A 65782-nucleotide genomic window follows, 5' to 3' on the forward strand; every position below is an offset into this window, starting at 1 on the left:
GAAGAAACAAAACCAAAAACAACAATGAAGTACAGTGAGAGGGCTTGTTCTCTGAAAGAATAAAGGTTAATATGCTTTGAAAAAATGAGGAACAACAATACGCAAAGTCTTACCCAAAGAATCACCTATTGATGCAATCCCACCTAGAAGAAAACACTTCCTAAGAAAGAGGTGATGATCAAATTCACTCTGCTCAGACATCAAGAAAATTCAGATTGTTCATTGCTCTCTATATTGTTGTGTAAGCATACAGTCACAAATTGCACTATTCCAACAGCAAAACTACTTTGACCTAGCAAGACATTTTGGAGAGCTGCTGCAGGTTCTAGGCTCTTTGGGCACAATCATAATAGGAGTGTGAGTTAGGACCTCAACAGAAACTTACAGTTTAACTTGCAGTGAACAATTCCCTTCCTGTCTAGGCACCATTTTGATAGTCTCTAAAGGAAGAGTCATGGAAACAGAGGGATGAATTTTTGATTATAGGAAACAAAAGGCAGTAGACTAAATCATGGGAACAGAGATTGGACCTGAACGGGGCTGCCAGCATAGAGGGGTGAGGGTGGAATACATTAACTGAGTTATCCCAGCAATTTTTTTACCTGAATCTCAGGATTGAGTTATATGTTCTTCCCATCTTCTCTTTTCCATCTTTTATGCCTTTCTTTCACCCACTATTTACTTCTACAGCTGAAGAAAGTTCAGCAGTATGATGTTAATTAGAAGTTTTAAAGCCAACTAATATTCCCCAGAATTCTGCTACTGAATTTAGACAAAATTGGTCCAGAAAAACTCAGCTACTCATGTTCTCATGATTGAATTATTTCTCCTTTTTTTAACCCATCTATATAAATAATGAACTATGAATATAGTCACTTAACATCTGTTAGGCTTAATATCCTTATTTTAAAAATGAAGTTGATAAAAAAAAATGATTTCTAAAAACCCAGAGAGTATATAATAACTATTGCTTGGCAAATACTCTGGTATATATATATATATATAATTATCAAGTTAAGGAGTTAAAAATTAATTGGCCTGAATGCATAGATGATTTGGAGAAAGAAAGGCCAAACTATCTAAATTAGCTGTTTATAAAAATATCAATTCATAAATTTTCAAGTTGGATGCAACTTGAGAAATCATTTAATCCAACCTCTACCAGGCATGATTTTTTTTAAATAACATTCTTCCCCACTAGTCATCTATCCCCTAATTAAAGATACCCAATTACAAGGATTTCCCTACTTTACAAGGTAATATATTAAATTAATTAATATATTCTTTCTTACTTTGAAATAAAGTGCACTTCAATCTTACTTTTACCCACTGGTCCAAGGTCTTTTTTGGAAAAATACAAAAAAAAAAAAACCACTCATTTAACAGTTGGTAAATTGGGGTTCTAGTTCCAGACTTTGTCCTACCTGTCTGTTTGAACTTGGTCATGTCCTTTTATCAGTCTGTATTATCATGTCTGACTTTTTGTAACCCCATGAACTATAGCTATCCATGGACTGGGGTTGTTTTTTTTTTGGGGGGGGGGGGGGTTGGCAATGATACTGGAGTAGCTTGCCATTTCCTCCTCCAATAGATCTTTTTGTCAGACAATCAGAAGTTAAATGACTTGCCCCAGGTCACACAGCTGAGAAGTATCTGAGTATCTGAGGCCAGATTCTGACCCAGGTCTTCTAACCCTAACCCTAACCCTAGCAACTTCTTAGCCAATTACTCTAGTCCTCAATACTCTATTTTCCAAATTGAGGGCATTGAACTAGAAGATATCTCCTAAGTCTGCAATACTATGATCTAATTCTATGTGATAATTCTTAAAATGTTTGAAGATCGCTATCCTATCTCCTCTGTCTTCTTTTATCTAATCTAGGTATTTCCAGTTATCCCCAATCATCATGTCATAATTTCCAATATTTTACTTTATAGAATAAAGATGTGATCTAAGATCTAACAAACTAGATAAATGCGGATCTCATCTATGTTATCTATGAAGAGTCAAAATGGTAGACGTTTAATAAGCAGGAATTTTGTGAAAACCAAAAACCTACTTTCAAATATTTTAATGTCACAAACATATCAGCATTCTAGACTACCAAACTTCACAAGATATAATAATTTTATAGTTGATTGTGTCTAGAAATCAATAAAATATGGTGTCACACATAACTGAGATTTCAAGTTTGCTAGCCAGGTAAAATATACAGGGAATTTGTGATTATTTATTGAGTCACTTACATTTTACGTTACTATAGTCAAAATATTAGGTCAAATATTATACATGGCAACTAGTTATCAATAATTGTTTTATTTTGCTTTTGTTTTAAAGAAGTAATAAGGGGGTGTTGGGGCAGCTAAATCATAACACCACAGACTTGGGAGATATCTTCTAGTTCAATGCCCTCAATTTAGAGACTAGAGTATTGAGGTCTAGCTTGAACGCAGCTAGGTGGCTATATGGATTGAAAGTTGAGTCTAGAGACTGGAGATCCTGGGTTCAAATCTGGCCTCAGACACTTCCTACTATGTGACCCTGGGTAAGTCACTTAACCCCATTGCATAGCCCTTATGGCTCTTCTGCATTAGAACCAATACACAGTATTGATTACAAGATGAAAGATGAAAGTTTTTGTAAAAAAAAAAGTATCTTATTCTGCAGTGGCTAGGTGGTACATTGTGCGTAGAAATGTCCAACTTGAAGTCAGGAAAACTCAGCTTCCCAAGTTCATATAAATTACATACTTATCCCTGTTTGCCTCAGTTTAGTCATCTGTAAAATGAGCTGGAGAAGGAAATGTCAAACCACTTCAGTATCTTTACTAAGAATCAAGCACAGCTCAATGACAACCACAATAACAAAATCTTATACTGAGCTGCCTTTGTTTACTTCTTTGTTTTGTCTTTAGAATAATATAATAAAGCTATTAGTAAAAATTTGACCATATTTAATTTGATGCCAAATATTATCTCTCATGGTCTGCCCCATTTTCTTAGACAGAGAGAAAGAATTCACAAATTCTTCTCCCATAAAAATTAAGTGGCTCTGAGAAAAGCTTTTGCTCCTCTTAATGAAGGGGGATCATATGGCCATGAGCATTGTTTAAGAAGCAAAGTAAAAGTTCTGTTTTGACACAGACACATAGGAAAATAAAATATCAGGAGACAATAAAATATTGACCATAGTTTAGGGAAATGTGTTAAATTAGATATAAATCTGAGTCCAAAAAAAGAATCAGAATTTTGGAACATAAAGAAGAGTTTGATAATTGTGTGTATTCTCTAGCTCAGAATTAGAGAATTAAGATTTAATTCTAAATTCTAAAAACTGGTGTGAAATAAGTCTCTAACAATCAAGTCTCTATGTATATTATGCATTCTATATGTTCATCATATGTGTACTTAATGTATAGTATATATGAATACATATTACATTAAAGTCCTTTTACATTGTTTCATAGCTGGTTGGAATTGTCTCATAGTTCTTGAAGGTAGGACCAGTGGTATATAAGAGAGAAAGAACTTCATCAGGAGTCAAGGAAAGGAGTGTTTCTTGCCATGTGGGGGCCAGCCAAGTGCCAAGAACTTGGCCACTAGAAAATAAATTTCAAGGCAATGGTACTTTATTAAACACGGAAGAACCACAATCTATATTTGTGGAGGGGAATGTCCAAATCTGTGAAATCAAGAACGATTCAAAGAATTGAAGTATACAAAAATGTATGTACTGCACATATACAAAATCTATGTCTAGAAAAGGTGAAGTCAATTCCTGTCAAGTGCTATAATTTTGTTTTAGTTATCAGCATTTTGAATTTAGTTTTATCAGTTTGCAATGATGCTGGCTTCTTTGCCAAAATAAAAATCATCTCTCTTTTTTTTTAGTTGCAGATCATATTTGCAGAGTTCCACAACCTTCTTTAATTGTAAGGTCGGATGCACTGAAGGCATGGGACATGGTGAAGGGGAGGAATGTTGCTAGTCACCTCCCAGATGCCAACAGGGGAATTTAACCAATCTGATCCAATCTTTGCTAATGTCTCTTTCAGAGTCCATATCTACATTTAAAAAGAGATTTTGCCAAATTCAAGATTTCCCAAATCTCATAAGAGTAAAGATTTGATGCATTTTTTAATGGTGGATATTGGTTGGAAATTGGCAAGATATAGCTCACTGTTTGGGGGGGGGGGGTGCAGGGGGATGGATTATGAAATTCTTTTAAAAGGCTCAGAGGGTTTCTTAAGCATCATAGAGCTCTTCAAAATGCACACTTGACTGTGATAATTGCAAATGAATCAGAAACATATGGATTAAATTCATCTCGCTAAAATTAGGGATGGGCATGCCCAGCTGTGTCATGGGTTTGAACACCTCAAACTATTTTTTTTTTAATGTTTGAGTTCAACATGAGTGTTTTAAGGGAAATGCAATCCATATGTTCCTGATTCATTTACACTGAGCTCATCAAAATGTTGTTTGTTTTGTAACAGCTATTTGATGTCCAAGAAGTTTGTAAGCCTTTTCTTAATAACCCTTCTTAAAACCTTCATTCTTAGAAACAGGAAGGAACATTTTCCAAGAGAAAGTGAACTCGACTTCCTACAGATTTGAGCCTAATTCAAACCCAAGAAACCATGAGGCCTCAGCAGATTTAAAACTTGGCTTTTAAAAACAACAAAAACAAACACAAATCCATGGGTTGAAAAATTAAGATGAAAAGTCTCTGTTGTGATAGACATGTTATTTTTTTCCCTTCCTGGCATTTCATCACAACCAGTTTTCCTTTCATTGACTTACCTTAAAAAAAACAGTTTTGGATCTCTAGAGGGCATGAAAGTGACATAAGAAAGCATAATGAGAGGACTAAAATTTGCCTCTGGAAGACATTTTAACACCCAGTGAAAAATACACAGGGAGTTTTCTTGGTCAGCATCTTGGTTTGCCTACTCAACACCATCTTATGACTTAGGCAAAATGTTGACTGAAAAGAAAGATAACATTTTCTCTCTCTCCCCTCTTCTTCACATGTTGAACTAAAGAGCCATAGAGTTTTAGAACTAAGATGTTGGAGACCATCTGATTCAATCCTTCCATTTTATAGAGAAGGAAACTGATGTCTGAGGTCAATTAAATGTTTAGATTTAACAAATGACATAAGTGGGACCCCAAATTCTGTCTCCTGATTTCTTATTCAAGGATCTTCCCACTGTGCTGCCTTATCTCAAAAAGTGGAAGTCTTGAAAGTCTTGTCTTCATGATAAGTATCAAGAGCTTTTGCTTGGATAAGGCAATTGATGATGTATCAATAGAAATTAAGTTGATAACTGTAGATAATTTAGTAGTAACATGTGGCTCAGGTTAATTAATAGCACATTATATTGAATGAGAATCTTCTGGGGCATACCTTGAACATATGAAAAGAACCCCAGGTTCAGAATACTTCCTGCATAGCTTTCATACTCAAAAAATTGTTGTTGTTGTTGTTGTTTTTCCTAAATAGTACTTCAAGATATTAGGGAGCATCAGGATACATGAGTTTCTCAAGACAATACACTAGAGAAAAGGACTTTTCAGAGAATTTTATTATTACCTCAGAAATTAAACTCTCTCCATTAGTTCTAGAGCAAGAAAGATGCTTGATTATTTCTTCTTTTTTTTTATAGGCAAGGAAATTAGGACCCAGAGTTAATAAGAGACTTAATGAGTCACTGATGAAATAAGGGATGAAACCAAGATTTATTAACTGAGAACATGTCCGCACAACTACAGTAGACTGTAGAGACAACCCCCAAAAATAAATAGGCCCAACTCTACATGTTACTACTACTACAAGAATCTAAAAGAAACAATGCTTGGAAATAAAATAGGCTTTTTTTTTTTTTTTGCCCATATGGTATGATCTGAGAATTTCTGGGAAGTCCCCTTCTAACCAAAAATCTTTCCTTTATTACTTGTATTGAGTGATTAAATTCTAGTTTGGAACTCATTTCTTGTGATTTTGAAGATGTTACAGACATCAGCCACCACCTTGCCAACAGGAAAGACCAGTTAATACCTTATGCTGGATTCATTTATTAGAAAGAAAGGTCCTAGGGGTCCTATACACTTAGAAAGAGGTGGAGGAGGGATGTCAAGGAGTTGGAATCAACTTCTGAAGAAGGAAGAGACATGCTAAAAGTGAAAGGGAAATTGCAAAAGGAAAATTTTGCCTACTTCTCAACCCTGCTTAGTTGCTGTTTTGTTTTCTTTTTTAAGTTAGAAATTATGGTTCCTAGAATTGTCTTAACAAAATACAGTGTTAGATTTAATGAACTTTTCAGTAACGCCTATTTCTGATGACATGTTCTATCTACTGTTGAATTCAATCAACCACAATGCCTCTTTTCATGAAGTGATTTCCATTTAACTAGTTTTCCTTTCCAGATACAGCCTTCTCCCAAAGAACTCAAGCATGTTAATAAATTTAAAAAACTTGAATTTGTCTCTTAATGGGACTGAACATACTAATCGTATCTATTTAATTACAATGAGTCTTCTCTCATTTTCCCCATTGATAATTTTCAGTCAATCCGATACGATAATTTTGTAGTACGAGCTATCAGCAAACATAAACTACATGATTACACCATGCTAGTTTCAGCGGGAAGAACACTGTATTTGGAGTTAGAGGACCTTGATTCAAATCTCAGCTCTGTCACTTGCTACTGGGTAACTTTCTTTAGACAATTCACTTAATCTCAGTGGACCTTAGTTTCCTCCTGTATGAAATGGTAGTGGGAATGAATTAGATGACCTCTGAGATCCTTTCCTGTTTTAAATCTGCCTCTAATTCTATTAATATAATTTCCTTCTGAACAGTCCTTTGGAATTATTCCAAAATGTTGAGCAGCATATTATAGGGTCATTTAAAATCAACACTATTCACCCAATTCTTTATTTCTTCCAGGATTTTTTTTTCTATTGGAAGCAATAATGTGTCTCATTTCACAACATGACAAACAGGGAAATATGTGTTATATGATAATATATGTACAACCTATTTCATATTACCTGTTGTTTGGAGAGGGATGGCAGGGAGGGAGAGAACATGGATCACAAAATGTCAGAAAATTAATGTTTCTAAAAACTGAATTGACATATAGTCTGGGAAAAATTAACATTTTAAAATTAAAAGTAAAATCACTATTTGAGAGGATGTATAGTTTTTAAATTTATTTTACTGTTACATCGATTTATATATCAGTATCATAATCAATTTTTGCATTGTTAAATAATATCCAAACTAAAATTAAAAAATTAAATGAAATCCCTGTCCAATGACACACAATCTGAGAAAGTTGCCATTAACAAAAAAATCTAAATCTAAATCGAATTTAAGGAGAAGTAGGTTAGAAAGATAGGAAAAGAAATGCAAAAGAGGGGTTTTTCACTAGAGCATTGTATGCAGAATGCTGGTAGAGCAAGGTAGGGAGGAGCATGAGATGGAAGTCATTTTCTTCAAGTCTCAGGAAAACTGGAATGAACAGTATCTATAAACTGTGGAGAGTTATTTAAAAGCAGCCTACTTATAATCGACCTGGATTCTCTTTTCTACATACTCTGAGGGCAAGCAGTCTAAACAGCCCCCTTTACTTGCTGAGGCTTGCTGCTGTGAATCTCAGCCTGACCAGAAGTGATAGATATCAAACCACTGACCTTGAGGGCGACTTTGTGTGTCAGCCTTCTTGTTGTGTTGAGTCACCACACTGGGAGTGTGTGTTATTTTAAGTAGTTTATTTCTCAGCCAGAACCAAAACTGAGTTTCTAGCCATGTGGGTTTTATTAGGAGGTTTTGCTTTAAAAAAAAAACTGCATAAAAAAAGAAACGGAGAAAAATGTTAGCAGAAATCTTGAACTTTCATTACACATCCTTATTTTAATCCCAGTGTTTTCAATTATGCCATACTGAATCTATATTGATGCTAATATGTTTGCATTGCTGGCTTTTCATTTTATTTTTTTACAACTCACCGCAGGATACCAATGTCAAAAATATACCATTCTGATCAACAGAACACATCTGTGGTGAATCCACATAGAAGCAATTAATTTCCTTGTGGTATTTTTACACTAGGGGCTTAATGCAGGTCCCCATTATACAAACAAAAACTCCAGACAGCTCCTGCTGCCTGATAAAAAATAAATCAGATTGAGAAGGGCTGTTGGACCTAGGAGTGCTACAGGCAATGACTTGTAATGAGGCATCCCAACACTAATTATGAAGCTTATTAAAGAGAATTGTATAACTTGTACTAAAGTGCATGCTATAATCATGTTAAAGAAAGGATGCCTATTCAATAGGCATCCAGAAGTGACTTCTCTAGCAAAGTGAACCTACTACATAAACAGAGCACTAGTTTTGGGATCAATTCATAGGAGTGATATTATTGTATTTGGCAAATTGGCCAGGATGAATTTGATAGAGAGGCAGGTGAGAATCCCAGCAGCTTGGTGATAATTCACACATCATAGCCTTCCCAACTAGCTAACATCTGCCAGTGAATTGGCCAAGAAACTGTCAAAAACAAATATTTCCAATATAGTATTTTATTATTAAACTTCTTCTGAATCTTCTCTAAGGTTGCGAAAGCAATATTTCAGTGTACTGTTTCAGGGGGGAAAAAAGATTAATAAAGATGTTAGGAGGCTGAACTGCTGTGAGATTTGTTTAATTATTCCCCACAGTACTGCCCCAGCAATCTGCTGACATTTAGCCCCGACCTTGCAAATCCTCAGTAAATATTAATATATCAACTCAAACAGGGACCGTTGTTTTATTGGTTCACGGAGCTCAGAGAGATTCGCCACAGCAGTGAAAAATAATGTGCAGAACTGAGGAAGAACGGCTCCTTTGATATCACCTTCTGCTGCACACATGTGCTGGGAGCATCAACAAAATGGAAATTCTGTTACTTTGCCACAGCTGTAGAGTGACACTTCAGATGCCTTCGCTTCCCTTTGTACAGCCTGCTGGAATAATCCCAAAACCACAGTGGCAAGAGATTAGAAAAGAGAGGAGAGAGAGAGAGAGAGAGAGAGAGAGAGAGAGAGAGAGAGAGAGAGAGAGAGAGAGAGAGAGAGAGAGAGAGAGAGAGAAATGGAGAGAGGGAGAGAGGGAGGGAGGGAGGGAGGGAGGGGGAGAGGTAGAGAGAGAATATCACATTTCCTTATCTGACATAGTGGAAATTTTAATAATGGCTAAGATTTCATCTTACAACCTAATAAGCTTTGCCCCAAAAAATGAGAACACTAATAAGGGCCAAAGAATTCCAAAGCATCATTCACTGAAAAGTATTTATGATGGTGACTTCTCTGCTTGTTTCCTAGAGTTCTACATGGGCTCCTATTGCCTTCTTCTCTAGTTTTCCCTCTTGACAGCTTTCCTAACACATTCTAATGGACATATCTGTATATATAGATATGTATTTTTAAAAAGACATTTCTGAGTTTGTGCATGAAAGAGAAAAAGAATTGGGGGAGGCTGGTATGTAGTAGTGATAGTATTTTGAAGATTTTCCTCATATCTCCAATTTAAATATATTATTAAAGTATTTTCTCATAAACATTCCAGAATTCCTAATAGATGAATATTTGATGTAAGCCAATAACACATCAAGAATTCTTGGGTGTAAGAACAGGGACTGCTGTGCAACATTTGGCATTCAGATGTATTGAGCTGCAGAGTTAATGCGTGATTAATTTTATTCATAAAAATGTTAATCACTTCATTGTGAGATCTTTTTAACATTCACTGCACCAAGCACCTTTTAACTTCTCTTGCCCACCACCTCACAGATGTATTTAATATTTTCAAACATTCCCCTGTTACTGAAGGAGCTCAGAATTAAGCATACTTATAAAATGAAACAATGACAAATAATAACCAAAGAACAGCAAACATTGTAGAACTCTTTTTCATGTTTAGAAATGACTAGCTTTTCTTATCATTGTCATTATCATCATCATTATCATAATCATTATTATTACTATCAGAATCATCATTAGCATTGATATGCTTTTTTCAAAAAAGTAATTGAAAATATTTTCTCCTCCTTTTACCACATAAAGCAAACTTCTGGCACATTAGAAAAGAAACTTAGGGAAAGGAAGTTTTAAAGAAAAAAAAATCTTTAAAAAGACTAAAGACTCACAATGTTACCCACCCCATTGTATTTTTGAAACAAGTAGCAAAACACAGCTGAAAGTGGTGTCCAGCATTGGTGGGTGTGCCGGCTCTGCTCACTGACTTGTTGTTTCCAGCTGGGCAAGGCTATTGTGTGCTCATTCAGCCAATGCACTCATGAAACTGGATAAATGGATTAATGGATCAGAGACACCATCGCATCTCAAAAGGAAAACAGCAGCCTGCGAAGAGACTGACATTTGTGTACTGGGGCAGAGGGTGTGTGAATGCTCTGCCTCTGCCAAAGGGACAAGACAGTGATAAACTTTCAACACTGACCACCTCACTTTGTGCGGCAATTCACCAACAAAATAAATGGATTGTGCTTCATTGTTTTTGAACCCTAGGCAGCACAGGGAAAACCCTTCTTGGGCAGCCACAAAGGACAATGTATTGTGTGGGGCCAACAACTCAAACTAAAGCCTTTAATTATCTATGGGTCAACAATACATGGAGAATAAGGAACAAAAATAAATGTTGCTATAAAAAAAAATCGGGTTTAATTCCGCATGAAGTTTACTCCAGCGTCTTTCTAAGCTGTGTGGAGAGAGGCACCCCACACAGTAACGGGGACGGGGACGGGGGTGCGCAAGGCATTCTCCTTTTTCATTGTTATATCTAACAAACGGCTAGTTGTCCTCCAGTGACGCATCCGGCAACTGGCAAGAAATCTCTTTAAATTGAACATTTAGTTCTAAAGCAGTCTTTGATCTTAAAAAAAAAAAATCAAATGAGGTAGAAGAGTCTCCGTAACCAACTCTTTTCAGAGGAGGTAAATAAATGGACAATGCACCTGTCCAACTTTCCTATTTAATGACACACGCATACCTTTAGGTGACACTTCTTGCATTTCCTTCCCCACCCCCATCTCTACTTCTGTTTTAGAAGCCTTCTCGGTTCTAAACGGATTCAGCCACGGAGAATGTTCATTCTCCTGTCCATTACCCCCGGGCTATTTCCAGGTACCAGAGGTAGGAGACTGGAGCAGGGACTTTCCCTGAGGTTCCTTCTTCCGGCAAGAGTTGCTGCTGATTTCTGGAAGAGCCAGTGTGGGAGATTTTGCAACTTAAACTCTAATTCAATCTATGGCCTCCTCTCCGACTGTCACTATCATCTCTGGAGCAGTTTATACCTCTTCACCTCCCCAAGAACCATTTAACTGGATACTAGTCTACTCCTGGTGGAGAGAGGAGAGGAAGCAAGAGGACCCCCAAGCACGTCCACATTCAGGGCAAAAACTTCTTGCCAAAGGCTTCATGATCTTCATGTACAGATTAAGCAATGTCCCTCTTCACTCCCTCCCTCCTGTCCTCCCCCTTCCTTCCTCAACACCCCCCCACACACACACACACTTGCTGGTTTATTTCGGACCCAATTTACTCCCATCTGGAGCCCTCTGACCCAGCAGCCCCAGGTCTCACCACTAGAGCTCTTGGTTGCTCAGTTCCCCAGGGACATGCAAAACCTTTCCCGGTGTCCCCTATAGGTTTAATCAATCTCTGGGGGAAGTAGGGATGGGAGTGGGGGTGGGGGAATATGACCCTTAAGACTCAAGTCCTAAAAAACTTATCAACTATCAGGCTTTCTTTTTTTTTCAATCCCACCTCCACCTCTCTCCACCTTTCACAGCATTTTTGAGAAGTCCAGAGTCTCTCCAAGACCTTAGTGCTTTTCCCCACTGTCCTTGCCTTGTGCTTAAACTAGCCTCCTGAGTCAGTTCTCTGCCTTTCTCCTCTAAGTCAAAAAGCTGAGTATAAAGCAGGCCAGGATGAAGTTGCTTCTGATCCTCCAATGTCTCTGCAAGGTTGCAGAACACCCAATCCGAAACCAGGATAAGCAGAGCAGTAAGAGAGATTCAAAAGCCACAGTGGTGCTCGCCTTTAGTCTCCAAGTAGAGACCTTCTTTAAAATTCTCTTCATTTAAATAAGAGACACTCCTTGTCTTTTCTTTTCTTTCCCCATTCTCCCTTCATAAAGTGGGGGGGGGGAGGGTTGGTTGTTAAAAAGATGCAGTCTCTGAATTTAATCCTTCCCCTCTTCTGGAGAGTCTCACTTCTGGAAGAGATGTCTCCAACTGTGGTCCTTCTTACTCAGCTTCTGGGTCTGAGTCCCTCACCCCCATTCTTCCACATACCCAGGATCATATTAGGCAGACACACCCTAGATTTTGCCCAGGGCAGTATTCAAGTCACTCTGACCCCTCTGTCTTGCAGAGTTAGAAGGTTGACCTCCTCAGCCAAATAGGTCTTGTGGCCTTCTATAACAATCACCCTTGGTTTTGTTTTTGTTTTTGTTTGGTTGGTTTTTGTTTTTTCCCTGCCAAAAGTTGAAAGACCAGAATAGGCTATATATTTCCTTGAGCATCCCGGTACAAAAACAGTAAGGTTTTATTCTAAACCATTTCCTGGCAAGATTAATTTTCCCAAATTAATTTAATCTGCATTAAACTCAAGTATATAAATCACAGCCACTAACCATCCCTTCCTAATCCCTTTGGGTTAGGTAGCCCCAGGCCTATTAATGCCCCTGGCATAGGGGAAGGGCAAAGGAGAAGCATGAGGGATCAGAAAGCAGACAGAAAAGAGAAGGAACAGCTGGGACCCTGAGGCCTGAGAACTGTATTTTCCTAAAGGGTATGGGTAAAATGAACAGATTCTGATCCTAAATAACACATTTCTCTCATTTTAGGAGGATGGGAATCCCAGAAGTTAAAACCAAAAAAAAAAGAGTTCAGTATTGTTCCATTATCTTTCATCATTGTTTTAATAGAGAAGACTGGGGGGGGGGGGGGGGGAGGAGGGCAATTCCAAAGAGAAACAGGTGGATCCCTGCCTGTCTGTCTCTTTCCCTCTGTTTTCTTTTTTCCTGGTCTTCCCTCCTTCCCTACTGTCTCACTCTTTCCTCCCTCTTTGTAATAGTCTCATCTACAAGGACGATTGAAACTTTATAGTGCATGATTCATAGAGTGGCGCTGTACTTGGAGTCATGGTGCATATTACATTAATCAGTGTCAGGCCAGTAAAACAGAGATATGAATATGAATTCTCCATATTGCAGAGGAGATAAATTCGCTTGTGAATAATTGTTCAGTAAGAAGAGCAGAGGAGGGGAAAAGAGAGAAGAGAGAGGAGAGGAGAGGAGAGGAGAGGAGAGGAGAGGAGAGGAGAGGAGAGGAGAGGAGAGGAGAGGAGAGGAGAGGAGAGGAGAAAGGAGAGGAGAGGAGAGGAGAGGAGAGGAGAGGAGAGGAGAGGAGAGGAGAGGAGAGGAGAGGAGAGGAGAGGAGAGGAGAAGAGAGGAGAGGAGAGGAGAGGAGAGGAGGTACAAGAGGAAAGGGGAGAGAAGGGGAGGGGAAGAGATGAAGGGAGAAAGAGAGAGAGAGAGAGAGAGAGAGAGAGAGAGAGAGAGAGAGAGAGAGAGAGAGAGAGAGAGAGAGAGAGAGAGAGAGAGAGAGAGAGAGAGAAAGTAAAAAATGAAAGTTACTTAGGAGGCTTAATCGGATCAATGATTGAAGCTGGACATTAACATCTTTGAGAGAATGGACCTCTAACCTCTTTACCCCTTAGACAACTGATTCAAGGAAGAACTGAAGTCAATTAACACCAGGAAACAAGGTGGACTAGAGGGGATTGTAAGAAAACAGAGTAAATATTACACTTTCATAAAGGGTTGTTAGTCACCTCATCACTGCTGTCTCTTGGTCCTGGGAATGAAGAAACCATGAAAGTTGTGGTAATAATTGTTTCCTTCCCAGAAAACATATATAGATAGACCATATCTAAGTACAGGTGAAATTAAAAAAAATACAAAAAATCAAAGGTAAAAGAGACAGATTTCAGTTTATGCAAATACTAGTTCCCTATGCCTTGTAAATCCTTTTAGGGGAATAATAATCACCCATGCCAAAGGCAGAATAGAGACTAAAATCGTATGCGGATAGATATGCTCTTAGTACACACAGAGAAAATTGTGCATCTCTGCGTTTTGGGAATATATTCCCATCTGAAAAGGTTAAGCCCTTCAGCAAGTTGCTGATACTTATGTGTGGTTGCATTTATTTTTTTTTTTTGCCCCTTAGAGTGTCAGTGCCCATTTTACACAGCTGCCTCCCATTTCTGATCTCTCTCTTTAACTACTAAAATGAAAAGGAAGATGGAGGGTGACACCTTTGTGTATTTGGAAGTGTGAAGGGCTAGCTAGAATAATAGCAACCTTCTTGCCCTTTGCTGGAGAATTCTGCTGTTCAAGACTTGCCATCTCCATTTCTAAGCAATACAATGAGCTAGAAGGCTTAGTAGGAAAAGTTTGTGTGTGGCACATATGTCCAAAAGGACCTATACCTTTTTTATTAGTTGCTGATCCAAATGTTATTGCAGGATATTCGATATAAACAGATTAAACAGGATTTTCAGGAATATTGGACTCAAAATATTCAATTTCAGTGTTGTCCTGAAGAACATATGTGTGTCATACAAAATATTGTATGCAATATTCTACACACATTCACATATATACTCACACACTGACTTTTCTGGGGTGAGGGGGTTCCTGTGAGGGAATTCATTTGCTAAAAATAGAACCCTTTATATGAACAAATAGAGCAACCTCAAATTCCAGGCTGCTAAATTCTTCCTGTTGTAAACACCTCCTTGAAGTACATTCTCATCGCAAGCTAAATCAGGCTGCATACATGCCCCACTTGCCTCAAACATGTTGCTTCAAAACCTCAGGCAGAGAAGATGGAAATGAATCAAAGTATAGGACATAAAAATAAAAGAAAGTAAAAAGCAGATAGGAGGACACTTAAGGTCCTACAGAAATTTGTAGACTGAATACAGATAGGAGAAATGTTGATTTCTCTTTCACTAGTATGCATTAATTAGTTTATCCCTGCTCCCCATGCTTCTTCTAGCCCTATGGAATCTTTAGAATTTCACTCTGGTAGATAAAAGAAAAACAAAATGTGATACTTTTTTGACCTGCAAAGTAGTATTTGTAGGTGATTGTCCGACGGATTCCTTTATAAAGGTTGATTGAGCTGTTTGGGGTGTGGAAAAGTACTATTCCTTTCATAAATGAATGATGCCATACTGCAAATTAGCCTTCAGTGGAACAGATAAAAACCATGAGACTTTGGACACAAATGAACAAGAACATCAGGGACGGAGTTTTATGCCCCTCTTTTATTAGCACGCGAAAATAGTTTAGTTACAAATCACTCCAGGACATCAATGACTCCATTCTCACTTCCTGCAGAGATCCCATCCTTCCCCTACATCTGAACTTAACCTACTCCTACAGAATTATCAGGTTCTGTCTCCAGCTCAGGACCTAAAGGATGAAATGGGACACTTTCGATCATAAAGTTTTAGGACTAAAGCTCTCCACGCCCCACAAACAACAGAAATACCCTGTCTTGGAGCCTGTACACATTTTCCCATGAGTGAGATGGGTCGTTCTTGGGGCAAGTCAATATTAGACACTTTTGTCAATGCTGCTATAAAATAACATAACTCTCTTGGAAGGGAAAAAAAAAAGAATAAAAGTCACATAGACTTCCTTTCTCTGCCTTTCATTCCTCTTCCACGCCCCCTCCCCTTCCAAACCTTTGATGAAGTCAAAGGATTCCCAGATTTCAACAGGAAGATAAACTTGCAGCGAGGTTTCCTATTCTACTTTAGGTCCACAGAGGGCGCTGCGAGCCTTTCCAAATGTATACGCTGCCACTCTTCCAAGTGCATCAGCGGCTACGCTCTCTTTTTCTGCAAACCCTTGCTCACTTTCAGGCACACCTTTAACGCCACACACAAACACACGAACTGCCTCTCTCCTACACACGCTTACTTTCAACAATTAAGGTCTCCTTTAAAGTGCCTCGTAATCCTTTTCCCTCCTCCCTCCACTCTTCGCCTTCCCATCCCCCATCCAGACCCTTTTCTTTTAAGCCAATTTGGCACCACTTTGTTTGCTTAGCCTCACAGAACAGCATTGTATGCTTTTAAAATGTAATCTTTCCTTTTAAACGAAAGATGCCAGTTTATGAACGCCATGTGGGCAGCAAAGGAAAATGAGGCGGGGGGGAGGGGAGCAGGGGGAGGAGGAGAGGGGGGGAGCGAAGAGAGCAAGAAAATCTGCAGAAATTGTACAGTTGTCCGGGCTCAGTCTTCTGAGTCTCTTAACCGCTAACGGGGAGCTATTTTATATGGTCAAGTTGCTAGCAGTTGGTAGCAGTTTCGATACTATGAAACTTTAAGTGCTCTCAGACTTTTCTTTCAAGACATCTTCTCCTTTTAAACTTTCAAACCGACCACTCGGAATAATAATTTATTTTATTAGAAATTGGAAAAGTTGGTTAGAAATTTGAATATTTGTGAGGTACATCCATGTGTAGTCTATCTTTCTATCTAAACATTGACAGCTAAAAAAACTGCACTTCTTTTGAGGAAAACTGGAGGGGGGTGTAAAAAATACAAAGCTGTTTAAATGCTTTGACAGGGTTTTTTTTTATTTTTTTAAGTTCTAGTTATTTTAAAAATCAATTCTCTCCACTCTGGAAAAGCGTCAGGGAAAAAAAAAAGTCTTTCTCTATTCAGTGATATTGTAGCTAAAATTTAAACCAGTAACCTTGATAGGGATTTTATTAATATTTTATTTGAAACTCTCGTCTTGTTTCCGACAAGTGCTCTTTTGAGGTCGGTTCACTTTGGACTGGGCGTCCCCACATTATTTCTTAATGACTTTCCCAGATGCTTCTTTCCATTTTCCACCATCAACAACCATCTGGTATCTTATTAGCACCTCAATGCTCATTTAGTGTTCTCATTTGGGAGGGTAGAAAAGGAAACATTCAAAAATATTAGGAGTTTTAACGGATTGTCTTTGGAAGATTAATGCCTATATAAACCATAGGCGTTTATAAGCTAGTTGCTTTTCCACCACCACCACCCTCCCCCATCTCTTTCTCATCACTTCAGAAACCTCCATAGCACCTCTTGACTTAAATCCTGAGAAAAGCTTGCTGGCAAATTTTATTCCTGCTGGCCTATTACTAGAGTTTAAAAGAGCCTTCCAATTCCTCAACGTTTAGCTTAACTAAATAACTAAAAAATACATTCAAAATACAATTTCATACTCCATTATTTTTCCACTCTGCCCACAAAGCGGACTAGCGCCACAATTCACTGTCGAGCCAACTAGTTATAAATTGATTTAGAAACCGAAGTTATAGTTTGGGGGCAGTGAGAGAAAATTCCTTTTTTCATTTTTCCCCCACTTAAAAAATCATTTTATAAAGTCTAGAAATCGAACTCACTTATACTGTGGGAAAGGAATGCACCAGAGAAATTTCTGTATTATAAGAGTTTAAAAGAACAACTTTAATCTGACAACAGAAAAACTGAACTCTTGGGGGGAAAGCTCATGTTTAAAATTCAAACTTCTATACTAGAAAATCCCCTGTTTGTTTCCTTCTCATGAAGCAGTATGTAGCAATAAGCCAAGCATATAGTTTGGCAACTTTTAAACTACAAGCACCTTAAGAATTCATCAAAGACTATAAAGAAAAATTAGAAGCTTTAAACGGGAATCCAAAAATCAGCTCTAGATTCTTCATCCACAAAATACATCAGAAGAGTTCATAATTTCATTTAGTTTATTAGACAAAAATATATGATTTAGACAAGTTTCGCTGACCCGCTATTTACAATCTGAAATCACTATATACAGAAAGGAAAAAAAAAAAACCACACACACATACATACAAACACATGGGGAACATTTACCAAAGAAATAATCGAAGAATGGTTAGAATAACACGATCTGAAATGGTACAAAGGAGAAGGGATTCAACTACGATATGGAAGAATCGCTTTTATGGATTTGCACCTTATTGCAAAAAGTGATTGATGGGAGTCGTTTATATCATTTCCATTTTTGTCCTTTACACCAGTCTCTGAAATATTTTTTATTCCTCCCTCGTATCCCCTCCCACTCCAACCCCTTTTCCTCCCCCCACCCCCCTCAAAAAAAAAAAAAAAAGCAAAACATGTAATCAAGCGGAAGGGAGAGCTGCTAAAATTCTCGGTGTTCCCTCTTGCTGAGCCAAAGAGCTGTAGGGGAAAAAATAAACGTAACAATTTGTGAGTAAAAAGACCAACTGAAAAATATTACCTCGGCTTGCAGGGCTATTAAAATAATTGGGAGGGGGGGACAAAAGCCCCCTTTTAAACAAGAGAAGGCACTGACAGAGCCTGCGAGTAACAGCAGCAGTAGCAGCAGCAGCAGCAATGCCCTTGAAGCTCCACTGTACTAAGTTTGCCCCCAAGTTACCAGTTCCCTAGAGTCCATTCCAAATGATTACGCCTTGATGGGGGCGGGCTACTGTAACGCGCTTTTGGCGCTATCTTTATGATTAGCTCTAATTATCCTCTGGATTCTCCCCTTCAATATTCTTTTTTCCCATCAGATTTAACATTACTTTAGGAAAATAAAACAACTCACTTGTCGCGGACAGGTTGAAAGGGTGATTTTAACTGCTGAGGAGGAGAGTCGGTCCTGGGTACATTTTCTCTTTCTAAGGGAAGGAAAACAGAAGCAGACCTTTTAAAAATTCCGAATGAGGAGCCCACACTTCCACAACCCCAGACAGAAACAGTTTTCAAGTCACTCTTCTCCCAGCTGAGGTAGTTGTTTCGACTCCCTCCCTTTTCCAAAACGGGTGGTTAGCTTAGATTATCCGGCTACATAGACTTTCCCCGAAATGTTTTAGGAAGCAACACAATACACAATGGCCCAGCAGGCTTTGTAAGCAAGCTAGAGTTGGCGTGCCTTGTCCCTTCTCAGATGAGGTCCCCAAATGGATTCCCTTAGGCCCCACAGAAGTATAGAAGTTGAATTTAAGAGAACCATGCCCCCCCCCCCCAACAAACAAACAAACAAAAAACCGGGAGGTCCCACCCTTGCTGGCGAAAGCTCAGGGTGGGAAATCAGTCAGTGACAATTTAGTTTGTTTACCTGTGTGTTTGGGACTGGTTCTTTCTGAGGCTTTGTCGCTACTGAGCGACCCCAGAGTGGCTGTGAGCACGGAAGGCGCTTGCTGGGCCTGGAGGTGGTGGTTGTGGTGTGCTGCGTGATGGTGATTTACTCCTAAGAAGGACCTAACATTCAAGAGAGAGCTCTGAGTGAGAAAAGCCCCATTTGTCCAGTTGTGAAATTTGCCAATTTGGCACGTGTAGAGTCCGTGGCTGGGCAGGAAAGCGGGGTGTTGGAGCTGTGGGGAAGTATGATTGACCTGGGAAGAAGGAGGGGGAGGAGGCGGAGAGGACTTCAGGGCGCCATCGGGGCTGGTGGCAGTCTCCGCCAGAGACCAGATCTTGGGTTTGTTGTGAGGTGGCCCCTGCAAATTGCTTTGTCCGCTAGGGCTCAAGATCCGTGTGCTACTGTCAGAGGCGTCTTTCGACAGAGACAGAGAGTCTTTGGGTTTAAGTCCTTCAGATCCGGACAAGGGCAATTCCTTCTCCTTGTCCAGACTATCTTCTTCATTGGCCCTGAGATTCTCAGACTTCTCCTCCTCCTCTTCATTGCTCTGTTCGCCATCGTTTTCGTCAATCTTGTCTATATCTATGCTTTCCAGGTCAATCTCCTCATCATCCTCTGTCTTCTCTGGGTCCCCTTCATTGTCGCTGCCGAAAAGGTTACCGTCCTCCTGGTCTTTGCTTCTTGCCCCCCAGGTCACTTTGTTTTCCTTCTTTAGCCTCCGACGGGCGTTGGCGAACCAGGTGGAGACCTGAGTGAGGGTCATTTTAGTAATGATGGCCAACATGATCTTCTCCCCTTTGGTGGGATAGGGATTCTTTCGATGCTCATTCAACCAGGCCTTCAAGGTACTGGTGCTTTCCCGAGTTGCGTTCTTAGGCCTCCCTGGGTCCCCATATTGGAATTGTCCATAAGGGTAATAGCCAGGAGCAGTGTGGGCTGCGAAGGTCGCAGGATGGACCCCTGGGTTGTCCTTAAGTTCGTACTGAGAACCCTGGGGTGACAGAGAGACAGAGACAGAGACAGAGAGAGAGAGAGAGAGAGAGAGAGAGAGAGAGAGGAGAGAGAGAGAGAGAGAGAGAGAGAGAGAGAGAGTCTATGAGTCTTCAATAAGTATATCCAGGTTGCAGTGCTTCCCTTCTCATAGGTTAGATTATCTAGGCTCAGTGAAACTCAATGTACCTTTAGGTCTAAGAAGCATTCAGTATATACCCTAAAGCAGTCCCATCCCCTACCCTACCACATCACCTCTCTACCGATCTCCAAAGTATTGGGGGAGGGGGAGGTAAAAAGCCCTGAGGTGTGCGTGTGTGAAGGAATCTTCTAAACAGGATATTTGATTAGAAGTGCTATCCTGAAGATCCTCCCCATTTTTAAGGTGGGAGAAAATACAATCATTGCACTCAGAATTTCCCTAAATTAACTGCAGCCTCATTTTCTATCCAACTATCTTCCTTTCCCTTCTCCCTCAGTATACCATCTTCCTACCAAACAAGGATAAAAGTACTTAATAAAAGATGAATTTTCAGTTTATCTTCAGCAAAAAAGAAGTGTCCTTAAATTATAAAAGTGAAATCATTTTTAATCAAGTAGCAAAATACATTAACAGTTCACACCCTCCCCCTCAACATTAATTTTACCCTGAGGGTGAAAAAACATAATGCATATCTTTTAAAATCCAGTCCAAATTTAAAAAAGAAAGTGTGTTCCTTTAGTTTTAAAGTAATCTTAATGGAATAGTTAACAAGTATTTAAATATGATCCTAGAGGGGACAGGTAATTTTGCATTGTAATCATTTACACATACTTTCCCAAGAAACAAAAAAAACAAAACAAAACAAAAATTCAACAAAATCCAACCCATAGACTTTTATATAAGCAAAAAGCCATTCAGTAAAATATTAACTTTTAAGAAAAGAGGAAGCCAACTTCAAAAAATGGAACCTAACTCAGTCTTGCTAGAAATGCTATTTGGTTACTTTATCTTTTAAGTTTGGCTTTGATCAGGAAGAGCAAACACAAACCGTTTGCAAGCTTTTAGAGGCCATGATTTATTTGCAATCAATATTCTTTTTATCATCAGTAGTAAAGCACAGCAAGTCAAATTATCCCATCAGGTGTTTTGGTAAATAACATTTTATCTTTCTAACAACCTCATTAGGCCTCATTATTACTGCAAATTGTCCAGACGTTCTCACACAACTTTATCCTCTGACTTCCAAATACCTGATAAAAAGCCCAGACATTGAATCAGGATATGAAGCAAACTTTCTGAAAAATGTGAAACATTGCAACACAAAACATATACAGACAGGCATTACATTGTTGTTAACAAGATTTTTATATTTAACCCCAAATATAATTATGTTGCCTTGATCTGTTCACCAGATTTGAAATAGAGCTGTACTGAATTACCCTACTACTCAATCCCTAAAGCATTTCCTTAAATGATATAAATTTGCATCAGGCCTTAATTTAGAAGGGAAAATTAATGACATTCATTCATTCACTCAACAAACATTTGTCAATTTAAAAATAACTGTATTAGTAAAAGAGGCATCTGGACTTTGGAAAAGTTGCAAAGAAAAGCATTTTTCAAAATGTTTGACAGAAACTTTAAGCAGAAAGCACCCTAAAAGACATTTCAGGGCTGCACTTCGTTTTTATTAAAATTTATTACAAGAGTGGAGCTTCAGGCATTTTCTTTATCCTCTGGCTGGGGTTATTTTAATATACTATCTCTGCCTCATTTTTTTCCCTGGGTTTTCTGTTGAAGACATTATTTGTCAATATTATAGTTTTCTATGGCAGCTTTTCTTCAAGGGAAAAAAGGTAGGTTTCCTGGGGGTTTGTTTGTTTTGTTCTTGTAATAAGAAATTTGAAAGGTAGTTTGGTTGTAAACGAACATTTTTAGCTTCATAACTTGATAGAATAATAGTTAAAGAAACCGAATTCTCAGTGGTGTCAATATGCACATATTTTCTTTCGACATTTTAAGAGCCTTTAGTTAACCTTCAGAAGTATTTTGAAAGAAAGTCAAATCTGGGAACAGCGGCAGTCTAAAATTCCTATCTATTATCCATTGGTCTAAGCATTTACAAGTAAGTATGCGCGCGCCCGCGTGCACACACACACACGCACAACCCAATCCATAAGTTTAAGCCATACCTAACTAGCCACCACAGAAAAGAAAATAGATTAGTTAGATAAGACGGGACTATTTCTCTTACCAAGAATTAAAGCAGGAGTTAAAATCCTAGCCTCTGCCCCCCCCCCCCCCCAATAATTTTAGAAAAGTTCTATTTATTATAGAACAAGTGACACTGTTTTTTTCTCCCTCACTAAGTAATACTGTATCAGTTGTCTTATGATTCAAATGAAAACTTAGGCAACTTAGGGAAGTCAAAGTAAACAAAGTTCAAGAGACAGAATAAATCATATTAATCCCAAATTCAAAAGCCTCTCAGGTTCGTAAAAACACCTGATTCAGCTTCTTACATGCTTAGAAGCTCTCCTAGTTTTCTCTCTATATATTTTATGAAGATTTTCGTCTGATAAAATCTAGTGTGACTAAGTTCACGTAAGATAATATCAGTTGTCTGAAAGGTGAGCAAAAGACGGTTGAGGTAAGAGAGAGACAGAAACGAGTCACACGCAGAAAGTAAACTTGAGGCAGAAGGGAAGAAATACAAGTGTTTGTAAACAGGAAGCGAGGCCGATAGGAAAAATAAAAACAAGAAGTTCTAGCTCAATTACCAAGAAGAAAACTGGAGCTTGGTCCCTTCTAGCCACAGCCCCCAGGAAGGATCGGTTGATCAGTCTCGAGTCCAGACCCAGACACCACTCCCCGATCCCTTTTAGAGATTCCCATCCCCCTCACTCGCTTTCCTATTCCTGCGCTTTGGGTGCCGGGAGCAGACAACCCTTCTCCACCCTGGCACCTCCAGCCTTTAACAAATCTCGCTTTCCTCTAGGGCTCTTCTGAGCCAGAAATGGAGACGGAATCTAATCGCATTGAGTGCGGGAGGTTACCTACTGCGACTCTTGATTCCCTCCCTCCCCCCCCCTTTACCCTTTGGCTGTTGCCTCGATCGCTCTGAACAATCTGCTAAGTGGGGTCCAAGCTGCAGCGACAACCTACGTACCCAAAAGCCAGTCACTTATTATCTTTCCTCTTGTAGTTCTCAACCCAACTCCAAATACAACACACACACACACACACACACACACACACACACACACACACACACACACACACACACACACCACCCTTTTCTTCTCTCCCCACTCCCCATCCCACCTCCCTTTCTTTCCTTTTGCACTCGGACAATCCCACTCCAAAAACCAAATGGCAAGGGGGGAAAAACAAAAAAAAAAAACGAAAAAGATAGAAAAAGGGGCAAGGACAAGAAAAGAAGTGAATGAAACCAGACGAAAGCTGCAAGTTGAGAGAGAGAGAGAGAGAGAGAGAGAGAGAGAGAGAGAGAGAGAGAGAGAGAGAGAGAGAGAGAGTTGGACTTACCATCTGGGAAAAAAGGCTGAGGTCGGCTGTGTAGGGCAAAAAGGCGCTGTAGTTGGGCGCGCTGTAGGGGCTGGCATACATGCCTAGCACAGAGGTGACAGCGGCTGAGCTGCTCCCGAGTTCCGCGCCCCCGGGCCGGCCCGAGGCGGCTGCGGCTGCTGCAGCGGCTGCGGCTGCGGCCAGGACCCCAGGCCGGTCGCTCCCGTACACAGCCTGGCTGGCGCTGAGATACTGCGGGTAGCCCAGTTGGGGGAAGGACATCTCCAAGGCGCAAACACAGCAGCGGCGGCGGCGACGGCGGAGGAGGCAGCAGAAGTCGAAGTATTAAAGGGGGAGGGGGGAGGGAGGGAGGGAAGGAGGAGGAAAGGGGAGGGGGACAAATAATAAAAGAGGGGGAGGGGGGAGGAGAAAAACCAACCAAGAAGGGGGGCAGCAATGGAGGGGGGAGAAAATAAGGGGGAAATGTGTTTTGATTTTGTAATAGAAATCAAATCTGGACGAGAGATTTGGAGAGATTTTTTTTTCTTTTTCGTTCTTATTCTTTCAGTCAAAAGGTCTATGTTGCGATCTATACGTGGAGGAGTGGACGGATTCAATGGGTGTCTTTCCTCAAATCTCGGCTCTTCTGTGCTCCTAAATCCCTTAGATGTGATCTGATCAACAATTGAGCTCCAACTGATGTGTCTGCCCTTAGGTCCTAGGCTGATCTTTCAGATACAATTTGAAGTTGATGCTTTGATTGGCATCCACTTGAGCTGCAAGCCCCGCCCCGGGCTCGCCTTCCCTCCTCCTCCTCCTTCCTCTCTCTCTCTCTCTCTCTCTCTCTCTCTCTCTCTCTCTCTCTCTCTCTCTCTCTCTCTCTCTCTCTCTCTCTCTCTCTCTCACTCTCTTTCTCTGTCTCTCTGTCTCTATCTCTGTCTCTGTCTCCCCCCTGTCCTTTTCTCACCCTCCCTTTTCTCTCCTTCCCCCCTCCCTCCTTTCTCCCTGGGTGAAACACGTGGTGTACAGCCCTGGCTGGGCCACTTTCCACTGTGTGTGTGTATCTAATGTTTAGCAATGGGCTCCTTTCAGAAAAGCCCCCACTGCTGTATGACAACCTGTCTACACGATTTTACAGCTGTCCAACATTGGGGTTTTGCTGTTTTGCAGCCTTAGTGTGTCCCCTTTAAACAAAAACAACTGTGCTGCTGTTTTTTCCACCTTTAACACTGAGTCCCCCTTGTCGTCGGTCGTCTCGAGAACAAATGAGTGGCCGTCGGAGGAAGAGAGGCTTTACAGCCTGGTGACTGGTAACAATTTGCCACCAAAAGAGAGAGAGAGAGAGAGAGAGAGAGAGAGAGAGAGAGAGAGAGAGAGAGAGGAGAGTTTTATTAAAGTCAAAATGCTTCTTATAAGCATTTCCCAGAAATCTTTAGTATACATAAATCTCGATCATCATGCCAATAAATTGATATCCCCTGACAATACCAGGGTGAAAATCGGCAGCATTTCCAATTTAGAACATTAATAACAGATAATCTTTCAAATAAACAAGTTGTAGTTTAGGATGTGGAAAATATCCTCAGTGAAGGTTTTTGGAATTGTCAAAACTTTGAAAGTTTCTGGAGTTTCTAATTCAAATTGAATACTTTTATGCTAAAAAATACATTTTGATCTATTATTTGTACAGAAAACAAATTTTCAACATAGGTTGAAACATTAGCTTGATTCCCTCCCCCTTTCTCCTGAATTCAACCAGTGAGGGAAAGTAGTTAGTTAAAGCTGGGCAATCATTTGTCACTTTAATTTTCGGTGTTCTAAAAGTGAACTTGTCTGTTGAGCCAAGTTTTGGAATTTTCAACATTAAGAGCTAGAACTCAGGAAGTCTGTCAGAAATCAGAAATCTCTCTCTCTCTCTCTCTCTCTCTCTCTCTCTCTCTCTCTCTCTCTCTCTCTCTCTCTCTCTCTCTCTCTCTGTGTGTGTGTGTGTGTGTCTGTCCCTCCCCTTCCCTCCTTTACTCCCTCTTCTCTTCCTTTCTCATTTTGCCTCCTCTAATATCCTCTCTTCTTCTTGCCTCTTTTCTTTCTGATTTTTTCGTCTACCCTTCTTTTCTCCATCCTATTTCTTTATTCTTCTCTCCTTTAAGTTATACACAGTCCTCTCCCCTCCCCCCTCCACTCTCTCGAGTTTCTTCCTCCTCCCCTTCCTCTTTTCTTTTTTGTCATCTCTCAAGTGAACTGAATAGATCAACCTTGACTTCATCAGAGAATCTACAGTTTGGGAGGTTTGCTCCAAATTGTTGACCGGGATCCAGGGAAATCTGGACAGTTTTTTTTTTTTAATTTAAATAATTCTCTGTGGCTCTGTCTCTGTCTCTGTCTGTCTGTTACTCTCTCCTCTTTCCATTCTCAGAACATTAAAAGTCCCGCCGGTTGTAGAAAGGACTATATTTGAGATCTGCGTTTTGTTTTTTTTTTGTTTGTTTGTTTGTTTTTTTGTCGAAAGGGAGGGGGAGATCCATGGTTTTGCTAATAACTGACCCGGGAAAGGGTCGGAGGAAGGAGAAACTACTTCATTTCGTAATTGTGACTTTCTTTTGATAAAGTTAAAGGGAGAAGAAAATCAACTGTATTCATCCCCATTCTGGTTTGACTGCTTCCTGGAATTCCTCACAACTGTCATACTTTCGTGCGTAAGTTTAAGTCGAAAACTCGTGGGATTCTGTATGGATGGTTTAACTATCTCTCCCCTTCCCCCCTCCCCCCGTTGTCCCCTTCCATCTCCGCTCCCCCAATCCAGTCTGGGAGTGTGCATACAGTACCCAAAATTTGAATTAATACCATGTGGTGCCCCAGGCCGTTCCTTCACCTGCACTAGTTTCTGGCAACTTGTACCAAGTTGCTCTTCTACCAAGGAGAGTAAGGAGTTCATCATCATTGGGGATCCAATCGCTCTCACAAGCACCAGAGCATCTTAGTCTATACTGCTTGTGCTATCGTGAGATGAGCCGAGATACACGGAAACGTAGTCTCCATTTACTTTATATTCTATCCTAAAATACGTATCAGGCTCACTGAATGCTTTCCTCAAAGGAGGCATACTAACTTTTAAGGCAGGACAAAATGCTCTTCAGTTTTTGAGTGTGCATTTTCTAATACACTCAATCCTTTACTGACAAGATTTGAATAACAAGACCTTGGTGTGAGTTTCAAGCGTCATGCTAATTTCCCAAACCTACTGTGAGCAGTTATATTTTAGAGACCTAGTAGCTTGTTCCAGCTTATTGGTGATTCCATGGTGAATAATTAAAGCACCCAATTCCTCCTCTCTGGCTGGAGGACATACACGGATCCACCGCCTGTAATTAGCAATAATAACGCCCATAATAGTAATTACTAATTACCAGTAGTATAATCGGGCTTTAATTTCTCTGATCTGAGGAGTGTCTTCTTCAGGCTTATGTTTGTTTTTCCCTAGCTCCAGCTAGTCTACTCCCTCCCCACTCCACTCTCTAGAAATCCCCTGAAACTGACACAAATTCTTTCTTGTAGTCGGAATAATTCCCAAGAAGGGAAGTAAACCTACACTACCCCCAATCCCATAAGAAAAGTCTCTACCCCACTCTCTTAATCACCAAAGACCTTTCTGTGGCACCTCTTTTTTCCCTTTACCGAAAAGAGAGGACTAGGATTAGTAAAAAGGAAGGTTCTTGAAAAATTAGAAATAGGTTTAGTAAACCGAAGTAAGTGTCCCATTATAAAATGATAGTAAATAAAGGTGAGGTAAACAACACACTCATTTTTTACACACAGGCGCTCACCCTTCCACCTCTTGCAATAACTATACAACACAGTGTGGAAATCCTAAAGATCCAGGTGGAACGTGGATCCAGAGAGAACACTCAATTTAAGGATTAGTCAAAAAGAATCTTATCCTTCCCTACCCATTTTCCCCCACCTGACCCATATACTCTGGACATTGCCTTACTCATCACTTCAGAATTCAGGTGGTTTTGTATTATTCGGCATTTTTAAATTGGGAGTGGGAGCAGGGCAAGCATCATCTTTATGACTGACAAACCAGCAACCAGAGGATATAGTCATTGGATTTTTTCTTCATTATTATTGTTATCAAAACCTAACAAGAACAACACTAACATTACCAGAAACAGTGATGTGATCCAAATGGAACCCAAAGCTCCACTCCACTATGTACCTTTTCTCCAGGTGTGCCTTTTCTCTTTTCTATTTGAAAAGTTCTTTACTGAACTTCAATTGCAGGCCAAACTGAAAATTGATCATTAGCTCAGTTGACAGAGGTGTGATGCCCAGGAAGACAGGACCAGTGGCCAATCTTTCCAAATACATTTAATTTTGTATCTATATGGAAAGACAACTCCGGCTTTTAGGATTGCTTCACTAAGAGATTGAATCTAAGATTAAATTAAGAAATGGTGTGGAAGATTTGGGGTTGTACCCTAACTTTATTATTTACCTCTTCCCTCTGCTTCCTCCCACCTGGATCTTGGGGTTTTAAAGGGTAACTGCATGTGGTCAAACCTGGGCAGCCAAAAAAATTGGACGGGAAAATTCAAGATCACTATCAAGTAGCTGAGACAGAGAGAGGGAGAAAAGAAAGATGAAAAATTAGGGCTTAGAAATATTGGAGACAGGCAATTTTCTCCCTCAGTTCAAAAAAAAAAAAGATGCAGGCGTATCTAAGAGCTATCCTTTCCTTCCAAATCTCCACGTGTCCCTTATTAAAGCAAAATACTTAATGGGAGTAAATTAGTTTACTCTACAAATGGACTAAAGTGGGTAGGTCAAAGAAAGTGAAATTCTGTAAAGGCATATAAAACTTTGCACCTCTGCCATGTTGTTGTTTTAAACTTTGGGTTTAAAATATAAAAAGAAAGGAAGAAAAAACAGAACAACACACACACACACACACCAACCAAAAACATTTTTGACATACTGTGTTTGCATAAGTCGAAATACCTCTGAACTTCAATCAGATACCTTTCTCCATCCCTTCACCCCCACCCCAAGAACAGGATACCAATTCATTAGCAAAACATTTTAACCACAAGAACAATTGGTAAAGGGGTACATTGAAAGAGCTGTGACCAGAATGAAGAACAGTCACCTTTTGACGGGAGAGCTCATGAACACAGAAATTCTAGGGGGGAAAAATGGACTACAGCTCTGGATTGTAGTGTGATTATACCTGATGTAATTATTTAAGATAAATTGTAAAGTATGTAAAATAAATTGACCCAAATGTCCTCTCTCCCATGATTCAAAGATCAGAGAACAGATAAATTCACTAAAAGCCCCCCAAAATCCATCCCCCAAAACAAAACAAAACCCACGATCCTCAGGAGATGTATAAGATTCATTTGTCCCATTTCTCAAGAATGTATCCATAGCCAAGAGGTTTTTTTTTTCTTTCTTCTTCTCCTCCTCCTCCTTTCTTCTCTTCTTTTCCCTTTCTTCTTTTCTCTCTTTTGGTTTTAAATTAACATATCGGTTTAGATAGAGGGCTGATAAGAAATGCAAATCCAGACATAGGGGTCGCTGCTTGGCCGAATTTTAACTAAAGGCTGGTTCTTCAGGAATTGACTAAAGGGTCTGAGTGAAGAGAGAGCCTGTGAGGCTCTAACACTGGCTCTACTAAAAATGAAGTCAATGATTTTGATCTGCTCCAGATGTCCTAAGAGTGGATATTGCAGTGCTGGGAATCGGCACCCAGCGTCTGAGGGCACTGACGGTAATCAGCAGAACATAGCAGCAAAGGGGGACTGGCAGTTGTGATAACCTGCTGGAAATGTGCAGGGCTGGAGATGGCAGTGATAAACCGTTGAAAATATCTTCAAATGGAGATGACAGAGATGTTGAAAGAAGTCACCTAACTATGGAGAGGATAAGATGCTTAGCAGAGCACAATTTGAGAATGGAGTTGACTTAGATATGTGTTGGGTTACAAGTCCTCATCGTGATTACTCTAAAGATACACAACTATATTTGTGCATGTTAAATGTGTATGTATATATGCCTACGTGCAAACTATGAATGTGGGGGCAACAAAGAAGGGAGAAAGAAGTGAAGGAGAAGAGGATCTGGGGGCTAGAAGATGAAATGTGGACAAAACAGATTAATACTTATTCGGATTAAGGTTTTTGTTGTTGTTTTTAATTTGTGAGGGGATGTTAAAATTTGTGGTAACTTTTCTCTTTTGCCTGTATAATGGTTCCTAACTAGTGTGTATGGTTAAAATAGCTTTTATAAAGATGTATTTCTCAAATTCTCTTAGTTCCTCCTCCTTAGTGAGAAAACAAATGACGGTGATCATTTGGTTAGCAGCTCAAGTTTTTCCCCTCATTTTATTTTTCGTTCAAGTTTGAGACTAAAATTAAATTACCACTTCCCTGAACTCCACTCCCTTCTTGATTAAAAAAAAAATCGTTGGAAATAATTCTCTGCTGATTTCTAAACTGGTGTGTCGTCAGTCTTTGATGTGGAAGTCTACACTAATTTGGGGAAAACCGCAGCTTCACTACCTCCCATTCCAAAGGCACAACTGTGTCCATTCATCTCAGGGAGGCATCGGTGCGGAGCTGAAGGCACTCATTTCATAGAGCCTAGATTATAAGGAGGTAGTGAGAGGCAGCTCAGTGTCAGTTGACTACATTTTCACAAGGAGTGTTATTATTTATGTTGGGGACGATTTTGATACTTTAACCTAGAAAATATTGGAGTCTCCAAGCCCCCTTCTTGGGAGTCTGGGAATGGCGCGCCTCCCCAGATGTTTTCTTCGGCCGGGGCCTTTTCTCTTCCCACCCCTGTCCGGAAAAGGCCCTTCTCTAGCCTGTGGGTTAGAGCTCCGAGCCTCTCGCTGCACTTCTCATCAACCCTGATTTATGAGCCTTGTTAAATACTCATTATTACTTTGCACCTTTTTTTTTTTTCAGCAGGGTCTGGAAAGCCACCCCACTTTGTGACAACAAGGCATGTGTCAAACAATTACAGGAGGAGGGGCAAGGTAGCTCTACTCAATGGCAAAGTATCCCCTCCCTTCTCCGTTCATTCCAGGGCTATCGGGACTTTGTGTGTGAGTACGGGTGTCTGTTCTCGTGTGTTTACGTGTATGATGTGTGTGTGTGTGCCTTTCCTTTGGGGCCAACTTCCAGTCTCCTTTATGTGTTGAAGGCAGCTACCACCCTCCCTGAAAACTACCCATCTGCTCTTCATGGCTTCTTCACAAATGTTCACTTAAACGGAGATGAGAAGACGTCCCAAGAAAACCTTCGAGATCTTCTAAGACTAAGTCAATTACTACATTTGCGTAGCTATAGAGAACTGCAAGTACCTGTGCCTGCAATACATGTATGCACAATGTATGCACTCCCTAGCCCGTGGAGGAAATAATCTTCGAAAAGGAAAACAAACAAACGAAATCGTAGCTAAACTTCACCAGCTGACGCAGAGTTTTATCAGAAAAGAGCAATCACACCTCAAGGCTCAATTGAAAAATAAAATAAAACCATCAGCATACATAGAAGAGCACCCCGCTCCCCTCCTCCTTCACTCCCCACCCCCCAATTTTTCCGATAGGTTGTTTTCCTAAACCACCTTTTTAGTCTTTTCTGTTGGGGATAGTCATTTTTAACAAATACAGAGCCAAGAGAAATTGACTACACAGAGCTCAACATTAAGAGCTACAGATCTCCTCACCCTTCTCTAAAGTGTATAAGGAAGTGAGGGGCATGTGTGTGAGACACACGTGTAAATATTTTATAAACCCATCCTTAATTAACAAAATCATTTCCATTATGTCTCCAATATGATCAACAGCAATTATGTGAGATTTTTAAGGTTTATAATTTTATGTCACCAGACTGTTGCTTGGGGGCAGAGGCACAATTGCTGTGCCAGCTGCAGTTGTATTTATTTGTTTTTCTACCTTGTTCCTGTAGGGCTGCATTATGCAGTTTTTAATTAGTTTGTGTTTGTATTTCACCCGTCCCAAATCAATGCCATCCTGGAGCAATGCAATGTAAATTCTTGCAGTACAGGTGTAGCTGCTAGCTCTGGAACACTAGGAAACTCATGTCTTACAAATGAAAGCAGTGAATGCCATTCAGCCAAACTGTCAGCTTTAAACAGCCAAGAGGAAGGAGATCAAAGCAGAGAGCAGGAACTTCTCCTCTCCAGATTAGAGTCTTTATGGTTTGAACTCTTAATGCTATTAAAGGGAACCAGGACATATAGCAAGCACATCATTGGTTACAAAGTTACTTTTAATTTCGCAAAAGTCCTTCCTCATTTTGGCCAATGTAAACCTTCAGAGCATTTCACCAGGCACTCTTCCCTTTGAGGCCTCATAGGGCACTCATCTGAAATTATGCATAACTAATACCTTCAGAGACCCTTTCTGTTAGCTCACATATTTATATAACTTATCGTCTTTTAGAAAGATAATTTTGATTTCCTCCTCCGTTCCACTAAGTCTTTTAATAGAACTCAGAGCAATAAAACCTGAAATTCTAGTATCTCTAGACATGAAAAGTCCCTTTATGTTGTGTTTGGTGTCTCTTCTTTCTTGAAATGACCTCTGTATGGTGGTGTATAAATCTATTATTCCAGGCACTGGGGAATTCTTTTAAAGCTTTCTTTTTTGTCAGGAATAAGAGATTGTTCATCTTTAACTAGGCCACATAGAAATTATGATTCAACGGCAGTGTATATTTAATTAGAGTAATCTCACTTGAATTTAATTACCTAATGAATTATTTGTTTAAAAGGTAAAAAGGCTTGTTTGCCAAGTACAGTGCAGCCCACTGATAAGAACTTATGTTATAAGAATATTTGAGTTTGAAAAAAAAGAAGCATTTTTATGGCTTCAGTTTTAACTCTTTGATTCTATAAATGTTTATTAGCAAAACTCAAACATAACCAAGGATATAATGATGTATAAAAGTAATAACATGGCAGGAAAGATTTTTTTTATATCCATTTTTCTCAAGTCTTGTATAGGTGAGTACATATTTTTCAGAAACTAATATTCTGTAACAATTTGGAGGAAAGTAGTCCTTCCCACTTTTGATTCATTTTACTTTTAACACAGTTTTTAGGAATGAGCCAGAGATTCTATTCATTAGATGAGTTTTATAGGATGATCACTAGAATGATCTAATATTAAAGAAAAAAATCCTAGGTCCTTTTAACAACCTAAACCACCTCATTAAGTCCTAAATTTCCTTTCTGTGCTCTCCCCTCACAGCTATCCTCTGTATTGCCATGTAAAGTAGATGTGTATAAGCTAAAGTCATATTGTGAAGCATTTTGATCATTATAAAAAATCATAGGAAAGAAAGAAGAAATTCTCCAACTGTTGACCTTGACCTCTAGTTTCTCAAGTCACTCAAATCTGCACTGCTTTCAAGATTTAAAAGGAATGATTTCTACACTATCAGTTCGGTGATACACCATAAGTGGCTTGTCTATAAGTAATGGCAGCTATTGGTTTATCTGATCCTACGTACATAGCTGGGGTCATTAAAAAAAAAAAAGAGTTCTTTCCGGCAAAAACACAAAGTTAACTGTAGTGCTTCCTAGCATGAGGTTGCTATAGTAATAGGCTATTTAGTTTAATTTCTTCTATAAGGATCTTGTATATGTGCTTGTGTATTGGAATTTAGGCTACAAGTTGAATATCTGGGACTAGAAAAAATAGGCCTATGAAGAACCACAATTCTGGGAGGGAAAGGAAGAAATGAAGAAAGGATGAACAGGAAAAGAGGCTTCTTTGGGTCTCAGTTGGGGGAATCATTGTCCAACAATTAGTTATAGAAAGGACAATTATTATAATATGAAAGTTAAATATGTTAAATAATTCATCTACTTGAAAAGGTAAAAATGGGTACTATCTTAAAATTAATGGAAATCATTTCTATCAATAATTAATTTTAGTTAGATATTTTGAAAATATTTGAAAATGCTATAGCAAACAAGCATAATCTTATTTTAACATAAATATCACATTATCATGAATATCACAGAAGTATCTTTCTTCTAGAGATCCTAATTTTAAATGAAAACATATTTTAAAACATATTTGTTCATGTAGGTCATATATTCTTGCAAATAACAACTGACAGTAGGAACAGGAAAGGATTTGAGATAATATTTTATAAATGATAATGCATTTCTCAGATCTGAATAAGTGCAAGAATGATTTCCTGGTGTATACTCTCAAAGGAAATGGTATGTGGAGAAAGGGGAAAAAAAGAGGAAAAGATTGAAATTGCACATTTCTGTTTTACCTCTTTCAAAAAATTCAAAATTTAAGACAGTGTTCTACCACCTATCACTTTATATCAGCAATAGAATATTGTATTCTGGGAAATAAAAATCTGCCCTCTCAAGGTTTCTTTTTTTAAAATAAGAAATATATATTTACTACTATACTAACATCATCCTGTACAGAATCTTTATTGTATATCATCTCAAAATATTAAGTTCCTAAGTAAAAAAAAATTACATATGCTTATATACTTTAAGTATTATTTGTAACTTCAAAATTATGATTCCATTTAAATATTGCAGAACAACAATTAAGCGTTAAGTTCTATTTTACTTCTTGCTAATATCAAAATAACTGATTTGCATAAAAATGACATCCAGTTGTACATGTAAGGTAAAATTTAGAATTTAACACTGAGAATAAAACCATTGTCCTAAGTTTGTGTGCTAGGGGTGTGTCTGTATGTGTGTGTGTGTGAGAGAGAGAGAGAGAGAGGGAGAGGGAGAGAGAGAGAGAGAGAGAGAGAGAGAGAGAGAGAGAGAGAGAGAGATGGGATTTTTGGAGGCATGAAGAGGGGCATGGAGAAGTCCGGCCCAAAAGACATATTCAATATTCATGAGAGTCTCATGTAGAGAGAAATCATCATTTTACGTTTATTTTCTCCTGAAAGTTCTTTGCTATCCTGCAGTTAGATCAAAGTTGGCCAGTCACAGGACACTAATCTCTAGGTTTAACAGAGGCTTCTGAGTTTTCTGGTCCCTACCCCAATACCTAGGTGATTTTGAGTTGCCACCAGCCCTTGATTTTGCTGGAGAAACCCAGAAAAATCTCAGATATCCTGAAGAGTAAAGCAGTCTTCATCTAAGAATCATGACTGGAATAGATATAACCTCAGCTATACCTCTGAGACCTGGGAACATTGATAAAATGAAGTATTTTAGAATTTCAGTTTGTCCTCATGGGCGAGAAAAGCTGTAGATACTTAGAAATTTCTTCTAGATTTTCATTTGTTTTAAAATGTTCTGGAGGGGTCTCCATCATTTTTTAATACCCATAGTACCTCCTCCAAGCAAATCAGAAATTCAGTTGAGAATGGAGAGATGTATCAAGGAGAGATCCAAAGACAATTCTGCAACAGAGTTTCCGACATCTTATTAATTCTATCAGATTCCCTCAGACTCTGGGGTTAAGACTAGGGAGACTGGTGTTTGTCTTAGTCAACTGAGTTACCCTCCCATATGGTTCATTCCCACTTATACACAAACCTGTTGTGTATTAGTTATTTTTCTTCAGTATAAGAAAGTTTTAATGTCCCTTGGCCATAGTTAAATGAGCAATAGATATTTGGATTTAGTGAGGACAGAGAAACAGAGAGAAGAAATGTTTCTTCTTTAATGATAACCAAAATTCTATCCCTGGAAGTAACACTATCACCTATTCTTCCAGTGAATCTTCCCTGGGCAAAATCCTTTTCTCACATTCTTTTCCTCTTTTTCAGTATTGGCCCCTAACTGCCAATGCCCTGGGCTTTTTTTCTCTTTTTTTGCTGCCCACTGAGAACCCAGGACATCCCACTTTGTGTCATGATTTGGAATCTTTTCTTATTCCTTTTTGCCTATTTAAACTTGCTTGGGATTGTGTTCTATTCCCTTAGGCCCTTCTAAAGCATGACTGAAAATTTATTCAATTAATTTGAGCTAAGGTATTAATGGCTAATAATGTCTTATTGCATTCCTTTTTCAGATATCATGTGCACTGGGAGACATTTAATGGAACCCTGTCCAAGAGAGAGAAACTATAAGTTCAAATCCAGGCTCCCCCATTTCCCATTTGAGTGAGTACAGGCAGAACACTTACCTTTCTGAATCTCAATCTCCTCATCTGTAATTTGGGGATAATACTTAACAATAATTAAGCAAATTGGTATGAGGTAAGTGCTTTTATTTATCACTATTTTATGGGGAGAGGCTATTATATTAATATGTCTTTATGAATGCCTTAAAACAAAACATTGAGCAAATTTAGGTATTTCAGGCTTAATGGTAAGGCAAGTAGGATAGCCTTGTTGGTGAACTTCAAGTCAAATGATATGGGAGACTTGTAGCTTTGACAATATGAAAGTTAAACTCAGTTGAAGAAATTTTATATCACTTTTGAAGCGTCTTGGCAATGCTGATGATTGTCCATTATTGGAAATTGATAAGAGATATTATTCTTTTCATTTAGAAAAGATGACATTAGAGGAAAATTGGTTTGTTCTTCCTAAGAGGATACATTATTAATAATGTAGCATAGAAGCTAAACAGGTATCACTAATCTTAGATCAAAGCTGCAGGACAGTTGTGCCTATCCCTCTGCTTCATCTGCCTTCATAATTTGCCCTGGGTTCATTGCTCTGGGGGTTGCTTGTCTTCTTCATAAAAGAACTAGACTCCCAATGTTTCAATTCCATCCTGACTTCAGAAATTTGTTCTGAAGGAACAAATCTAATTTTGTCTCTGGATTAAGGGGTCCTCTTCAGTGAAGGCAAGGACGATTTTTTTTTAAAGCTACCCACAATACAAACATGAAACAGGTAATTTTATTCTTACATAGAAAAGGGGAACAATCAGTAATAAAGACTAGAATGGCAAAGATAAGTCCTTGGGACATTTGCAAACAGATCTTTGAGAACTGTTCATCTCCAATGATCATGTCCTGATTAGCACCAAGTTCTCACACCTGGTAGTCTCTTTCAGAGAGCAACTCCATGCTTTTCTCAGCTAGCCTACCTCTACAGCTCTTGCTGACCCAGCTACTCTAGGGAACTACTATTCTCCTGATCGAACACCCAGGGCAGAGATGAGGCTAACTTCCTTTGGAAATATCACAAGGTCCTGCACCAAAAAGAAATAAGATACAAATAGAAGGCAGATCTTCAGGAGAGATGGGCCTCCCTAGGAGACCATGAGCTCACAGCTTCCACCTGAGGCACTGGAACTAAGTCATCTTTAAATTTCAAAGCCAGTGGTAAGAAGTGTGAGGGCCAGAGCATCTGCTTCCCTCTCCTCTCCCATTTAGTATTTTCACAGAATTCCAAAGAGCAGGCAATTTAAATGTTTTTTTTTTTTTTTTGTCACCACACAGTAGAGCTCCTGAGTCATCATGGCTGACAGGAAGCAATTAAATGATATCTGTCTCTGTTCTGAAGTTTATGTGTGGAAGTGGAAGGGTCCCTTCATTAAATTCACAAGGAAACAATCCCAGTTCATATATCCATTGAATACTTAATAAGACCACCCCATGATGGAGTGTCTCAAAGGGATGCTGCAATTAAATATATATATATATATGTATACATACATATATAACAATATGAACTTGGAATCAAAGGGACTTGGCATTTGTATCAAAGTTCAAAGTACGTTGGGGAAGGATAAAATTTTTGGGATCTCTCTGGTATAAATTTATCATCTTAATATTTTATTTAGTAGAATGAAATCTTGATTGACATATTATTTTTTAATTTGCACACTTTTCAGATATAGAAACTAAGATACTGGGAAATTAAATTTGGTCAGCACTACATAGCCTCCTAATAAAAGAAAATAGATTTAAATGCACATAATTCATAATCCTTTGCACTGAAACAAGTGTGGGTAAGTAAGAATATATTTCTCACCATGCATCATAGACTATTCCTCTAACGCAGTGGTTCTCAACCTTTCTAATGCCATGACCCCGCAATACGGTTCCTCATGTTGCCGTGACCCCAAATCAAAAAAATTATTTTGGTGGCTACTTTAAAACTGTAATTTTGCTATAGTTATGATTCGGAATGTAAATACGTGATATGCATTATGTATTCTCATTGCTACAAATTGAGAGGTTGAGAACCACTGCTCTAAGGTCATCATTTCTAACTGAGCCTAGTTCTTTCTCTGGCATGCTAGAGAGACAATAACTTGTTTTCTGTACTGTAACATGAACCTAGAAGATACCAAATAGAAGTTAAATACTAATATTTAAATTTTAGGTACACCTTTTCTAGAAAAGATCAGAGCATATTAAAGTTCTTAAACAGATAAACTCCTTCCCTTCCCATTTTGAGAAATTAAACAAAATGAAAGTAAGTCAGCCATGTAAATCAGAAGAGGCCCATAGCATCAGGTTCTATTAAAAAGGAGGCTTTAGGCAAAAAAGGGATTGTGATAAATATGTAAAATATAACTCCAGGAATTCTATGTTTCTCCAGCAGCTGTTTCTCACTGCCTCCAGATGCTTTGACATCATGCTGAGAGTGAACATGGCAAAGGATTGAGATCATTTTACAAGTTGAGGACTTCGTGACATTTCTGTTGGGCTTGGGGGAGTGGTTTGTCTAAGGTCACCTGGCCAACCAGTAATAAGCTCATGATTAGTCAGTCTAGTAATCTATTTGCTATACCAGTGGTTCTTAAGACTTGTCAATCCCTTGATATAACACCTTTTTGGACTTCTGTTTTGTGTTGACAAAAGAAGCTGTTGCATTGCAACAAGAAGTTACCATGCTTAACCTTTGGCAAAGTGAGTCAAGTGATTAATACTCCCTAACTCTTACTTCTTCATCTCTGTGAAATGTGGTGCTCCTCTTCATAACAGAAATACACATATGCATGTGCACACATACTTGATTTTGTTTAGTTGTATCTGACTCTTTTTTTACCACATTTTGGGTTTTCTTGGCAAACACATTGGAATGCTATATCATTTCCTTCTTCAGCTCATTTCACAAATGAGAAGTTGAGGCAAATAGGGCAAAGTGACTTCCTGGGGACACACAGCTAGTAAGTGTCTGAGGTCAGATTTGAACTCAGGAAGATGAAATTTCCTCACCCCAGGCTCAGTGATTTATCCATTGATCTAGCTACCTACCTCCTCACCTCCCCACACACACTACTAAAAATCATGAAATAACTGGGTTTAGTTCTGAAAGAGCTCTCAGAGGTCATTTAATCCAACCTCTTTATGCGACAAATGAGGTAACAAGATGAGAGAATTTGTGTTTTGCCTAAAATCACATGCCTTTGGTGTACTTTAAGTCAAAAACGTATTGAGGGCAAACAGTTGATCAATCCTTCGTGGGAATGAGATATGGCTCTCTGTGGGTGTCACTAACACAAAACATGAGGGCTCTGTGAGGAAAGATGGTGGGCACAGGGATTCCGTGTTTGTGAATTTGCACATAAAAGGTCTTGTTTTTGCAGAGCTATCCAGGGTTTCCAATCTCTCAGTCTTTTCTTGGGACTCTGCAACATTTTAATTGCTGAGAAGGTCAGGTGCTAATGCTAATCTCCACTGGTAGATTTTCACAGTGAGTGCCTGGGACATTTTGATTGAATGAGAGGGTAAAGGGGAGCTGGTTCAGCTGGTGGTTGGTCCCATAGTTGTTAATACATAGCACAAAAATTGAGAGAAGAAGTGGAGAAGGGAAGTCACATGACCAGATTTGAACTCTTGAAGATGTCCTCCTGATTCCAACACCAATGCTCGATCTGCTATGTCACATAGCTCTCCTCTTACATACTAAGCCCCTTCATAAAATTCAGAAATATAATAGTCATATATGCCCACATGTGTTTGTGCATAGGCAAAGACACATAAACATAAAATATATTTTCACATAGATAGATGGGTTCAAACTTTTCTGTCCTTACTAATGATCTTCCATATAGAGGTATATTTTTATAGATATATCATCTACACATTATAAGAATTCATGCCTCATTAATAATCACTAATTTGGGCCATAGTTTTGCATTCCAATTCCTCTCTCCTCTTCATTCCACAATGCTTCCATGACCTCTCTTCCTTAAAGCTTATGTTTCAAGAGTCTTCATCATTATTTGGCACCCTCCCTTCATATCACAGAAGAATCTAAAAGTCTAACTAAGAGAGTAGAGATTGTGCTCATGATTGGGAGGCACATAAGTAAAATGTGGTAAAAAGATTATTGGATTTCGACTCAGGATCTCAGGGTTTGGCTCTGTCATTTACTAGCTGCGTAACTTCCAGCAGTCCATTTCACTTTGATCTCTCAAAGTTATCAAATGTAGAGTGGGAGTAATAATACCCAGCTTGTCAACCTCATAATGTTGTTATGAACAGAGAGAGGTCTGAAGAGAGTATTTTTTAAAAGGAAGGATTTTAAAAACACACAAAACCCCCCAAGTGTTTAATGCTAAAAGACTTTCAATTGTGTAGCATTTATTGTGTGTCAAGCTAAAGAATACATATTATAGGGAAGACATAAAATGTTTTGTGAGCATTTACATGATGGGAAAGGGATTTCAAAATGGGTACACAGACATCTTATTCCAGATGAGTCTATTAAAATCAGATGAGATTAATATGTTATAAAGAAAAGCACAAATATAAAATATTACATTGCACATGGCCAGAATTTAGTTATTTCCATTGTGTTTGTTTTTAGAAGATAAATTCTTTTGTTGATCTCTTATGCTCTTTAAAATATTTAAAGAAAGATTTTAAAAAAAGACCAGAAGAAGGCAATGTTGACAAATAAGGGTAATTATCAACATTATATTATTAATAAACAATGATGATATTTTTCTTGTAAGATTTCCCTTGATAACCAAACATTCAAGTCACAACACAAAGACTCCAGTTAATAGTTAACCTCCAGAGGGAAAATGAATACAATGGTAGTACAACAGCATAACAATTCCTCTATGTTCTTTAACAAAACCAAGGCTGACATGGGTGCAGGAGAGACTATTCAAAATCTCAGCATCAAACTCTGGTTCCCTCTAAATAACTATCTTTCTAACTTAATACATACACAATGTATGTGAAACATCTAATAGATTTTCATCTCAGATCCAGCAAACCAAATAGCAATTAATAAATTTTATCAAAGCTACTTAGCATCTTCACTTAGGAATACATGCTGGAGTATGTTCTTGTATTTAACTTTCACTATCTGAGCATGGAGTGATTATTGGACTGATGCTATTTGAGCAGTAGAAAGAAGCTTGTGGACTGATCAAGGCCTTAATCAATCCCCTAGCAACTTGTGTAACTTTAATTATGCCCCAGCACATCTATGCTATATGAAGAACCAAAACAGTTGTTAGGTAAATGTAGCTCCTTTAACAGAGTGGAATTAATGAGCTACCTTTAAAGAAGATTTGGAGTCATAAAGTGAAATGAGTTTTTTAGAAAAGTATACCATATTTTCCCCTAGATAATTAAGAAAAATTTTCCATGTGTTTGCTTATATTATAATACAATAGAGAATATCAACTGTTATGTGATTCCCTGTTGTTTCATGAATTTAACACTATTTTTTAAACTTTCTTCTATTTCTTCTTTTGAAGATATATTTTGGATGTTCTTTTCCCTTTTTCATCCCACTCTCATTCTGCTGGTGAAAGGCCTACTGAGAATTACTTGAATGAATGAAAAAAATTGCCCTGTGCCAAGTTCTCTGCTGAGTAAATACAAGGAATACAAGTAGGAGAAAGAGAAAGAGAGGAGAAGAGCCCAGAGGAGTGGGAGGTAGAAAGCAGGGAGAGAGAGAGAGAGAGATCTGATTTTAAGGACCTCACAATTTAATTGGGGATAGTACATATAAAGGGCTTTATTTTTCAGTGTGATGAAAAGGTCCAGAAGTTTAAGAAGCAGCAGGTGAAATAACAGTGAATAGGAGTTATGGAGGTCATAGAAGCAGAGGAGATGATGAAGCTTGGAAGTTCTTTATCTCATTAGAAGGCTTCTGGTTGGAGGCTGGAATTACTCCAACTCAGCCAGTCGGATCAAAGTCTAGGTGCCCAGGTCTTTTTTTTCCCACTTTTTTTTATCTACTTCAAAAGTAGATAAGAGCAACTAAAAATATGTGTATATATTTTCTATATATATATATGTATACGTTATGTATATGTGTATATATTATATATACATTATAGATGTATATAACTAACAAGTATTTATTTCCCCTGACTTCCCTTTCCTTCAGTGAGATAAGAAAGAAAAAAGAAACCTGGTTACCAAATATACATGATCAAGCAAAACAGATTCCCACATTAGCCTTGTCCAAAAAAAATCATGTGTTTCAGTTTGCATCCTGAGTCTATGACCTCTCTGTCAGGAGTTGGGTAGCATGCTTCATCACTGATCCTCTGTAATTCTGAGTGGTCTTTGCAATGATTTAGAAATAAGTGGGCAAGGGAAAAAAATAAGGGAGCGAATCTTAGAGTGTGGATTATGAAGTAGTGGTTAGAAGAAAACTAGACTTCTGAGGAGGAATGAAATAAAAAGAAAATCAGAGAAGGAAAAAGTGAGTTAAAATCAAATGAAGGAAAATACATAGCTAATAAGTATAACTTTGAATGTGAGTGGGGAAGAGTTCTTGGATCTTTCAGTTGTTTGTCTTCACAATGTTCTTATTACATAAATTGTTCTGATCCTGCTCACTTCCCTTTTCATCAGTTCATACAAGTCTTCCTAGGTTTCACAGAAACATCTCTTGTGTCACAACTGTTTTATTCATTTTTAGGCTAGTACAATTCCAATGACTATACCTGGTTTTTAATATTGAATTCAGTTATATACAAGATTGTACCTTTTTTAAACAACAAGATTTAAACAAATGTATATATATATGTATACATACATATATATGTTTATATGCAGACAGATAGTTTAGATAGATATAGTGTTTTCATATTTTGTCATTTTTACCTTCACAGCATCTCCCATATAACTCCCTTTCTCTCTACATACATAGCTATTATCATCATACAGTCTTATCACACTCCATTTATTCAAATACCCTTCTCATTGATCTTTCTGTCTCAAGTCTTTGCTCATCCCTATGTATCTTATTCTCAATTGCCAACATGATTTTCCAAAGGCGAAGTTTGCAGATGTCCCTCCTCACTAAACTCCAATGGCTCCCTTTTGTCTCCAGGATTTGTATGGCATCTAAAACAGTTTAGAACCGGACCTCTCTCTACCTGTCCTTTAAATTCTTGTCATCTTTTTCTCCCCTCCTCACAATCAACAATCTAGCTCCACTGGTTATAGACAAGAATTTGAAGGAAAGGTGAAGAAGAGTTTTTGTTTGAAGGGAAGGGGCATCTGTAGAGGAAGGGTAGCTCCTGAAAGAAAGTAGGATTTTTTTCCCGAGTGTTGAAGGAAGCCAGGGAAACTAGGAGTCATAGTAGAAGAGATAAAGCAACCTAGGAAACAGTAGGGAGCAATTAGGACAGATTCTTCAGAACCAAAACTCCATCGCATCTCCCTATTATGGTGAAATTCTTGTCACCCATCAAAAACCAGAATAATGGTGAAAGATCATAGGAAGCTTAACTGGTGTGTTCGATGTGGGGTGGGGGGGAGGGTGCACCTCAAACCATGTGTCCTAATGATAGTGTGTCAAAAGCATTATGCTACTGTAAAAGAAACAGTCCACTTCTTTATTTTGCAGATGGGCAACACTGAAATATATTTTCATATGCTATTCTAAAATTAAAATTCTGTTCAGGTCTTTGCAAGTCCATGTCTGAAAATACAAATGGCATAATTTGCCACTGTTCTTCTATCTACAGTAATTTCTCTGTTTCAATTTTAGCAGAGTTGCTCTAATTCCTTCTGTCCTTGTGTTTATTCTCAGATGAACAGCTACTCTTTTCACTTATAAATTGACTTGTGTATCTGTTGATGAGTGGTGCATTTTAATGATGGATTCAGCAAAGCTATTCAATGAGAGTGTTATTTTTACTTTAAGGCCAAGTATCCTCAGTTGCATTGTTCCCTACAGCTCTTGAGTGACCAGAATAGAGATGTGCTTAAAGAGCTAATTATCCATGGAGACATGGCTTAAAGTTAAGATGCTTAACTTTACATGCTTAAAGAGTCACTTATGTGTGTAAATAACTATTTGAGCACAATGACAACTTATGACACTTTTTAATGGGTTTAACTTTTTCTCCCTTCTATCATATGTTTGCAAAGCAATGAAATTGGCCATCACTACATGGTTAAACCAATGTTAGAGGTAAAGAAAGTAGGAACAGGAGCAGTCCACCTTCATTTCCCTTTATGTTTGACGGTCCTGACTACACTTTTCACATGTCCCTTTGAAGCACTTTGAATAAGAATGGAGGAATAGAGTAAAGCGAAAGAAAAAGGGGAGTAGCTAAAAAGGAAAATAGAAGAGGAAGAAAGAGGAAAAAGAGGCCAAGGTAGAAGTGATAACTAAGAGTTGGGTGGAAGTGTAATTCAAGCTATTATAAGAACATGAGCAATGAGAGAAGCCATTCTTCTTTTCTTCCTCTACTAATACCTCCTACCCATCCTTTATGATTCTTGAAGCCTTGGACCAAACAAATTCATAAACTCTAAAATGAACTAAAAAATATTTATATACATATACATATATAATTTCTTCTGAGCTCCAGACTTACATCTAGTTGCTTCCAGGTAATTCCTAATTAGATGTCTTTCTGATATCTCAAGATCAATATATCCTAAATGGAGTTAACTATAACCCATTTTAAAACTTATTTCTCCTTCTAACATTTCCCTTTCTGTCTTTAATACCACTATTCACTTACTCTCCCATGACCAAAACCTTGAAATTATTTTTTTACTCCTGGTATTACTTCTACATGTTATTTCATAACCAATTAGCTCAGAAACTACACCTCCCTCCTTTGTATTTCTTTAAAACAATTTGCCATAGATATAGAGATGCTATAAATATTTTAGAATATATAGTTTTGTTTTCTTTCTTCCTTTATCACCTTAGGAAATAGACTTAATAGTGGTATTATTGAGTCAAAGGGTCTACATAGTTTTATCACTCTTTGGGAATAATTCCAGATTGTTCTCCAAAATGTTTGGATCAGTCCACCATCAGTCAATAAGCATCTCCATTTTCCACATTCCCTCAAACATTTGTCATTTTCCTCCTTTATCAATTTAAGCCAAAATGATAGGAATGAGGTGATATCTGATTATTCTTCATTTGCATTTCTCTAATCAATAGATTGAGAACATTTTTATGTGACTATATATAGTTTCTGTTTCTTCACAAAAAAACTATGCATATCTTTTGACTTTTTATTAATTGGGGAATGGCTAATATTATAAATTCAACAAAGTTCTCCATATATTTTATATAGTGAGACCTTTATTCAAGAAACTGCCTATAATCCCTCCCCCCACCCCCATTTTCTGTTTCCCTTCTAATCTTGGCTACAGTTGTTTTATTTGTATAAAACCTTTTTAATTTAATGTAATAAAATTAGCCTAGCGATTCTTTAACATACTTATAAAATTTGCATATTACAGTTACCTATCTTTGTGTTTTAACCTCCTACTGTATTCTGAGTTTGATAAGCATGGAGTCTATTTCATTTTAATTTTGTATCTCCCTCAAGACTTTGAACAAAGTAGAAATCAACAAATGGTTGTTCGCTGTTGCATGATGAATGAATAAAGGCTTATTCTACAACCAATGAATCAAGAAGCATTTATTAAGCACTTGCTATGTTTCAAGCAGAGGCAGCTAGATAGCTCAGTAGAGAGAGTGGTGGACCTGAAGGAAAAAAGACCTGAGTTCAAATTCAGCTTCAGACACTAACTGTGTGACTCTGGGCAAGTCCTTATCCTCTGTTTGCCACAGAAGAGGGAAATGGCAATATTTTTGTCAAGAAAATCCCATGGACAGTATGGTGCCCAAGGGCATGAAGAGCCAGACACAACTGAACAAGAACTATGTTTTAAGCATTGGCTAATTTACGAGGATATAGATGTAACATTGACATCCCTCATTTTCAAGGAGCTAAAACCTTTATTTAAACCATTAAAATTTTTTCCTATTCTTTTCATTATTTTCTTTTTAGACTATATTCTAGACTAGATATGCCAAATATTATCTTTGTGCATTTCACAATTATATGCTGAAAATGATTTTAAAAAATTTAATGTCTCTTAAGGGATTCTATATATTCAGATATTCTTGCCTTATATATAATAAATGCTTGACATACTAATGTATTCAATAGTATTCTTCAATAAATTTTGGTTAATGTATCTTCTAATAAAAATGTGGTTGTGTGCCCATTATGTCATCAAAAAACTTTGAAGCATTCAAAAAGGGCAATTTTGCATAGCATTTCATTGAACTGCTGTGGGGTGGGCCAGCCTCCCACAGGGGATGGGGTCTTGGAGGTGGGACAGTGTTGGCGAAATGATGGACGGGACACAGCTTTTGCATTCAACATGCAGCACAGGTTTCACAGGATAAACTGTTCCACCTTGACTGAGGCCTGGCTTTATTTCATACCCTCATGATCACACATCTACTTGTCACACAGTTTCATTCTCAACATTCTCAACATACATGTTAGGTTCCATACATGGAACCTACAACAAACAGGAAGCCTAGGGAGATAGTCAATGAAATATTGTTGCTAAGTGCAGGATCAGAGGGTAGAATCAACATGACCCAAATTTAGGTTAGGGAATTCAGAGCACAGATTTGCCAGAAGTTCTTATTCCTAGAAAAGAGGGTCCTATCTAAGTGGGTACATAAGAATCCTTAGGTTTAATTTTGTAAGTGGGCTCTCCTGGTAATATCCTAGGGGGATATAGTGGGACATCTGTATTAATCCTGCAAGCATGTTGCTCTCATCTATTTTTCCTGGGACTAAGTAAGAATAATAATCATAGCAATTACAATAATAAGAGAATGTTAATAAGGAAAGTTACTTAAGGGGATTTCAGTGGATGTTTCCATCTTTCCTGGGGGATGCTTTGCAGTCCCCAGTTTCCACATGGACCAAGTCAAACAGCGTGGTCTTTGATGGCTCCTGGCATTGAACGTATCAAGCGATAGTGAATATAAACTGGTCATTTTATGACATGATTGAAAACTCATACCCAAATCCTTTATCCAGCTGAATGCTAACCGACAGAAAGGGTTTTTTAATACAAAAAGTGACAATTTTTAAATCACTTTTTTCATGAGTTGAAAAGTTAAATCATTAATTATTTACAACTATTGACTTTTTGACTCAGCTGCTGACTTAAGGAGTCAAGCACATATCTTTTTTTTCCTTTAAGAAAGATATCAGAGACTATAAAAAGTTTTATCCAACAAATATTTATTGGATAACTACTAAGAATAAGACAGTTAGGAACTAGATTCAAGGTTCTTAGGGTCCTCCAAGAGTACTCGTTCCTTCTCTATATGTAAGAGATGCTTATATCTTCTACAGAAATATTCAGAATTTTTATAGAAATTTAAAGATATAGTAAAGGCAACATTGCTGGGGCAGTCAGTGTGGTACAAAGGCATGAGTGCTGGATTGGGACACAAGGACATACATTCAAATTCTAGTTTAGCCACTTAATGCCTTTGTGGCCTTGCATAATTCTTTGCCTATCTGTATCTTCATTTCTTCATGTATAAAATGAGAAGTTTGAAATAAATGACCTCAAAGATCCTTCTCACTCAATACATGATCCAAAGGTCAATCCTTATGTTCTATCTCTGAGAATAATGCTCAGTTTGTAGTTGTGAAGACATAGTTGTCATCCATAATGGTAACCTCAGGTGGATAACAACGTATCCCCAACACTTCTGGTTTGCTATTCCGCATTGTTATTATGCACCTGTCCCCTATAGATTCATTCAAATATGTCCAACTTACTTATCTTGTCTATCTTCGCCACTTCTTATTATATACAAATTTGCAAAGGGTTGGATATGGAGCCTCTCCCTCATAGAAACTCTCCCTTAATGCAGATTGTCCCAATTTAGTCTAAGATGGTCACTAAATTCTGAATCGGCATGGCTGGAAGGTTTTAGTTCCTTGAGGTCAGGGAAAGTTACAGTTACATTTGTAATCACACAGTCAATAAATGCCAAGTGGACATTTAATTTCAGGTTTGTCCAACTCCTACAGTTGTTGCCCACTACAGTTATATTAGGGACTTCCATGAATTTATTCCCATTACAAAAAGTAGTTCATCCTTGTATTGTCCTGAAGTTGTCTCTTTTGAGTGCTTCTTCCTCCTAGTGCTCAGGAGCATGATTGTCCTATTATATCCTCTCTCATCCTTCATTTCTCCATCCTCACTAGTTGTGACATTTTTGCTTTTGCATATTCTCATGGACTGTGGAGGTTCTGACTACTGAACCAAAAAGACACATTTTGGGAAATGGCATCAAGGATGCTTAAATTACATTGGAACAAGTTGAACATTACTCATTGAACACTGCCAGATTTTAAAGTACCTTAATTAAAGTTACACTTATTAAGGCCACCAGAGGAAAGAACTATTTTGAGACTGCTTCAATTAAGGTTGCCTAGTTAAGGACACCCTATTTAAGGTTTTCATAGTTAATAATTCTGTACTTATGAAGTCATTTTCATCCAACCAATGCTTACAATAATAATACTATAACACTTTAAGGTTTACAAAAGACTTTGTAGACATGATTTCACATATACTTCACAACTATAGGTTTTATTATGCTTATTATCCTATTTTATAAATAAGGAAGCTGAGGCCTGAAAGATTAAATGGTCACCCAGTAACTTAAATGCCAGGATATCAGAATACCAGTCTTTCTGGCTTTAGATCTAGTCTCCTATTTACAATATCATACTGCCTTACAACCCTGCCAGTAGGGAAAAGCAGATGTCCCTCTTTCAGGCTAGGAAACCTAAATCATTAAAATCTGCCTGGTAAGTATATGGAACTTCTTCACCCTAAAGCAGCCCTGACACTCATTTTTCATTCATTTCTTTGAGTGTGGATAGGGAAGAAAGAAATGAAAGAGTCAGAAAAGAGGATGCAAGGGAAAAAAGAGAAGGGGAAGGAAAAACTAAAAAATACCCCCTTTACCTACATTACTGAATATTTTCTTCTCCTTTTTAAAGTTTCTGATTGTTTTGGAGCCCTCTCTTGAATTTTTTAATTGATGTCTTTTTAAAAAATACATTTATTTCTGAATATATTTCTTTTTTTAAATTATATTTTCTAGATTATATGCCAAAATATTTTAATAATAATTTTCTGACATTCTGTGATCCATTTTCTCTCCCTTCCTCTCACCTTTTCCTCTCTCCCTTCCTGAGAAGACAGGTAACTAAGTACATCTGTTATCATGCAATACATATTTCCATGTTCATCATTTTATGGAAAAAGACACATCGTTAATACTGGAGAAAAAATTTATGAAGCAAATTAATAATGGTATGCTTCAATTCGCATTTAGACTGTTAGTTCCTTATATGACCATGAATAGTCCTTTTCCTAATAAGTTCTTTGGGGTTATATTGGATCCTTACATTGTTGATAATAGTAAGTCATTCACAGTTGATCATCATACATTATTGCTGTTTCTGTGTACAGTGTTCTGGTTCTGCTCACTTCACTTTGAATCATTTCATATAATTCTTTCCAAGTTGTCATTTTTATTATTGTTGTTTTGGTGATCAACCTGTGCATCAGTTCTTAATGATACAAAAGTATTCCATTACAATCATATTCTATAATTTCTTCAGGCATTCCGCAATTAATGGTCATCCCTTCAATTTCTAATTCTTTGCCAGCACAAAAAGAGATACTATAAATATTTTTGTACAAATAAGTTATTTCCTTCTATTTTTTTATCTCTTTGGGATACAGATCTAGTAGTGGGGATAAAGGGTACGTACAGTTTTATGATCCATTGGGAATGGTTCCAAAAGGCTCTCCAAAATGATTATTTTAGTTCACAACTCCACAACAGTGTATTAGTGTTGCAATTTCCTCACATCCCTACCAACATTTATATTGATTATATTTGTTTGTCTGCTCTAATGATCAAACTTTTCCCTGTGTAGCACATTAAAAAAAGAAAAAGAAGGAAAATGCAACATTTCATACCCACACAGAAGTATCAATGTGGAATAAAATATTCAAAATAGGAGCCGGAGGTTTTAGCTCCTGGATCACTGTGATGAATTAATTGTTCTCTGAGTGATTAACTATTATGTCTATTTGGCTTTATCTACAGTATCTGTTTCCCCTCCATATCATACCACCTGAACTCTGGCCACAGAATTCCTTCTTCTTCCCATTCTCTACCCAACTTGGAACTATATCATAGTTTCTGGTAGGTGGGCTTTCCCCCTGCATATTACTTCTAGCCATGTCCAAAGCATTCCACTTGACTTGACCGTATCCCTCTCTCTCTCTCCTGTATGTGTTGTCTTCCCACCATTAGATTAAAAGCTCCTTGAGGTCACATATAGTCTTGCTTTCTTTTCTTTGTTATTCTTATCCCTTATCACACTGCCTGCACATACTAGGCATTTAATAAAGGCCTTCTTATTCATGTATATATCTTTGAGAAAATACATTTAAATTGGATTTCTAGAAATCAAATGTACTAAAATATATTAAAGGAGCTTACCATTTAATGCAATGTTATTAGGAATACTTCCAGAAAACAAATTATCAACTATGATTTATCTTTAGTGTAAGTCTGGATTTGCTTTAAATGAACTGGGTCTGTAATTAATTAAGATCTAGGAGTAGAACCCAGATTCATCATCTAATGTTATTATCAACCTTTAAACTAGTGAAATCAAAAATCTAACACCTTATTTCTTCTGCTAGTATCCTCCGTTCTTTTAAAGTATTTTAGATCTCTCTCTCCTTGAAATATTTCAATTGATGCCTTTTATTTTTACCTAGCATTTGTCTTGAATATACCTTTGTCTGTGTCTCTAATTAGCAAATTTTTTTCTTGTAATGATTTTTAAAAGAAAAAAAAAAGAATTCATCAAAATCAGCCAACACATCATGATTTCCATACCTATAGTCTCCCATCTCTGCCAAGAAACCTTCTCTTCAATTTTTTTTAAACCCTTACCTTCCATCTTGGAGTCAATACTGTATATTGGCTCCAAGGCAGAAGAGTGGTAAGGGCTAGGCAATGGGGGTTAAGTGACTTGCCCAGGGTCACACAGCTGGGAAGTGTCTTAGGCCAGATTTAAACCTAGGACCTCCCATCTCTAGGCCTGACTCTCAATCCACTGAGCTACCCAGCTGCCCCCTTCTCTTCAATTTAAAAAAAAAAAAGTATTTTGCAGTTAGGAGCAATCAATAAAATCTTAAATTAAAATTCTTTATAGTCATTCAACATATTGCCACTGTGTCATCTAATTTTTTTTTTTGGTTTAATGTATCATTTAACTTATGTGATGTGAAAATGTATTTTTTTTTAAGTTAACGAATGACCTTAGCATTCTAGATGTTGATTTTTCAAACTGAAAGTAGGATTTTACCATTTCTAATGCTAGATCTGCTTCTAGGTTTTATATATACAAGTATTATGCATATTAAAGGACAGTGGACAATGTACTCAGGGGAAAAAATTACTTGTTCAAGTTAGGAAATAATTTTAGTTATTTTAGAGTGACAGGGAGAAATTCTTATATCTCATTAGAATATACTGATGGATGATTCATTTGACTTTTTTAAATAGATGTTTTTATTTCTACAGTAGTTTATTAAGTTGAGAGTATATTTCAATGAGACATCGTGGTATTTTATCTATTGAAGATCCAAGTTAATTATTTAGAAGTGGGAACTTCTGGGGGAAATTGGAGGGTCATACTTTTTTGAACAATAAATACATTTCCCTTCACTTATTTATTTGGTGTGATGTTTATTTTCCATTGAAAGTACTGGGTGATAGGGGAAAGAGAAATCTGACAGAATTAGAGTACTGCAAAGTTTTGACAGGGTAGAATGGCACTGTATCTTTTGGAAGCCACACTCCTTTTTGACATCTGTCTTGGTAGGCAAGGCTGTAGCAAGACAGGCTGGTGCCTGGGGCAGGATGTCAGTTGGGCATCCTTTTCCCCCTTCCCCCTTCAATTATATAGTGGCTGATAAAAAATAAAATAAAATAAAGTTTAAAATTTGACATGATTCACTAAGTTAGTCATCACAAGTGTGCATGGAATTCAATTTTGGAACTATATGCCCATTCCAACTAGTGGGAAGAAATTTGATTGCTTACTGTTTGAAAACTTAACAGTTCTTTCAGACCATTAGGGAACCATTTAATGCTGTGGAAGAAAGGATTTTTAGAAGGGAGCAATCTCTTCACTTAAAAAGTTAATGAATTCATAGATTGGAAGTAGTTTCTCCCTCCTATTCTCAATTATTCACTTCTGAAAAGTAAAGAAAGTTCCGAAAGTTGGAAAGGATCTCATAGACTTTCAAATCCAACCTGGATATAAACAGGAATCCTTGTACAAAATCTCTGTCAAGTGGTTATCTAACCTCTGTTCAAAGCGTTTAAGTGATAGAGATCTCATTACCTCTTGAGACATTTAAATTCTGGACATTTTCAGTTGTTATGATGCTTTTGAGGGCAGAAATTTGTCTTCTTGCAATTTTCATCTATTGTTTCAACTTCTCCCTTCTGGATAGGCACTTATGTAGCCCCTACCATGTGTTAAGCATTGTGCTAAGCACTTTGCAAATATTATCATTCAATCCTTACAATAACCCTGAGAGGCAGGTGTTATTATCCTCATTCTACAATTGAGGAAACTGAGGCAAATTGAGATTAAGTGACTTGACCAGGGTCATGGACACAGCTAATAGGTATCTCAGGACAGATTTGCATTCAGGTCTTCCCAACTGGGGAATTAATCTCTCTTTTACCTGGCAATATTTTCTTCAGATATTTGAAGATTGCAATTATTTTCCCACTACATCTACTCTCCTCAAGAACAAATTAATCCCCCCCCCAAGTCATCTTGAATGCTCTTTTCTGCACATCCATCAATGGCCCACCCAAAATACATATTTTATACTATCGAGATGTTTGGATCATGATAGAACCTAGCAGTATGGTCATTTGCATGTTTTCTAGACAGGATATTTCTGTTCATATACTTTAAGAGCACATAAAGTTTTAAAAACAACATAATGTAAGGGATAGAGTAGTGGCTGTGGGTGTGAATCCTGCCTCTACATATGTAGCGGTATGATCATAGACAAGTAACTTAACCAAGGCTTAATTTTGTCATCTTTAAAATAAATATAATAATGTCCATAGTTCCCACCTCATAGGATTATGATGATGTTCAAAAGAGATAAATTAAATAAAACACTTCACAAACTTCAAAGTGCTGTTTGTTATCGCCAGGGAAGGGGAAAAGTATTTATGTGAAGTCTACTATGTACCAGGCACTATGGGGAGTACTTTTTACATATATTATTTGATTTGATTCTCACAATAAGCCTTCCAGAACAGGTGCTATTTTTAAACTCCTTTTACAGTTGAAGAAACTGAGGCAAATGTGTTAGTTGTCCAGGGTCACACAATAAATATGTGAGATGAGGTTTACTCTTCGATCTTCCTGACTCCAGGCCTTGGCACAGTGCCACCAGCACCTACTAATTAATACGAGTAGCCTATTAATTCATATCTAGCCTACAATTCTCAAGACATCATTTCTCCCTTCAGGAACTGCTATCCCGTAAAGTTTTTCCTGTGGTATTCTTATGCAATTGAAATTTTGGCACCTGCATGTGAGGTGTCTATTCTGGGAATGTTAGTAACTGCTGGAAATTCATTAGCTTTTTTGCTTTATTTCACCTTCCACAGAATATATCCCTTTTCTCTTCTGTCAAATGTTCTGCACATCATGTTTTTCCAACCAGAGACATTTTAGTAAACATACTTTTAGAATCATAGTAGGGAAGAGCCTGTGACACTCTAAAAGGAGGCAACACATGGAAGCCAATAGGTCCATTAATTTATTCAGCCAAACATAATCCATGTAAATGGTACCCTAGCGGCTTGAAAGAGTTAATGCACCAAATTGTCCCAATGACTCCCAGGGTACCATTTAGGGCACCAGAGCAGTCATTTTATAAATGGTGCTTCAGTGGACTGAGAGAATTAATGTCTTTCCAGAGCCTAGCCATCATAGCACAGAGTGATTTCTGCATTAAGAGGACTTGGCCGGCCTGATCTTCACGCAGGAACTCTTTCAGGCTAATGTATATTTTTAATTAGTACATTTACTTAGCGAGCCATTATTGCATATTTATCAGCTGCTCTCCTATTGTCTAAAAAGTATCTATATAGCTCAAAATAGTCTGTCTGAAATTCTAGGGAGGTGCTTCTACACAGAGCACCTGAGAGTTCTGCCTAAATATGAGAACTATAGGTTAGTTGTAGCAGGGTCTGCATTTTCTTTCTTTGGCTCTGAGGTTTACTTAGATTCACCACATTTTTGTTGCTGTAATTATTGTTGCTATTAATTGTTATCATTACTATAATATACTATATACTATGTAATAGTATATATACTATGTGTATATATATATGCTATATATAATAGTAAATATACTATAATACTATAACTATTATTTCTAGGTCTAGGCAAAATTTATCTTCTCTAAATATATGGCATCCCCATCTCCCTTCTATGTGTCTTTTCACTGGATATCCCCAGTGCCTGGAATGTTTTCCTTCCTTATTTCTGTCTCTTGGCTTTCCTGATTTTCTTCAGTTCTTTGCTTAAATCTCTCCTTTTCTCCAAAGCCTTCACAGTCTCTACCCCTTCCCCCGAAACTGCTAGTGCCTTCCCTTTGAGACTTCCTCCCCATTCTCTCTCTATGTTTTGCATGTAGTTAATATTAATAATAACTAACATTTATATAGTGATTATTATGTGTCAAGCATTTTGCTACTAAGTACTGGACAAATATTAGCTCATTAAAATCCTCACACAACCATGTGAGATAGGTTCTATTATTATCCCCTTTTTACAGATGAAGAAAGTGAGGCAAATAGTGGGCTTTAAAAAATTAATGGCTTGTCAGGGGGCTCAGGGCTAGTAAGTACTTGAGACCATGGTTGAAATCAAATGAGCTCCTAAAGGGAAGGAACTGTCTCTCCCCCCCCACCCTTCTTTCTTTCTTTGTATCTCCAGTACTTAGGACAGTGCCTTGCAATTAGATGACTTTAATAAAATATTTAGGGGGCAGCTGGGTAGCTCAGTGGATTGAGAGTCAGGCCTAGAGATGGGAGGTCCTGGGTTCAAATCTGACCTCAGACACTTCCCAGCTGTGTGATCCTGGGCCAGTCTCTTGACCCCCATTGCCTAGCCCTTACCACTCTTCTGCCTTGGAGCCAATATACAGTATTGACTCCAAGATGGAAGGTAAGGGTTTTAAAAAAATAAAATAAAATAAAATAAAATATTTATTGACTGCTTGACTAATTTCATATTTGTAGGGACAGAGAGCTAAAAAAACTACCATTGTCATTACAGATTGTAACTTCTCTGCAGAGTATAGTCTTAGAGTTGTCTGGGTTGGGGTGATCAGGAGTTAAGTGGTTGGTTGGTTGTTTTCTTTATACTCAAAGAGGAACAAAATGGCATCACTGGTAAAGTCTTTAGATTCGTGAATAAATTGGATTTAAGTGAGGCACAGTTACACAAAATCACAAGCCTCACTATCTTTCCCAAAGTCATTGAAATCCATTGGCAAGACAAGAATCTAGATGGCTAGTGATGGGGCAGGATGAATTGTGGTGTTTTCTATGTCCCCCCAAGCTCTAAGGTCTCCACAGGGCTTGCTCTGGCTACCTTCATAGCCACTGGAATAAATTGTTCTCCTCTTCCTTTTGCACCTTCTGTCAGTAGAAATCTTCATGTGCTTGAGGCAGATAGCCCCTCAATTCACCAATATGTTCGAGGCCTGTCGGTTACCCTCATATTTATTTAGCACAACTGCTGAGATGCATGCTAAAGTTTCTTGGAGCCACAGGTGAAAGCTAGACGGCAGGTGGAAAACAAAGGTTGGTGAACAACCTGGAAAAGGGTTCTACAAGCTCTCACATCAGAGGTGTTATGCTCCCTGAATACACCCCAAATGTTAAATGATTTAAAGAGATAAAGTGATTTGCTCATGGTCACACAGAGAATTTATATGTTAAAGGTTGGCCTTGAACCCCATTCAATCTTGATTCCTAGTTTGGCACCCTTAAGCCACTGTCCCACATAACCTCCATTAATTCATTATTAGAACTGAAAAAGAATATATATACATATATATTTATAAAATTATTTTTAAAAAACCTTATGTCTTAGAAACAATATTGTGTATTGGTTCAAAGGAAGAAGAGTGGTAAGGCCTAGACAATGGGGGTTAAGTGACTTGCCAAGGGTCACACAGCTAGGAAGTATATAAGGTCAGATTTGAATACAGAACTTCTTTCTCATCTCTGGGCCTGGCTCTCAATCCACTGAGCTACCTACCTACCCTGTATATATCTTTAAAAGAAGAAAAAATGCAATTAAGTAATGCTAATTTAATACATGAATTTAGAAAAACAAAAATGTTGTTTATTTGTGAGGAAACAGGAATATTTCTATTAGTCCTTGCTTTAGTGAATGCAATCTTTACTCAAATGTATTCTCTAGGTTTTAAAACAATAATCATATAACTTGCACTTATATAGAATCTGAAGATTTGCTTCACATATATCTCATTTGATCTTTATGACAACCTTGTGGAGTATGTCAGTTATTACCACCATTTTACCGACTAGCCCAGAGGTGTCAAACCTTCCAGTCTTAGGCTGCTTTGCTGCCTGCAGAGTGTCTACTACATCAGATTAAAATGTCAATGGGAAATATTTAAAAATACATAAAAATACAATGGAATATGAATATGTGGGTTCATGTACATAATGTCAACATTCAGTTTGCTAAAATAATGTGGGCTGAATGGATATTTATGTGAATTTGTCAGCCAGGTTACTATTTGGGTTTGATACTACTGGCCAAGACAACTATTATTTATGACTTCATGTCCAGTACACACAGCTAGCATCTGTAGCAAGATTCAAATGCAGGCCTTCCTATCTCCAAAGTCTAAATGCTCTTTTCCTACTATGCCACATTAAAAGGCCCATTTCTATAACTGAGGTGAGAGACAGCTTTAAATTATATTTACATGCTAATAACACATTTATTATATCTAAGAGAACTTAAAAACTCAAACTAAAGAGATTTTAAAAACATATATAAATACCTATAAAAACCTCTATACACATTTTACTTCAGTCCCATATGAGTGTCCATCAAGTGTAGTCAGTTAGATTAGAATTCTTATGAGAATTTACCTGATTTAAGCCCTGAAAATGGAGTGATTTAGCACTTACTCTAACCATCAGCAACAAATATTTATTGAGTGCCTGCAGTGTTACATTTTTATCTTTTCAATACACTTTACAAGTTGCAGAAATATCTTGCATTTATATAGCACCTTTTTCTCTAAGGAACTCCATGTGCTTTAGAAATAATATATTTTTTAATCCTTTGGAAATCCCTGGGAGGTGAGCAGAGAGTGGGAATCATGATCTACATTTCAAAGGTGAGGTCTTGGGAGGAAGGTTAAATAGATTTCCCAAAGATGGGGTGAGGATAGAATTGCGGCCTGCACTTTGAGCAAAAGAAGCAATAGGTAGCAATATGTACCTGTCAGGTTCATATTAAACAAAAGCTAAGGAAATTTAGATAACCCTTCCTAAAATGTTTTTTGCTGAGAGAGAGAGAGAGAGAGAGAGAGAGAGAGAGAGAGAGAGAGAGAGAGAGAGAGAGAGAGAGTCACACACAGAGAGACACACAGAGACAGAGAGAGAGAGAGGAAGAGAGACAGAGACAGAAACGGAGAGGATGACAGAAAGAGAGAGGAGAAGAATGGCATTCAAAAATGGTCAGTGCATGGGGCTGGTCAGTAAATCTTGGACAAAAATTGAAGATAGATAATGAATTGAGCCCAGAATCAAACAGGAAGAGAAAATTGCCTCTGGGAAGCTGCACAGTATTTTTAATAATTCCAAGTGTCTTTCTGAAATGAAAAACCATCTTTTTAGCACTCATTAGAACATCAAAAATTTAGAGCTAGCAGTCACTTCACAGTATAAGCCCCCTTTAGTACACATACAGAAACTGAGTTTCTTTATGGTTAAGTGACTTGCCTGAGGACACCTAGATAGCAGTTTTCAGAGGTAAATTTGAACCTATGTCCTGGGACTCCACATGCCATCAGTGTTCTGGTGATACTCTTTGTCTTTGAATCATAGAATAATATCATAGTCTCTGAAGGTATTGAAATAGATTCTTCCTCTCTCCCCAATTATGACACCTTAAGAAAGCTGTGTTGTTCAGAATTCATTTATCCACTATGCGGTGACATTGTAGAGATAAGCTAGATCTGGGTCAAATTTAGAGCAAAGCTTAATTGTATTATTATCATTCTAAACAATACCACAGTGTGACACAGGAAACTCAAAACTAGGCTAACTCTCACAGGTGCAGGGTGCAGGGAAAGGATTTTTTTTTTTTTTTAGAATTCAAAGGACTTTCAGAACTGAAGGTAAATTTCATTAATTCTTCCTAATGGCATTGCAAAAATGGGTAATGGTTTCCAAAATGACTGGTTTCTTTTGAGTCTTTTATTTGAAATTTAATGGTTGGTCATAGAGAATTAGAATCTATCAATGCTCAATTAATTTAATTTAATGTACAATGCTTTTCCCACCCAAATGCTACATAGCATTTTATAAATAGTAGGATTTAAATGTTGGTGTCAAGAGGCAGGCACCTTTGGACTAATCACATTGTATCAAACTCTTTACTCTAGGCTAATTATATAAAAGATTGAATCCATGATAGTAGCAGCAGCAGCAACAGAAGCAGCTAGCATTTACATAGTACTTACTATGTGTCAAGGACTGTGCCAAGCAACTACAATTACTACAATTATAATAATGATTTCATCAAATTTGTGGTAATAGGTCTGAAACATTCTTGCAAAGGTCAACTAGATTCACTATTCCAAATTCTACTCTCCACCCAATAGGATCAGAGGATTTAGAGCTAGACGAGATGTTAGAGGTCTTTGAGCCCACCCTCTCGTGTTACAGAACTCATCTTGTACAGATGTGTCATAGAGCAGTTACATGGTTTGTCAAAGTAGCAACGCCTGGATTTCAAGTCATATCTTCTGACTTCAAATCAGTGGTCTTTTTCTTGCATCCCTTTTCCTCATCCTTGTTCATAAGGCAAATGAGTAAAAGTAAGCAGCCAATTTGCCTTCTTAAATTAATATCATTCAATTCGAATTCCAATGAAGACAAGTGGGATGTGATCAGGATGCCCCGTTCCAATGCTTTGAAAGTCCACATGTAAAAACTTGCTGGTGGTAGGGTACCCAATACTCTTTGCTACTCAATCTGGCTACAGTACAAAATACCTAGTGATCTGTCCTGCTGTGAATTGAAGTGCCTGAACAAGCAGGCAGTAACTGGGTATATATCTCTAACACCTCTGGCTGGCCTTGGAGGAGGCTAGTGGTCTGCATTTCTAATTGAAGGTTTAAATGCAGATTTAATAGCTGCCTAAGGGAGGATGGGATATGAGATGAAAAGGGGTACAGTGTGGCCTAGAGTGAAGCTCCTTAATCCTAGCTCAATGTATCCTGAGTTACTACATAGACTGGAGACAGTCAAGAGAGAAAACCTGCTCAGTAAATCTAAAAAGGGCATAAGAACACCCTGTCTTCAAGGAAATACTTTTAAGATTCTTTATGGTTCATTAAAGAGTAAGAGAGTATTAAATAATTTTATCTGAAATCTGAAGTGCTCAATGAGTAGGATAAATGTTTGGCTTTGTTTTTGTAGTGCTGATAGATGCCTTTGATTTCTAGTGCCTGCTAATCTTTTACTTTTCCTGAGTACAGGTATTCTATTATAAATTAACAAGGGAAAGCAAATTAACATAGGGGCTTTAATTGCATATAATTACTTGATATTCCAAAGTATTTTAAAATTGGGATAATTTGCCTGAAAGTGTAGGTATTTAGCAAGTGGAATTTATAGTAATTCCTTTATTTTCTCCCCTTTGCCCAACCCTCCTCCCAACTACCCAGTGCCTACTTCCAAAGAGGAAGTAGAAAGACACTAAGCATTCTGAATTGAAACAAAGCTATACATGAAAGTGCTTAAAATGTATCTGTTTGCCTTTTGTTTCAATAGGAATCCAAAACAAAGTTAATCTGATCAACAAGGATCAATAGGAAAGTGAGTGAAGATTCCTATTTCTTTGAAGCCAGTAAAGGCAAGGAAATAATCCTCCTAAACAATAGAGGCCTTTAATTCCGAGGCTGGAACACTGAAAGGCATTGTGAAGTGGGATTTGCTGTGTTTCGGGTTTTAATTTGAACTGTACAAGCAGGTGCAGTGATGGAGGGAGAATTGCTGTTGTTATTACAGTGTTAGTCTATGCTAAAAGGTGAAATTTATCATTAAATCAACTTAATTTTGTGTTAGGTAAGAAAATTTTTATGAATCTACTTAACTTCCCCTTCCCCTCCCCTTTTCTTTGGATACATATCTGCAAATTAACCCATTATTTTCAAAATAAGAGGGGAGTGGTCTGCCACTACCACCATTGCCAGCAACAATATTAAAAAAAAAATGATTACTCCTCTTTACATGGTGTTTTAAGATCTAGAAGAGGCTTATAATTCTATGAGATAATTTAATGTTATGATCCCATTTTGCAGATGGGGAAAATGAGGCTCTGAGTTGACCAGAGGCACACAGCTAATTAAGTTATACAAAGTATAAAGCCATGTCTGTCCAATTCCAACCCTAGATCTAGATGGCAAATACTTCCCACTCCCTACCCTAGCTCAAACCAAAAAGAAAACTACAAGAGTGAACAAAAACATTACAGGAACACCTGGTCTATAATATCTTTACATTTTCATCAAAATATAATGACTTCACACTTAGCAATTTGTTAGACAACTATACATATAAAATAGCCACTTAATATGTGGTGACTTGCTTCTGCCTTTGGGAATAAAAGCAATGTAGAAGAGCCAGTTCTCCTTGAAACTCTTGAAATATATAAGAAAGTGGGGTGGGGGGAGAAAAGACACATATAATTTAATATTTACTATGTGAAATGAATAACATTTGAAAAAAATATATTTTTTCAGATAGGAATATTCAAAATAATAATAATAATGCACTAATATAGCACTTTAAGGACTAAAAAGTGCTTTACTTCAACTGTAAGAATAAGAGGAATTCCCCAATTAATTGTTAAAGGGAGGATATGAATAGACAATGTTCAGAGGAAGAAATTTAAGCAATCATATAAAAAATTCAAACCACTTATAGCTAGAGAAATACAAAGTAAAGTAGCTCTGAGGTTCTACTTCATACCCATCAGATTGGCAAAATCGACAATGGAAAACACATTCATGTACCGTAGGTGGAACTATACATTTGTCCAACCATTCTGGAAGACAACTTTTAACTATGCCTCTAAAATTTCTAAACTGTTTGTACTCTAAATTTTAGAGGCCAAAGAGAGAGAGGAAAAGAACCCATAGGTACAAACACACTCATAGTAAATCTTTTTGTGGTGGCAAAGAGGTGGAAACTAAGGAGATGTCTATAAATGACGGAGTAGCTAAACAAATTTGTTGACTATGATGAAATACTATGTTGTAAGAAATGATGAAGAAAAATAATTTCAGAGAAACCTGTATAGGATCATATAAACTGCTGTACAGTGAACTGAGTAGAACCAGAACAATCTATAGAATAACAATAACATTGTAAGGACAATCAACTTTGAAAAACTAAAGAACCCCAGTCACTGACAATGACCAATGACCAATTCAGAGGACTCAATGAAACATGCTACCCACCTTCTGGCAGAGGTGATGGACTTGGGGTTGTGGCCCGATATATGTCTTTTGTACATGACCAGTATAAGAATTTGTTTTCCTTACCTATGTCCATTTTTATGAGGATTTTGTTTTTCTTTTTCAGTGGAGATGAAGTGAGAAGGAAAATTGATTTTTTCCACTGGAAAAAATGAAATAAATTTTAAAAAATATTTGACTTCATTGCAATCTTATGAATTTTTTTTTGAGAGGGAGAGTATCTGTACTTGTGATTTTATAAGCATGAGAATTTCCTTCATGGAAGAAGACCACTAAATATTGTAGAACTTCAAGGTATACAGAATTGTTTGGGGGGACTAAGAAATTAACATTTGTATAGCTACAGAATTTGTAACTTGAAATTAGGAATCAATCCCCAATCACCTGACTCCAGGATTTTGCTCTTATTATTAGCCCACATTCCTCTCATTTCCCTATTCCCACCATGATTATTTCTTGCTCCAAGATTTCCTCTTAGTTGAATTTTGTTTCTTTTTCTTTTGAGTGAACAAGTCATTGTTGTGGGAAAGTATGAAACCCAGAAGTGAGTGATTAGGCAAATAGGGCCTGATGACCTTTTAGAATCTTAGATTTTAGAGCTAGAAGAGAGGGTATTCTGGTAAATGTTTATAACCACCTCTCTAAGGGTGGTGGGGAGAATGCATGCAAAAGTAATGTGCAGGACATAACTTTAAGTTTAATCTGAATTAACAACATTTTCTCGGTCACGTTTAAAAAGTCTAAACAATCAATAAAATAATAAATCAAGCCCCATTTTGGAGCTGGCAAAATTCCAAGGTAACAGTGCTCACACTGAATGTTCAATAACTCCTTAATTTTATAAATGAGGAAACCTAGTTCTAAAGAGGTTCAATAACCTTTTCCAAAGTTACACAGACAGTAAATAGAAGTCTCCAAGTTTAAATCTGGGTCCTTTCAATGCAAATTCAATGATCTTTCCATTGTACTATACTGTCTCTATCTACTCTTCATTCCTGTTCAGTTAAATGTCTTGCTATTACATTTACCCCCTGCACAATATGTCTTGGAATCATTTCTCTGGACATCTATTAGATTTGAACCCTGAGCAAGTCATTTAACCTTTGTCTACCTTAGTTACTTCATCTATAAAATGGGGATGATAAAAGCACTTACCTCCCAGGGTTGTTATGAGGAAAAAAATGAGAAAATGTTTAGAAAAAATTTTGCAAACATTAAAGAATTATATAAATGCCAGTTATTATTAATCACATAAATATGTTTGTACTTGGTTAATATGAACTCTGTATTTTAATTTTTTGCTATTTGTCGCTGGCATTTAAATCAAATGATATCATTTAATCCAGACATTTACTAAGAGGTACAATCTGGGGATAAAAACAAAACAAAACAAAAATGAGTCCATCCTTTTTCCTCAAAGTGCTTAAATTTTACTAGAAACCTGATATGTGTTCAAATGGTTATGAGAATAATAGGACATATGTTACAACACTTAAAGTTTAAAAAGTTAGAAAATTACTAAAAGCATAGAATCATAGTTTTAGAGGTGATCAGAATAGACTAGATTTGAGAAAGGAAGGCTTAATTCTGGGGAAGTGAAAGAGCAGAGGATCAGAGAAAGTGTAATGGAAGAAATGTCAAAGTTTGATTTTTAATTCAGACAATAACTTCAAAAGGCTCAGACAATGGAAGGTTTGGAGAAGTAATTCCAAGAATCGAGTGGCATAGAGAGAACAAGATGATAGGGGGAAAGTGCATAGTCCTATTTGGTTGAGAAAGGAAATGTTTAGTGAGATGAGTTGGAGGATAATTGAGGTGACTTGACTGCTAGGTTAGGGAGTCCCAAAAGAGATAATGAAAACTGGAAAGATAACTTTGGGGAGGGGGAGATACTACAAGGTGTATCTTCAAGACTACCTTGTTGATAAAAACTACTTTTGCTTTTTATAGCCTGTACTGTGATCAGGAAGCTAGATGATGTGGTGAAGAGTATTAGACTTGGAAAACCTGGGCTCATATCTTGTCCCAGATACTTCATATTTGTCAAACCATCCCACGTCATTTACTGTCACTCAGATTCAGTTTATCATTCTGTAAAATGAGGAAGATAGTACTCTCTTCATAAAGTCTTGGACATCAAATGAGATAGCATGTTTATTTTTAAGCCTCAAAGCATTATATACATGCTAGCTATTAGATCTCTGTTTTAGTTGTATCCTCAACATATTCTCTTAGCCCATTTAAACTGCAAGTGAATCATCCAGTTGCTGAAAGGATAATTGCAATCTGTTATTATTATTATCTTCACTACTGTAGTAAACAATACATTTTCTTTTGAAAATACTGCTTCTGCTTTAGAATGAAGTATTTGTATACAGAAACACTTTTTTCCCCCTCTTTGACTTCTTGTCAAGCAATTCTTTTGGAAATTCTCTTGTCTATTTTAAATCTCTTCCCTCTCTCTTCATCCTCTCTTTACCCCCATCCCATAATTGAGTAAGACTGAGAAAAAGGAATGGTTTGGGGGAAATTTGGACCCCTGAACTCCAATTACAAGAGGCTTCTCTTGGTAGCTTATGCTACAGCATGAAAATACCAAAATCACCCCCTTTAAGAACAAAACAAAACAAATAAAATAATTTATTATAATCAGCAGATCCTGGCAGTCATTTAGGCTGCTCTTGTTTACAAATACAGAAATCTCCCATTGTTAAATTCAACAGTATAGTACTTTTGCTTTATGATCCTTATTTGATGTTTAACATTTATTGCCATAGTAATGGTAGGTCCTCTGACCCAAGGATATTTTCAGTTTGCTGATTTTGTTCTTGATTTTTTTTTTAATGCTCGTAAATCATGGTATCATTAGATATCATATTACTAATGCACCAACACTTCTTAACTATGCTTAATTGTTGTGCTGGCAATGAGGTATATGAGTAGAACTTTCTGAGTGTAGTTGGCAATAAGACAACCATCTATGAGCAGGTTTCCAGCTTATAATATTTTAAAACTAAAAATGCAGTATGTGGCCCTGGCTATTTATGTTTTCTTGACTGCACAGGTTTCCAGATGATGGGTATTATAGTCATTATGCTGACTCTCTTATCCCTTTCACTTATTATATAAAGATATAAGTGAATTTGTCAACTCATCAATTCTGGGATCTCTGGATCTTTAGAAATGCCCATCACATCTACAACTTTTAAGAACAACTTTTTTTTTCTTTATTATTCCTATGCTGGCTCTCATGTGTTATAAATTTTAATATGGATGATTTTATTTTATTTCTAAATCTTTAGAAATGTACCATCTGTTCCTGAACAATTTACTATAGTTGAGTTTGTAAAGTTATACTCTTAACTTTCTCCCAGGAGACCTCCATCCTTGTCAAGACCATATTAGATTGTTCCCTCCAAAGTGCTTTTGGAATAGAAATGTCACCATGAGCTTCATTAGGTGCTTGCTGACATTCTTTATATAGTGGAGACCAATGCTCAGAATTCATTTAACTTCTTTGCCCCTTCAGCTTCTCCTTTAATCATTCCCCCTCCCTTTGTTAATTTAGAGGGCCTACAGCCACAAGGCAGACTTCTTGCTTCAAATGTATTTAAAGCATCTTTTATTAAACCTTTTTATCTCTTTCTCTCTTTGCATTGTCTCTCTGCCATTTTAAATTCTAATTTGAAGCTAATCAGGCATTGTTTGTGCTCTGATCTTTCTATTTCTTCAGACAGGAGTTCCAACATAAAGGTTGCTTTGTGGGACTTAGTACATTTCTTTACTTAACCATGCAAGCTTGCCTTGCCCCTTCCTTTGGGTTTTTCATTTCAGTCTATTTGGGCCTCTATGCAATGTTCCCAAATAGCCTCTAAGC

General features: G+C 37.6%; 1 protein-coding gene and 1 long non-coding RNA gene across 2 annotated transcripts; one reads left to right on the forward strand and one right to left on the reverse strand.

Annotated features, from left to right (window-relative positions):
• Positions 1-17858: 17858 nt before the first annotated feature.
• IRX1 (iroquois homeobox 1) lies at positions 17859-24492 on the reverse strand. Its single transcript, XM_001363495.5, has 4 exons — positions 23781-24492; positions 19238-20252; positions 18725-18797; positions 17859-18333 (listed from the first exon to the last, which is right to left on the reverse strand). The coding sequence occupies exons 1-4, from the start codon at positions 24039-24041 to the stop codon at positions 18276-18278; spliced, it is 1407 nt and encodes a 468-aa protein (XP_001363532.1). The 5' UTR covers positions 24042-24492; the 3' UTR covers positions 17859-18275.
• On the forward strand, positions 24475-38717 carry LOC103094546 (uncharacterized). Its single transcript, XR_001628595.2, has 6 exons — positions 24475-26044; positions 26366-26452; positions 30734-30870; positions 35809-35995; positions 37587-37703; positions 38300-38717. It is a non-coding gene; the product is annotated as an uncharacterized LOC103094546 (long non-coding RNA).
• Positions 38718-65782: the final 27065 nt, after the last annotated feature.

The sequence above is a fragment of the Monodelphis domestica genome, chromosome 3 (genome assembly GCF_027887165.1).
Source record: "Monodelphis domestica isolate mMonDom1 chromosome 3, mMonDom1.pri, whole genome shotgun sequence".
Lineage (NCBI taxonomy): Eukaryota > Metazoa > Chordata > Mammalia > Didelphimorphia > Didelphidae > Monodelphis > Monodelphis domestica.

What these genes read in the sequence shown, in the direction of transcription:
- IRX1 (XM_001363495.5), bottom strand. Translation starts at nt 24,041, where the DNA reads ATGTCCTTCCCCCAACTGGGCTACCCGCAGTATCTCAGCGCCAGCCAG. An exon ending in TCAGCCTTTTTTCCCAGATG is followed by an intron (nt 20,253 to 23,780) that starts GTAAGTCCAACT and finishes CTGTCACCCCAG; the next exon opens with GGTTCTCAGTACGAACTTAA. An exon ending in AACCAGTCCCAAACACACAG is followed by an intron (nt 18,798 to 19,237) that starts GTAAACAAACTA and finishes TCCTTCCCTTAG; the next exon opens with AAAGAGAAAATGTACCCAGG.